Genomic DNA, 63,987 nt, shown 5'->3' on the forward strand with positions numbered 1-63,987 from the left:
TGATAAAGCAAAGTGGGTGTACTCTTGTCATGAAATCTGATTCTTGTGATATTCAGGGACTTCATGGGATGGTGGATGGTTTTGCTAAGAAAAAAGATGGGCTTTATCTACTCAGTCAATCTCCTGTTAAGAGAAAACACTATGTTGAGATTAGTAGTCAGTGTAATAATTTGACTCTTCATATGTGGCACAATAGATTGGGGCATTATCCCATAGATAAGATTCATACTTTGAAAGGAATAAAATGTGTTCAGTTTCACAAACTTCAAAACTTTGCTTGTGATGCATGTCATTTTGCCAAACACAAGAAATTTGTCTTTCCTGTCAGTAATACTAGGGCTGAAAACTGCTTTGATCTGATCCATATGGATGTGTGGGGTCCATTTCCAGTTCCATCTTTGAGAGGGGAACACTACTTCTTAACCATTGTTGATGACTGTAGCAGATTCACATGGTTACATTTGATGAAAAATAAATCAGAAGTTAAAGGACTGATTCAGAACTTTTATAGCTATGTTGATACACAATTCTCAACAAAAATAAAGATGGTAAGGTCTGACAATGGAACTGAATTTCTTATGACATCTTTCTTTAATGAAAAAGGAATAGTTCATCAAAAGTCCTGTGTTAACACCCCCCAACAGAATGGGGTTGCAGAGAGAAAACACCAACGTGTCTTGAATGTTGCTAGGGCATTGAGATTTCAGTCAAGGGTTCCCCTAGAATTTTGGAGTTATTGTGTATTGCATGCCATTTATCTCATTGACTATCTTCCTTGAGTGCCCATTGACTATATATAGGTTGAAGGGCTTGTCTATAGGAGATAGAACAAAACTATGAATAATACTCTCACTTTCTCCTCTTCAATAATGAGCTAAACCACTTGGATCTAATCTCATGTCATAATCCAAGCCGAGTTGCTGATTTCGACAATTATCAACCGCATCAATTGGTGGCCGGTTGGTATTACTAAGGGGTATTTTTTTTAATTCTTGAAAGTAGTTAAAAATTTCTTTGTAATTGAAAATCTTAAGTTTGATCACTTTTTAGTAGATAGAGATTTAAAAAGTTTTTAACAATGTTAATATTTTAAAAATAAATTTCAAAGTTTAGCACAAAACAAGTATATATTAGGACTCTATTAGTCCCAATTCTAGTGTAACTCTTCTCTGTGTATTTAATTGTTATATTTTGTAACCTTTGTGATTAATTAATTCAGAATTTACAGTTCTTATCTGGTATTACCGTATTAGTAGTCTAGATTTTTTATTTCTATGGATGCTCAATCCGCAGCCATTGACGGCTCTATCAGTTTCTCTGAACATATCGTCCCTGATGTTTCTTCTATTACTTCGTTACCCACCGTCACGAATTCGATCTCTTTCCACGGCTCATTACTTTGTCAGTATCAAGTTTTTTTTAAAAAAAAAGTATATTAAATCCATTTTATTTGAAGATTCTTCTCACACAACAAGGTAAACAAACTGTATAATTTTTATATCAAGCAATCATTAATCATGACTCCATTAATTAGTTGCATTTTATTCCCCCACAAACAAAACACTTAAAATGAAGCCACGGATTTTCCAACACCTTGGGATGGGTGGATTGCACTCACTACAAACATAAACAAAGGACAACAACGTCATTATAATCAAAGCAACCCTCTGTTGTGTCACTCTTATATTCTTATGAATGTTTTTAGGCGTTGGATTAAGCGTTTTAAATTTCTTTTTCTTTTTTCTTAAATTTGTGTTCTTTCTTTTTGTTTTATGCCCAAATGTTGAGGCTTTGACAACAATAGCCGTGCAAGTACAATTCCAATTCTATATTCTTTACATGAATTTGTCTGGTAAATTGTCAACCTAGGATTTTATTTCATTTCTTTAGCTAAGTCAGTGGAATTTAGTGTGCACGTATTAATTAATAAAAAAAAGTATATACTTTTCCAAAGAAATGAAAAATTGGAGAAAGAAAGGGGAAAAAAATGTATTTTACTTGTACATTTCTTACATTAAAAAAATACTGAATAGAGAATAGAAAACTAAAAAAATAAATTAGATAAATAAAAACTTTAGAACTGAAGTAAACACAACTTCACATATTATAATATATATAGTAAGAGAAAAAAAATTGACAGTCGTGACTATCCGGCGGCAGTCGCTGGACAACCGATTGCGGCTGAAATTCCGTTTTTTTTTTTCTGCTAATTTTATATTATTTTTTAATTATTTTTTTAATAATTGGATTGGTAACCTGTTAACAACCTGCAAAAAAAAAAAAAAAAAAAAAAAAAAAAAAGTCAATTTAACAAATTTAGCTTAATTTAGTTCGTGGTGAAAATTGAGCACTTGGCAATCGTGTATGGCCTATTTGACACTTCTCCCATTATATTTTCATTATACTAATTTGCAACGATGGCTCGTTTAACTTTAATACCTTTTTTTTTTTAATATGAAAGCAAACCAACCAAAATTCATTAATGTAATACCATGTTCGAGATACAAGTCAGTGGGACAGAAACCCACTACCCAATGACAGACGAAGAATTAGTTGGCCGAGCAAGCACATGAACCACATGGTTTGTTGACTTCTTGATAGGATGAACAGACACGTTTCCAATGTTTCTAGCAATCAAACAACATTACTTTACAATTAAACCAATATAAGAATAATCTGAACTAAAAGAATTATAACTAGTGTACAAGTTCAAACTATCCGTCTCCACAATGACATCGCCATGAGCCCGATCTTTCAACCATGTTAACGCCTCCTTTTGCCGCCATTGCCTCCGCCAAGTACGGGTCTCGACCACACACCAACCTGCCTGTGCATGCCTTCCAAGCTCCACACCCACTCATTCCACGTCTTTTTGATTGGTCCCATGCATGAATTCGAAGTGCATTTATGATTAATAAACAAAAAAAGAATATGGATGATGATCTTTTTCCAGGTTATCTTTTTCTTTCGAAATTTCCCTCGTGCGGATATATAACAGTTTGATCTATCATAGTTTTTGCTCTTTAATTTGTTGCCTCTGCGGCACTACACTTTTAGCACCACATATGTCAACCATTATTAACGTACGACGACCTTTCAATCATTTTTAGTCATCTCCCTTTATGAAGCCAAGCTTTGTGCCTGTACTTTCCAGAGTTCTTTTGTTTTTTGAACTCCCTTATTAGAGAGTGACGTGGATTGGATCGGAGCAACTAAAATAGTAATAAAGTAATTCCACCAGAAAAAGAAAGAATGAAAAAAAAATGACCAATGTAGGTATATATATATATATATATATATATATATATATATATATATGGCCTGCTTTCTGTGCGGACAGACCTTCCCGTGCTGACGTGCGTTCATTCACCATTATCTATGCAAGAATGCGAGCCACAACGTGTTCAGAAATGTACCAGGGTATAGTATGTCGCATTTTTGTGATGCGGCATTTGTGCATTTCACCCTGGTGCATTTCTGAACATGTTGTGGTGCATTTATGTATACCTAATGGTACATGACTGTATGTCACAATGTTGTGGTGCATTTGTGCATTTCACCATAGTACATTTAATTTCTAAACAAGTTGTAGTACATTTATGCATACCTAATAATATAATTCACATGGCCACACGAGAACAAGGTGCCACATTTGAACCAGTAAATATATATGACAAAATGCAAAATGAAGATGTCTAAAGTTGGTTTTCTCCTTCACCTCTTTTAGAGGATTAGGGATGTCAATCTAACACAAAATCAATAAATTAATGAGTTAAGGTTTAAAAAATTGCACCCAATAAAAAATTAATCAGATAATCCAAAATTAGCCTATTAATCTTCTTTCACATGCTTGATTGTTTAATAAATTTGTATTTTCATAAAAAAAAAAAAAAAAAAAAAAAAAAAAAAAAAAAAAAAGAAGAAGAAGAAGAAGAAGTGTGAAGTAGGTTGTAAAGAGTGGTTAGTTGGGTTTTAGCACATAAAGAGATAGATAGAAGTAGGGACTAGGGATGCACCACTAGAACAAATAAATTAAATGGTACGAAATGACATCAAGTTTGTATATTATTAAGCAGACCAGTAGATGGGAATTGAGTAAATTAGGGCAATTCAATTTCTGATTTCTTCAGGGTTTTGGACTTGTGGGTCACCTACAAATTAAATAATGCACATATGGCATACCTATCAATAACATTTGGTTCTTAATTACAAACTTGTTAAGTGCATGCAACATATATGTAATGATTCTAATTCGTCTCACCCATCCTTATAAAATTTACTCTCCTTTTAAGTATCAAGTTCGATTAACGAAAAAAGAAATTAAAATCGTAGTAATCCATACAATTTGTGAATGACTATATATGTATGTTTCATTATTATTTACAACTATTCATCATAATACTTTTTCACAATAAGACTAATTTAATCAAGCATCAATTAGGTCTGATGTTTAAACGACTCAATTCCATCTTACTCGAGCTAGTGCCTTTTGGTGAAATACAACATTTTTATGTATAATATCATAAGAGCATCACCATCAGTAGTTTTTTCACGATTTTTTAAGATTCTTTTGTCATATAGAAAAGAGAGAAAGCAAAAGATAGAAGACCAATGTCTCCCTGCAAGTGTATGGTTTTTTGTGGGACCCGCCGGAGAGAGAAACACCAAAGTTAGGCGCAATGACGCGCGTCTGCCACACAAGCAGCACAATGCACGCGCCCGATGGCCCATTAACTACCTACCTTTTTTTTTTTTTTTTTTTTTTTTTATGACAATTTGCTTTTTCTTTTCTCTTTTTTTTTTGTTCCTTTTTATTTTTCTTCTTTTTTTTCCCTCCCTTCTCTATCTCCTAATTGAATCATAAAAAACCGTGAAAAACTAATTTGATGAGAATGCTCTATCCGTCCATATAATCTTTTTGATAAGTATATAAAATAGCAATCTTAATAAGTTAGTAAGTAAAGTTCAAAGAATACATGGTTATTATTTGTAATGAATGGTCAAAATTGGAACCTTCCTAACTAAGAATAAAATAGCATCAAATTAACAAAAGAAGATGTCATCAACAAGCTAAGCTGTGTCTAAATCAACAATTGGGTTTCAAAATGAATAAAGAGAAAAATCAAACAATTATTGTTTAGTAAGTAGTGATGATTACTTGTGCAGGCAGGCTTCAAGGTCAAAGGTTCTTCCTACATATTCAATTCTGCTTTGTTTCATATGCTGTTTGGTTAGGAATTGTTGAAGTACACAAGGTTCCAATTGAAAATAAATTAATAAGGGAAAGCTGCAAAATAACCTAAAATATTTTTAAAAGGTCAAAAGCAGTACATCTTTTTTTTAAAAAAATTAATGCAAAAAACAACAACCAAACTTGTATGCTTGGAAAACTTTTCTATTGTTTTCACTTTTTCTACTTTTTTTTTCTTCTTTTTTACCTATTCCGACGGGTTTTCATGTTCATTTCTCCAAAAAGTGTACTGTACTCCACATGTGAAAATTTTGTAAAAATAGAAAAGAAAATGGTAGATGTATTCTATGGAGTTATACACTCACCAAGTGTTTAAATTATATTAAATGAATACAAATCATGAGTCATCATTTTCATTAAGCAATCAAAGCATAATAATCATAGAGAGCAGAAAATGAAAGTAAAAATGTCAACTCAAAGTCACCCGATAGAGAAATCCGATCCCCACCCTAACGGGCATGGACGGAGAATTTTTCGGGGAATAGTGGCAGGGATGGAGGGAGTTTCCCCATTCCCGCTAGGGACAGGAATTATACCCCGCCCTAATCCCGTCTCCGAATCTCCGAAATATATATTATATTATATTATATAATTATATGTAATACAATTCCATACATATAACATAAGTTTAGCAGGAATGTATTTCTTATTGTGGAAATCGTTTAACGCGCTGGGGAGGAGATCGATTTCATAAGTTTGGAGACCGAATAAGGAACCTACGGAAGGAACAGTTACGTCTAAGGGGGTGTAATGACCCAATGTCATTGACTGAATTTCAACGATTAGAGGAGTGCCTGAATCGTATTGAAGCCCAGGAAGATGCATACTGGAGGCAGAGGGCCAAGCAGCATTGGCTTAAGGACGCGGATGCAAACACGAAATTTTATCACAGATATGCATCTCATCGCAAGAAAAAGAATACTATTGTTAAAATTATGAATGATAGTCGGGATTGGGTTGAGGGAGAGGCCATGAGGAATATTATCTTGAACTATTACCGGAATATCTTCAGCTCCGGTTCTCCTAATGATAATGGGGAGTTCTTTGGAAATATAGGCTCTCGAGTAACACAGGTACAGAATGAGACGCTCTTGCGACCCTTTGATGTTACTGAGGTAAAGAATGCTCTATTTTCTATGTTTCCTGACAGCACCAGGACCGGATGGAATGAATCCGGGTTTCTACCAGCATTTCTGGGATGTAGTGGGTGGTGATGTGTCGACCTATACTGTGAATTGTCTTAATACTCGTTCGTTTCCTGCTAGCCTAAATGATACGAACATAATCCTGATCCCCAAGAAGAAAACCCCTGAATTGGTCTCAGACTATAGACCGATAGCGTTAAGCAATATGATCTACAGGATTATGGCTAAGGTCATAGCTGCCAGAATGAAGCCACTGATGGGGGATATTATATCTGACACCCAGAGCGCTTTTATATTTGACATATTAATAACAGATAATATTTTGATTGCTGCCGAAGTTGGTCATTTTTTGAACAGAAAGCAATGTGAAATCACAGGATGGGGGCTTACTGGACACGGCGAAAGCCTATGATCGGATGGAATGACCCTTTTTACGTAATATGATGCTAGCGTTGGGATTTGATGAAAGGTGGGTGAAGTTAATAATGTTATGTGTAACCTCAATCTCATATAGTATATTGGTTGGTGGGACACGAAGTGAACAAATCAGTCCAACTCGAGGTTTGAGGCAGGGTGACCCCCTATCACCCTATCTCTTTATTATTTGTGCTAAGGGACTTTCATTATTGCTACAACAGGCCCAGTCAAGGGGAGAACTACATGGTTGCAGAGTAGCTAGAGGAGCCCCCCTATATCCCACTTATTCTTTGCAGATGACAGTTTACTCTTCTTTAGAGCAAGTGCCCAGGAGGCTGGAGTGGTTAAACAGTGTTTATCAGTGTATGAGGAAATGTCTGGGCAAGCAGTGAATTACTATAAATCAAGTATTTGCTATAGTAAGAACACACGAGATGAGGACAGGGAGGAGGTTGCCAGTATCTTGGGAGTTGTGCAGGCTCCAAATTTTGGGAAGTATCTAGGGCTTCCATCATTTGTGGGCAGGAATAGGAAAGCAGCTTTCTCATATATTGAGGACAAAATTAAACAAAGAATTGGGTCATGGAATAAGAAATTGCTATCACAAGCAGGTAAGGAGATTTTATTGAAAAGTGTGGCACAGTCTATGCCCACCTTTTCAATGAGTGTCTTTTTATTACCTATGAATGTTTGCACAGCTATTGAGAGAACTATGAACCGTTACTGGTGGAGATCTAAAGATGACCAGGGCATCCACTGGAAAGCGTGGGATAAGTTGTGTATCCCTAAGAAGTATGGGGGTTTGGGCTTTAAGGAATTGTGTGCCTTTAATTTAGCCATGTTGGGGAAACAGGCCTGGCGTTTACTAACGAAACCTGAGTCGTTGGTGTCAAGAATATTTAAATCCAGGTATTATCCTAAAGGGTCGTTCTTTCATGCTTGTTTAGGGAATAACCCAAGTTTCTGTTGGCGTAGTATCATGGCTGCACAGGAACTAATTTGTGGAGGAGTTAGGCGCAGGATTGGGAATGGAAGGGCAACCCTGATATGGGATCATCCATGGCTTCGGGATGAGAATAATGCGAAAATAATTACTGAAAAACCACCACAGTTGGCGCAGACAACAGTTATGGGCTTAATGGATCAGGAAACGGGATCATGGGATCATGGCATTTTAACTGATATTTTTATTCCAGCGGATGTGACACAAATATTGAAAATACTTGTGTCACCGGATTATGAGGATGTGTGGTATTGGTATGAAGACATAACAGGTAAATACTCGGTCAAAAGTGGTTACAGGCGAATAGTGGGGAACTATGTTCAAACAACAGGGATGTTTGATAAATGGCCCAAATTATGGAAGCTCAAAATACCCCCAAGATGGAAGACATTTTTATGGAGAGCCTTGAATGATATATTGCCCACTACAAAGAACTTGATTATAAAGAGAGTGGAGATTGATCCAACATGTGCTATGTGTGGGATCATGTATGACAGTATGAGGATACTATGCACTATTTGGTCAGATGTGATTATACAATGAACATTTGGGCACAATCTCACCTTCCAATCTCTAACAGTGTCACAGATATTTTTCATGTTTGGTTTAATGAAATATTGAATATTTTAGATGATGATGGAATTATTTATGCAGTGGGCCTATTATATTATATATAGCGAGCGAGAAATGGGGTTGTAGGGGATGCATGCTTACCCAGACCACGGAAGATGATTGCTACTGTAACCACAGCGATCCGGGCGTGGCGACTTGCACACCCGGACCGCACGCAGCCGGCCGAACGAGGAACTACCACAGCCAATACCGAACAAGCCCGAGGGGCTACTGCCCAATCTGCTGTTGTTCGGATTCCAATCCAACTGCCAACTGCCGTGGCCGCCGGAAGCCACACGGCCATCCCCTCATATGTAAGCCATGGAGGCATGCGGAACCGATGCTACTTTGATGCGGCGTATTTTCACAACACGAGTAAAGCGACTGTAGGAGCAATCCTCCTAGACGAACAGGGATTGTATATCTCAGCTCTACAGGCACCGATGATAGACTGCTTCTCCCCTCTTATGGCAGAAGCGTTTGCATGTAAAGAAGTTTTATCTTGGCTATGGGATCGTGGAGAGAGATCGGTCGACCTCTTAACGGACTGCTTGACACTTCAACAATATTTATCACTTGCGAAGGATACACCTCGCTCATACCTTGGCTATGCGATTGATAGCTACAGGAGCCGAATGGTTTCCTTTGATTATGTTTCACTAAGTTTTATTCCTAGATTAGATAATTACTTAGCACACACTTTAGCAACTTCGGCTTTTAATTACTCAGCTGCTATGTATTCAGACTCTGGCCCACTAGACTCTATTTCAACTTACTTCCAATAAATGCCGCACAGGCTCTTTTCAAAATATAATTATATGTAATATAGTAATGTTTATTTGAACTAATATTTAATTTGGACTTTTGATTCTTTTTTTTTTTCAAGTTATTATGTATGGATATTTGGAATTTTGGTTAAAGATTTATGTTTTGAATAATTTGATTATTTAAGTATTGTTTAATGTTTTAAGTATTTTGTACTAAGCTAGTTGTATTTTTAGATAATTGAATGTTAGGCTAATTGAATATTTAAATATATAAATTATAAATTAATTACATAATTTAAATAAAATATTATTTTATAGTGTACTAAAATTGAAAAGTGTATAATTTTAAAAAATAAAATTGAGAAGGGAATCTCCGTCACCGAAAAATCCCCATGGGGATGGGGGTAACGGGGGATGAATTCGGCGACAGGGGCGGGGACCCCGTTCCCTGCTCCCGCTCCTGCCATCCCTAAGTAGATGTAGAATTAATAGAAAAGATATTTTTTCAAATTTCTCAAAAAAAATAAAAAATGTTTCAATTTAAAGAACGCATTTCTAATTTTCCATCTTCCATCTTTTCGAATGAAAAGAAATACTTAAACAAATTAGTAATGTGATATTTTCTTTTAAATATTTTAAAGCACATTTAAGTGGGAGAGGATATTAAATTAGGGAAAACAACATTTTTATCCCTAAATTATTTCACTTTTGCAAACCAAGACTATGTTGTCTAATGGTATTTGGGTTAGACTTTTATTTGGAAGGTTGTGAGTTTGAGCCTCAGTGGAGGCATTATTGATTCTTTGTGTATATGAACATATACTATATTGTAATAGAGCCAGCAGCATTCAAAAAAAAAATACTTTTGAAAATTTAGTTTATGTTAATTGCTTTAAACATATTTAATTGCTTTTTTATTATTATTATTATGTTACACTTTCAGTCTCAATCTAGTGTTATATAATTATTAAACTCCATTCGCAAACTCTTTTTTACAAAGTTATTTTTTTCATTTAGAATCAATATTCATGGTTATAGTTTCATTTTCTCCATGTGAATATTGATTCTAAATGATAAAGATAACCGTATATGTTAATGGAGTTTGACAATTACATAACATTAGTGACTAAAAGTGTAACATTTTGAACAATTAAGGGGCTAACTTTTTCATTTAATTTACAAGAACTAAAATTTCAAAAGCAAAACAATTCAAAGATAAAAGTGACATTTTTTCATTGAGGGTCTGTTAGAAAACCCGGAAAATGACTTTCAGAAGTCATTTTCTGGATTTTTCCGTGGTTGGATATTCAAGAAAAATAAAGTCAAAGAAAAATATTTATTATAGTCAAAGAAGAAAAATGTCTTTCTAGATTTTTCGTCAAGAAGATACTTTCTGGATTCTTTATTTTTTCGTATTCATCTTCTCTCGCATCTCTTTTCAAGTTAGTTTCTGGATTATTATTATTACAACTACCACCACCACATCACTATTACCACCACCACTACCATCACCACCACTTATTATTGTTGTTGTTGTTGTTATAACACATAATATATTCATTTTCAGGTAAAAGAAACCTAACAAAAAATACAATTTCTTAACTTTCAGTCAAATAGAAAAATATAATTTTTTTAATCTTCGTCCAAACATTAAAACATTAAATTATTTTTCTAAAAATTATTTTTTGAAGAATATTTTCTAAATTTCTAAATAGATCCAAAATTATTAATGATGTTAGCCTTTTGCAGCCGCCAATGGGCTTTGCAAACCCAAAAGGTATTTTGGACAATCAATGGAAAGCCCATACCAATAGTTGTTTGTCTGATCCTCTCAACTAAAAAACCTACCACTACATATATGACAAATTATTGTGTGGACCATGATCTGCATAGTTGTATGGACCATTAATACAATATACATTTTTAATATATTAAAAGTATATTATTTGTGTACACAAATGTATGGACCATGATCTATCGAATAATGATTGTGGATTGGCAAATTATACTATGGACCAGGTCTACATTGCATTGTGAACTTTGGTTAAAAATAACATTCAGATTTTGTACATGTAGTTGACACATTCTATACATGTAAACAAATTGAAGGCACATTACATGGTAATTACGTACAAATAACATGATAACTACAGATACATAAACTGTTTACTGCATGTACAGAATATGTTAACGACAATCACATAATATTGTGTTTACAATTAACATATTATTGTATTTGCAGTTAACAATTTATGTGTCTATAGTTATCATGGTATGTGCCTTCAATTTGTTTACATGTACAGAAATTGTTAACTACAGGTACATAATGTGTCAAATGCAAACATATACTTTCTTAATCAAAGTTCACAATGCAATATAAACCCTGGTTCATAATATAGCAATTGTACATATATTGTTTAAAGTTTACTTTGGCTTTAACAAGGTATTTACTTATGGAAATTTATATTTTTTTGTCACTAAATTATACGTTAAATGTAAAAATAGTCCATAAATTACATGTAGCTACAAATTTATCTCTTTATTGTTTTCAAAAGTGACAATTTTGATCCTCATATTAACAATTTTCGTTTTGGAGCGTTCTCAAAATTTACATGTGTGAATATAATGTCTTGAAACCAATGGTAAAGAAGTTTTTTTCATTAATGTTTTTTAAATTTTCGCTACTACATAACTATAATTGTTAGTTAGTATGAGAATAGAAAATGTTACCTTTGAGAATAATAATGGTCAAAATTTTAATTATATTTAAGTCATGAACTATATTTATACTAGATACATATCTTAATGATAGAAAGTGTAATTTTTCCTTTCACTATTATATAAACTAGTATTTGTCCCGTGCGATGCACGGAAAATATGTTATAAAAATATACACTATATGAGGTTTATTCATATATAAAATTTTTGTTATTTAATAATTATTATGTGTGAATTCCTATGAAAAAATTATGAACATAAATATATTTACAATTAAAATAATATTTAAGGTGGGTGATTACTACAAATCTTAAACTATATTAAAAATTTAGTACATAGTATTTAATATTATAAATTTTTAAGAACTTAGTAAACTACAATAGTAATTGAATTACAATTTTAGAGTCACCACGGATCAAAATTTTTAGACCTTTGAGATTTCTAACTCTAGACGTAGCAACATACAATTGACCTTTAAAGACCAAAATCACAATCTTAGTTAGAACATTGATTTTTTTCTTCCAAATACTATCGAATTAAGTGTGTAATCAATAAAAGATGAGAACTAATAATTCGAGAATATAATCTTAATGTTACTAAGCCTATTTCACGTCAATTAAGTTGGAGAGTGTTGTTGGATAGTATCCGATGAATTCACGAATAACGCATCTTTGTCTCCGTAGTCCTCAATATGCACATCAACAATCTTAAATATTAAGCCACATAGTTATGCTATATATTAATTTCAAACTTATGAACTTTGGGGTTGCATGCATGCTTCTTAAAGCCATATGGCTTTAAGAGCATCCACACTAGAAAATAATATGGGGTTAATGTCAGATGAAATAACTTGGGTGGGGTTATTTATAGATGTGGAATGGGGTTATTTCCAAAGTTATTTCTCATGCAAGTTACAAGATAATGTCAGAAATATAAAAAAGAAAAATAATAAAAGAATGAAACGTTGTGCGCGTTCTGCGCACAGCTTGCAAAAGTGCACGCGCCAGTCGGCGCGCCTGACTTCACTGTTAATTTTTTTTTAATTTTTTTAATTCAATTTTGGTTTTTTTCTTTTTTTTACTTTTTTCTCTCTCCTCCCATTTTCTCTTTCCTAATCACTCTTAGGGGGGTGTATTCGATCATGACTTTCATAGAGTTTTAATGACTTTTATGAACTTTAAAAGTTTGGAGGTATTCAATTCAAACTTTTAGAGAGTCTTTAAAAGTCAGACGGTATTTAATCAAGATTTTTAAAGAGTCTTTAAAATTCGTATGGTATTCGATTAAGACTTTTAAAGAGTCTTTAAAAGTCATGTGGTATTAAAAAGTTATGAACTTTTGTAGACTTTTTAATTTTAAGACTTTTGTAGACTTTTCTTTCTCAAATATAAATAGTTGAAATCCAACCATCAACCCCATGATTTCAAAATTTTCTTTCTAACAACTTTGAATGTTTTCTCTCTCTATTTAAACTCTATTTTTTCTTCCTATTTAAACTTTATAAACCTATCTAAATTCAATAAAATTATTTTTTTCTTCATTATCCTATATTTTCCTCATATATACCCAATGTTGCAAAACACGCTAGGCGCCCCCTAGGCGCCAAGGGGGCGCCTAGCGCCTAGGCGCCGATTTTTTATTTTTTATTTTAATTTTTTATTTTATTTTTTATTTTATTTTTTTAATTAAAAATAAAATTTAAAATTTAAAAATTTTAAAATTTAGTAATAAACATAAGGTTTCCATAGTTATTTCTTAGAAATTATTTACGAAAGTGGTTGTAAAAGTGTTCAAAAGATTGTTTAACCCATCTAAATACATAAAAAACTAAAATTAAGAGCTAAAGAAGCATTTTTTTGAGAAATTAGTGGACCAAACCGCCTTAGGCGTTTGCGGTGGATAGATCTCGAAAAAATACGCGATTTGAAAAAAATTTGTCCAAAACGGACAACCGAGTCAAAAGTTATGCCTTCCGAAACTTTTTCAACATTTAAAAAAAAATAAAAAAAATTATAGCGCCGAACCACCGAACCGACCGATTAGGCGGTCTAGGCGGCCGGCCGCGGAGGCCGTTCCTCGCGGCGGCGCAATGGCGCCTAGGCGCGATTTTTGCAACATTGCGAACAGTAATAGCATTTTTCCTTTTTTTAACAATAGGTTATATTACTACGAATAGCAAACTACTGTTCGCAACAACAATTTGGCATTGCAAACAGTAGCACCTTGTTGTTGTTCGCAGTCTCAAATTGCTATTGTAAATAATAGTACTTTGCGTGATGCCTAGCAATATATCAAGTATAATTTTTTATATATATTATTAATATTAGATTTTTATTTTTTTTTATTGTATGTAACTTGTAATTATATTTTTAAATATTTTATTTGATCAATTCTTTTATTATATATATTTTATTGTTCAATATTTTTATGAATTTATAATGAAATAGTTTTTTTGTGTTGATGTTTATTAATAATATATATATATATATATATATATATATATATATATATATATATATATATATATATATATATATATAAGTAATTAGCATTTTTTAAGAATAAGTAATTAGCATATATGTCTCAGCATACTATGGATAAAAATAATAATGTTGAGAATGTTGATGTGGGTGAAAAATTATATAATAAGAAGAATTTTATGATATATTATAAATGTTTTGTAAGAAAATTATAAATGATAAGAATCAAAATCATTGAAAGTTTGTAAGGATGTATTCAATTTAGAATTTCAATGACTTTTGTAGACTTTTTAAAATAAAAAGTTGATAAAAGTATATGAATGTTTTTTATATAGACTTTTTTAGAGTCTTGTAAAGTTTTAAAAAGCTTTGAACGACTCTATGAAAGTCAATCAAAGTTTATTAAAATCTATCATTTTAAAAGTTTTTAAAACTCTACAAAAGTCATGATTGAATACACGCCCCTTACATTATCTTTCAAATCTCCCCAACTGATGTGGATGCTCTAAGATGTGAAAATTAAATGTTGCATTTAATTTTCACATCTTAAAGTAATTTTCACATGAATTAATTTCACTTTTGGTCCCACGACTTTTGATGTTCTATCACTTTTAGTGCACAACTTTAAAAATTTTTAATTTTGGTGCCTAACTTTGTTATTTTTATCAGTTTTGGTCCTTTCGGCCAAATTGACAGCGAAATGTTGCTGTATTTTATATTGTTAGGGGTAAAATCGGCATCTCAAGGAAACATCTTCAATATCTAAACAAAATCACTGTAAAATTATATCTATAGGTGTTTGATGATGAGAATAATGGGAAAGACGGGCAGAAATCAGACAGATCTATGGGATTTATAGTTTCAACCATTGGCAAACTCTTTTTTTTCCTCTTAATATGATTTTTCTTTTGTTTAAATATTGAAGATCTTTTCATGGGATGACGATTTTGCCCCTATAATATAAAATTCGGAAATATTTTACCGTCAATTTGCCTGGAAGGACCAAAACTGATAAAAATAACAAAGTTAGGCACCAAAATTAAAAAAATTTAAAGTTGTGCACCAAAAATAATAACAACTCAAAAGTCGTGGGACCAAAAGTGAAATTAATTCATTTTCACATCTTAAAGCCCATTTAATTTTCACAATACATTCACATCTTAAAGTCATATGGTCTTGTGAAAATTAAATGCAACATTCAATTTTCACAAGACTATATAGCTATATTATAGATAAGATAGGATAGGATAGGATAGGATAAGCTTCTTTTGTATAATACATTAATACACAAACGTTTAAATGACATAAATGGTGTCCCAATTTTGAATTTGGAGCGACATTTAAAATGTATGCACTTACCAAAATAATGATTGATGATAAAAATCAAATCTAAATTATTTTAAAAAATTGAATAAGTTCTTAAGTTAATTAATTTATATTTTCATAATTTTGGACTTTATAGTTTTGCATGATCTATAGTTAGAACATAAAACCAAAGCAAGTGACCTCTTTTTGGTGAATTCATTATATTCAATTTTCAATTAGAAAATTTTTAAAAATATATAAAATTTGTTATATTAAGAGGAAGATTATTGGTGGAGGGTTTTTTAATTTTTTTAAGGATAGAGAACAAGTTTAAAATAAAATAAAATAAAAAAACAAACAAAAGAACATGCAGTGATAAATTGGCAACAACCACCCAAAGTTTCATGCGCGAGAAATTCAGAAAATGACTTCCAGTATTTTTAAATTTTGCAATGTTTGGCTACTAACAAAAATGTAATCGCATTTTGGTCAAAGGAAAAATGACATATTTTGATTAAAAATGTCTTTCTAAATTTTTACTAATAAGACATTTTATAGATTCATATAGCACGCTTAGTTCTTTCTCTCTTCAAGTGAATGGTGTCAAACGGGTGGGTTGGCTTGTCATATAACTAGTTATCATGTGAACTAGATTTGGTTGGTCCGATTAGAAAACTTGTAAGATTTTTTTTTTCAATTTATTTTTAGTCTAGACTTATTACATTTATCAATGTCTAATTAAAATATGAATTGAGTTAGGTCAGACGAAATAATAAGAATCTTAGTCTAACTCAGAATCCAAAAAATTAGTGACAAAATTTATACCTACACTATAACTCATTGTCTAAAACTACACTTTTTTCACATATTTTTTATTCTTTTAGTTAAAATTTCTATGATTGAATTTGTGTGCTAATGTCATCCATACCATATTTCAACTCCAGTTAAGTTAGTTAGGTTGTTAATTTTGTAACTACAAGGATACAAGTTCAACTCCTAACAAAAGTAACCTATTGACTTTTTCTTTATTTGAACCACTCAACTAGTTTACTCCGTTACTCCAAAATAAAATTATATTACAAAATGCTCCAATCGTTCCCCTAAATGTACACTTAGTTATTCTCTTTTTGTTTTAAATTTCAAGTTTTCTTTTACTCATCTTTCTTTATTTATATTGCCCTTTATGAAGCCTTTTTGCCTTGTGATTGCTTTCCAAAGTTTTTGCTTTCCATCTCCCTCTTAAAAGAGGGATGTGCATCGGTTAGAACAATAACGTTGAGATTAGGTTTATTACACAATACTACTCACTCATACAATGTACGGAATGCACATACGATGCACGAAATATATTATACTAATAAATATTATTGAAAAATAAAATTAAAAATAAATAAAACATAAATAATTCAAAATTTATATTGTATACAAACATTAAAGGATTTGAAAAATATATAGCTACTAATAAAAAATCAAAGTCTATTTACAGCAAACCAAATGAACCATAATTCATTATTCTCTTCTTTCTAAAAGTCTAGCGCCACAACAGGTGAACGGTAAAAATCAACACTTGTAAAAACAATGATGAAAATCAACACCAGTACGGTGAAAATGCAAAGGTCTTTGGAAACCAAGTGTTGCCTCGTAGACATAGTGCAATTTTTAGCAAAATGAACAACAATGGAAAATTTGGGGCGTCCATAGCTTTGGCTGGGAATTTTGAGAATTAACAACACCAAGATCTAAAGGGATCTAAAGGTTAGCAGTTCTTTCTTTGAATTTTAGTCATTCTAGTGTGATGATGTCATATTAGAAATGATAGTGAGGATGAAGACTTAAATTTTGTGGTGCTATTTTCCTAATTTCTTCAATTTGCGAGATGGGTTGGTCTTCTAGAGGAAGAAAAGATTCATTGGTAATTTTGAGTTTTAAATGTTAAATGCAATAAGCTATACAGAAATGTTGTCCAGACTAACGTTTTGAAAATGGCTGATCGGATCAATAAACTATGCAAATAAGCTAATTTACCAAAGACTAATTTTAATTGTTAATTGTTGATAAGGTATTTTCAAAACACTTTAAAAGTCAAAATAAAATATTCATTATGATCAACAGAAAAAAATGTCAAATTATAAGGAAAATGTCTTCATAAATTTTTAGTCGAAATACATTTTTCGAAATCTTTATTTTTCTATCTCTCTTATTTCTCTTCAAACTAGTTTCCGGATTATTATTACCAACACCACCATCACCACCACTACTGAGGATAATTGCATGCCCTAATAAAATAAATATTTTAATGCGTACTCTAAAATTGATATTATTTTTAAATTTATAGTATACTTTATTTTTGTGGCAACCAAATTTGTTTATTTTTAATTGGAATACATAAATTTATTTAAGATGTTTAAAAATATACGATATATTATAAAAGTTATTATAATAAAATAAGTATAAATAATAAGCATTAATATAAATCAATGAAAATTTATAAGGTGTATTCAATTTAGAGTTTTAATGATTTTTGAAGACTTTTTAAAATAGAAAAAAAAAACTGTAAAAGCCAATAAAATGTTATAAATGTTTGGGACATATGACTTTTACAACATGTTTGGTTCACAGAATGAATTTTGAGGTAATAGGAATGATATTCCATAAGGAATGGAATATGCAAGGAATATAATAAGAATTGTATTCTATTATTTGGTTTGCTGAAGGAATAGACTTTAGGATTACATTACAGTGTTTGGTTGATTTAAGGAATAGAAATGAAATATGTTTTAACAGACATAAATACCCTTATAAAAGTATGTGATGGTGGCGGCAGTGACGTTGGTGGCAGCAGCGGTGGTGGTTATGGCGGTGGCCGCCGGTGGTGAAATAGGAAATAAATTTAATTGGGGGTAAAATGAAAAATTGAAACTTTAGGCTACTCATGAATAACCTAATATGGGGAGCCTTAGGCCTATTACTAACACCCCACCCCATAATGAAGAACAATTAAGGGGGACGATAGAAACGCACCAAGTAAGGGTTGAACCTACGACTTTCTACTTAGGAAATAGACACTCTATCCACTAAGCTACAAGTGCTTCATGTTATAAATTTCTTGTTATTTACTATCTATTTTATTAGGTGGAGTGGAAAACTGGTTTATGCTCCTGATAGGGATGTCAATCTTAGCCCTAAATCAACGGGTTAACACTATAAATTCGGAAAATTATAGAGTTAGAACCGAAACAGATAAACTTGATAAAAAATCAAGCTAAGTGGGGTAGCTCTATAGGGCTATCGAGTTGAGCCGGGCTAACTCGAACTGTGGATTAATCACAACCTTAATCTTATTTCCAGTGGCATGTGAGAATTCAAACCCCCACTAGAAACATGAATGGTAATAAAGACTTATTTATATATATAAAAAAAGTGTACTCCCTCCGTCCCATTTTATTTGTCTGGTTCGGTTAACGACGCTTGACTGAGGTTATTTTTAATACAATTTTTCATAATATTAAGTTTAGTATTAATATACAAAATTTATATATTTAGAAACAACACTAAAAGTACTATTGAACACAAAAAATCAAATTTAAAAATAAATAAAGTATTAGAGAAAATAAACAAAGAAGAAAGAGTTAGTTTAACCATGGTAGGTAGGACAGATAAAATGGACAAAGGGAGTAATATCTATGAAATTAACTTTTTCTTTAAAAAAACTTATATGATCCCAGATTTATGAAATTAACTTGCCCGGCCTAGAGGTAGTCGCGGTTCGGTTCAACTAGATAGAGCTAAATCGATGAGAATATAATTATGTTTTATTCAATAATAATGTCTGAGAGTACAGGGAGCGAATATATAGAGATGCTAGATAGAATCCTAGTCTAACACGAATAATATAGTCCTAGTCTAATATGAATAATAGAGTCCTAATACTCCTCCTCAAGCACAAGTTCGGTCAGCCAAAACATTGAGCTTGGAACGGAGTAAATTAAAACGTACAGACGAAAGAGACTTAGTAAAAATATTCGCTATATGATCTTTGGTAGAAATAAAATTGACTTGTAATTCCTTCTTTGCTACTTTATCACGAACAAAGTGGTAGTCGATCTCAATATGTTTGGTGCGAGCATGAAACACCGGATTAGCACATAGATAAGTAGCACCCAGATTATCACACCAGAGTTTGGGCGCAGAAGGTGGCGCAAAACCGAGTTCCTTCATCAGAGATACGAGCCAAGTAACCTCTGCAGAAACATCAGCGAGTCCTTTGTATTCTGCCTCAGTTGAGGAACGAGCCACAGTACGATATTTTTGACAAACCCATGAGACAAGATTGGTCCCAAAAAACACAGCAAAACCACTGGTAGATTTTTGATCATCAAGATTGTCAGCCCAATCAGAATCAGAATAAGCATGAATATCCAGAGAGGGAGAGGAAGTAATTTTAAGACCGAGATGTAGTGTCACATTTACATACCGTAACACCCTCTTGAGAGCCGCCCAATCCGCAGTGGAGGGAGAGTGCATGTGCTGACACAAACGATTGACTGCATAGGAAAGATCAGGACGAGTTATCGTAAGATATTGTAGAGCACCTACAAAGCTGCAATACTGAGTGGGATCAGCATATGGCACCACGACACTAGTCTCGGCCTTCGCGGTTGAAACCGGAGTGGCCACGGGCATGCAATCAACAATACCTGCCCGTTTTAAAATATCCTTCATGTACCGTTGTTGAGGCAGAAACATGCTACCAGACAACGGAATAGTATCAATACCCAGGAAAAAAGAGGGCACTCCCATATCACGAACTTTAAATTTAAGAGCCAACTTGTCAATAAGATCAGTCACATGAGCCGAATCAGAACCCATAACCAAAATATCATCCACATAAACCAGAAAATATAGACGAGTATTGCCATGTGAATATATAAATAAAGATATATCAGTCTTGGAAGGTGAGAAACCAACAAAAACCAGAAAATCATGCAAACGTGTGAACCAAGCACGGGGAGCTTGCTTAAGCCCATACAAAGAACGTTGAAGGAGACAAACATGCCCGGGCATCGTTTTGTCCTCATAGCCAGGGGGGCTAGCGCATATAAACTGTCTCAGCGAGATTGCCGTTTAGGAAAGTATTGTGTATGTCTAGCTGTCGAATAGTCCATCCACGAGAAATAGCTAGGGATAAGAGAAGACGTACCGTAGTCGGTTTAACAACGAGATTAAAGGTCTCAAAGAAATCCTCATCGGCAATCTGATTGAATCCCTTGGCAACTAACTGAGCCTTGTAACGCTCAATCGAACCATCAGCCTTTCTCTTGGTTCTAAACACCCACTTACATCCAATTACATTCATACCTGATTTAAAGGGAACAAGCCTCCATGTATTGTTGTGCACCAAGGCATTAAATTCCAATTCCATTGCATCCCGCCATTCAGGAAATTTAACCACTTAAGTAAAACATGTAGGCTCAGGAGTAACAGCAGCAGATAAAGCAACATGATCATGTGGTCCCGAACTTCTCGTATTCATTCCATGAGAGCGAACAGGTGAGGGTGCGGGACGAGACCGACCACGAGGCTGGTCTCTTGGCCGAGGAGCCGGCTGGTCCGTGACTGTCCGCTCGGACTTGGTCACGGGCTCGGCAGTAGCAGGCTGCTGGCGGTGGTGGTCAGAAGCGGCTATGGGCGCGGCAGGAGGGTCACGAGCCGTGACAATAGTCGAATCACCACCAGAAACAATTGGTGCAACACCCCACGGCTCCGGGCGTGGTTTTGGAACCTACGAATCCACAGAAGCAACAAAAGGAAAGACAACATCATCGAATCGCACATGGCGACATATAAAAACCTTGTTAGTGTTAGTGTCTAAACAACGATAGCCACGAAAAGATGGAGGATATCCTAGAAAGACACAAGGGGATGACCGAAACTGTAGTTTGTTGCGATTTTAGGGACGCAGATTTGGAAAGCATAAACACCTAAAAACACACAGATATGAATAAGATGGAGGAGACCGATGCAAAAGATAATGAGGAGATTTATCATATAAGACAGGAGTGGGCATTTTATTGATTAGATAAATCGCAGTTTCAAAAGCATAATTTCAAAAACGAGACGGAACAGAGGATTGAGCCATTAATGCTAGTCCCGTTTCAACAACATACCTATGCTTACGTTCTACCCTGCCATTTTGTTCATGAGTATACGCACAGGATTGCCTGTGACGAATACCTAAGGACGCAATAGTGGAACCAAGCTTTTTATATTCTCCCCATAAATCAGATTGAAAAGAAATAATCTTGCGAGAAAAGGAACGTTCAACTAGTGACCGAAACTTATCAAATATAGCATATAAATCAGATTTAGCACGCATGGGATAATACCACATATAACGAGTGTAATCATCCACAAACAACACAAAATATTTAAAGCCAGACGCAGAAAGTAATGGCGTAGGGCCCCAAATATCTTAGACAAAGGAAAACGAGAAGATTTTCCTAATTGACAAGAGGAACAGACATTGGGACGATCACTAGAATTAAATGTACCAACAGACGAAGACGCTAAAATTTTACGTAAAACTCGAGAATGAGGATGCCCCAACCGCATGTGTCAAACGTAAGAGGACCGTGCAGCAACAAATGCAGCAGGGGAAGCAGAAGACGCAAGCCATGTGTAGAGACCCCCAGACGCATGTCCCTTAAAAAGAACCTTCTTGGTCAAAATGTCTTTCACATAGAAACAAAGAGGGTGAAACTCAAAGAAAACATTATTGTCCTTTGCAAAACGCTGGACAGATAATAGAGAAGAAGAGAGACCAGGGACATGCAAAACATCATGTAACTTAGAAGACATAGAATCAGTAGCTAACGAACGAAGCAGAACCAACATTAACAATAGGCAAACCTGTACCATTGCCGACTCGCAGAGTCTCCGGGCCATCATAACTTGTCGCAGAAGTCATCAAAGAAGAATCAGGCGTAGCATGATTTGTAGCACCAGTGTCACGGAACCATTGATGAGAACCATTGGAATCACCATTATCACCAGAGACGGCCACATTAGCCTGAAAACCCGGAGCCCCTGAATAACGCCGAAAACAGTGGCTCTCGTGCGACCAAAACATTTACAAATTTGACAAGGATCATCATAGCGCCAAAAACAATTGGCTCCTGTGTGACCAAAACAGTTACAAATTTGACACGGATCATCATAACGCCAAACACAATTGGCTCCCATGTGACTGAAACCTTTACAAATTTGACACGGATCATCAATGTCACGTCGTTGACGGGACCGCTTCTCATACGGTGTATCTTGGTTCGATGCCACCGGCTACTGCTACGAAGTGAGGAACATGGATGTTGGAAAAGAAAATCCTAGCTAACTGATACCAGATGAGAATATAATTGTGTTGTATTCAATAATAATGTCTGAGTGTACATGGAGCGAATATATAGAGATGCTAGATAGAATCCTAGTCTAACGCGAATAATATAGTCCTAGTCTAATATAAATAATGGAGTCCTAATAAAATCCACATGCATTTGCCCTTGCGATGTGCGGCGACAATGGTTTTCCCCAAAAGAGAAGCCTCGAAGTCCTTGGAAGACACACCATCGATGGCCTTAAAATCGTTGGCAATTATGGATTTCCTAATCACACAATAGGTATTTTCACGAGGGTTTTGTTTGATTCTTTTCGAGATTTTTAGGGTTCATTTATAAACGCAAAAAAGGACTTTCGCAAAGAACCCTAAAAACCTCAAAGTCATATTTCCAGGTTATAGGAAGTCATTTTTCTAGATTTAAATGTTGTGCAGGGAGAATAATTGAATTCATAGTTGCTAGTGGCAAGCATACTCATTAATTCGTACTCTACAGTTGATATTATCTTTAAATTTATAGTAAATTTTATTTTTGTAGCAACCAAATTTATTTATTTTTTAATTGGAATACATAAATTTATTCAAGATCTTTAAAAATATATAATATATTATAAAAGTTCTTCTAATAAAATTATAAATAATAAGCATCAATATAAATCAATGAAAATTTATAAATGTATATTCAATTTAGAGTTTTAATAATTTTTGTAAACTTTTAAAAAGAAAAAAAAAATCTATAAAAGTCAATAAAATGTTATAAATGTTTGTTATATAAGACTTTTATATATTTGTACAAAATTTAGAAAAACCTAGAAAGATTATATGAAAGTGGTTTAAAATCTATAAAAATCAATAATTTTAAAAGTATTCAAAAATCTACACAAGTCATGAGTGAATATACCATTTGTCTTACTTCCAGTTAGGGGTGTCAAAGTGACATAGAGCAAAACTCTATGGTTGGCCCACACACTCACCCTAATGGTGGGGCGAGTGAGTTAGGGCAACACAAAAGATGATCCGTGAAAATGCAGACTTAAAATGCCTGGCCCGATAAGACCTACAACCCGCATAGTTAGCTTGTGTGGGATGGAAAGTGGCAAATTATGTTGTGGAACCGTGCAAGGACGGAGCCGAGGGGGGGGGGGGGGGGGAGGAGGAGGGGGCAGCTGCCCCCCTCACCCCACCCCACCCCATGTATAGCCTTTATATGTATACTAGTTTTTTACGCGCATTGCGTGATTGAGATAATGCCCAATGTTTTTTTTAATAAGTACTTTAAAGTATATCAAGGCAGGATTATATTAGAATTGTTCATGCATAAATAATTGAAACCAAATACGGGACATAAAGGGAGAGCAAATAAAAATTAGGGCATAAAATTTTAAATAGAGTAAAAGACATTTTTGGTCCTAGACTTATAGTGGCTTGGACAATTTTAGTCCTTTATAAAAAAAAATTACCATTTTATGGACAGAGTTATTGTGGCGAGGACATTTTTGGTCCTCCGTCTATATTTTTGTTAGATAACCGTCTGAGAGAGGGGTAATTACGTCAATTTAGGCTATCTCATTCTATCTATTATATCTATGTGTGTTTTGTTTTCTTCTCGGTCATAATTCGAAGGAGTCGGAGAGTCCAAGTTGCAGTAAAGGCATGGTTGTGGGCAGAGCATTTCGTAGTGCAAAACTACAAATAAATGAGGATCAGAGTAAAGGCATGGTTGTGGGACCAAAATCGTCCATCTCACAATAAAGAGATAGCCTAAATTAACGTAATTGCCCCTCTCTCATACGGTTATCTAACAGAAATATAGACGGAGGACCAAAAATGTCCTCGCCACAATAACTCTGTCCATAAAATGACAAATTTTTTTATAAAGGACTAAAATTGTCCAAGCCACTATAAGTCTAGGACCAAAAATGTCTTTTACTCTTTTAAATATATACTAATATTGAAGAACTAATTGTTGATTGTCAAACAAGGACATTGCGAGGTAGTTTTCCACTTCAATTTGTTGTGTAATTTGAATACTCTTTTTGTAAATAAATCCCCCAAGTAGTTAATATGATTGGCTTAATTATATTTTTTATTTTTTTTTTATTTTTTAAAACAATTATTATTATTATTATTATTATTATATTATTATTATTATTATTATTATTATTATTATTATTATTATTATTATTATTATTATTAAATATATGTATACCCTTAGGTCATTTTACATGTTAATCTAAAAAGCTAATTTTTTCAAATATCTTTTTACCAACCGTTGATATAATTCGCTGGTCAAATCAGCTAATATAATCCGCTAACGCTAACCGCTAACTACTGATTGTCAAACAAGGATATTACGAGATAGTTCTCACTTCAATTTGTTGTGTGATTTGAATACTCTCTTTGTCAACAAATTCCTCAAGTAGCTAATATGATTGGCTTTATTAATTATATTTTTCTTAATTTTTTCATGGTATTAATAAAATACTTGGTAAATAAATATATAACATTATTTTGTATTATAACTTTGATATTTAATTAAAAAAATAGTGCACAAAAAAGATAATAGACAATGTAGTAAATATAATCAATTGATGAATTTGAATGTAAAGAATTTTTACATTGGCGAAAAATAAAGACAATATAATATAATAAAATTATTTCTCTTAATTAATTTATTGATAATGAATATATATATTTTTTTAATAAAGACATTGTAGGGACAATGTAGCGAATATAATCAATTGATGAATTTGAATGTAAAGAATTTTTATATTGGAGAAAAATAAAGACAATATAACTAATGAAATTATTTCTCTTATTTAATTTATTGATAATGAATAATTTTTTTGAATAAAAACATTGTAGATACATAATTCTAAATTAAAGATCGAAATGCATATGTATTATATTTTGTTGTAACTACTAAATTATTATTATTTAATTTAATAAAACTAAAATAGAGTACTAAATATGCCAACTTTGATTGGGATGGGGTTCGAACTTCAAACTTAATACCTTTCTTATTGAAATCAATGAATAAGTTAACGGTGAACTAACAGAAGTTAACGGAAAAGATAATATTTAACGGAAAAGTTAACGGATAATCATATTCATTAAGGATAAATTAGTAAATCTTAAGAAAAAATTAAAATCTGATCAATCTGAGCCATTCATTTGATTAAAAAACTTGACCGCCATTTTTTCTACCCATTATAGGCCTAACTCTCTTGGCCTCTTATTAGTATATATATATATATATATATATATATATATATATATATATATATATATATATATATATATATATATATATATATATATATATATATATATATATATATATATGTATGTATATATAGTACAAGTTTAGTATTAGTATAAAAAACAAATAAATGTTAACAAGAAGTGAGTTAGATTAGTTGACAAAACATGTGTTTGGTTATAATGAAAGTTATAGGTTCAAATTTTGACATCACACATTTTCACAGTTTTTTTTTTTTTTTTTTTTTTGCTTCAACACAATCACATTTTTAATAGTTTTTTTTAATATTTAATCTACACACACACATATGTATAACATTCTTTATATTAATAATGAGATGTGTTTTTTTATTCAAATTATTTTATCAAATTAATTATGTTTCATATTTTGTTATGAATATTTTTATAAAGTTTCGATGGGTTTTATTTTTTGCTCATATCCAACAATATTTATACCTATATTTCTTAGATATATTTTTTTTTCAAATTATCTATTTTGTTTTAACTAACGTTTCGCCTTTATCGTAAAAAATTTCTGGATCCGTCCCTGCTTCTTAGCCCCCCTCAACAGAATTCCTGGCTCCGTCCCTGTAACCGTGTCCACTTTGTAAGGTGGACACGGTTCCAAAAACGGTTCATAATTGTGAATATAGAGTTCAAAAATTATGAATATAGAGTTCTATAATTATGAACATATATAGAGTTATGTAATTGTGAATATAAAGTTCAAAAATTATGAACATAGAGTTTTATAATTACGAACATAAAGTTCAGTAATTATAAATATAGAGTTCTGTAATTGTGAATATATAGCTCGATAATTGTGAATATGAAGTTCAAAAATTATGAACATAGAATTTTATAATTATAAATATAGAGTTCAGTAATTATGAACGTGCAACTGTGTCCATCTTGCAAGGTGGACACGGTTCTACGGCATAACAATTGATGTAAATTAACCCGCGGGCTAGTGAGCTAGGTCTAATTTAAAAAATAAATAAATAAATAAAACAAAAGAAAGAAAAAACATACTGTCAGTAATTAACTAAAGTCTAAGGGGATGTTTGGTTCATGGAAAATGTTTTCCAAAGGAAAACATTTTCCTTAAAGTGGAGGAAAATGTTGTTTTCTTGTGTTTGGTTCATGGAATTCATTTTCCATTGGAAAATGAATTCCTCAAATTTGAGGAAAACAAAATTCTTGGTTGGACTAAAGATTTTGTTTTCCATGGAAGATGGGAAGAAAAGTGAGATGGAATGCCTATTTACCTTTGTTTACTTTTTTTAATTATATTACTTTTATTAATTTGTAGGGGCATATAAGTCTTTATACTCGTTATTCCTTACAATTCCAAATCTAACCAAACAATAGAATTAGTATTCCCAGTAATTCTTTTTCCACCAACCAAACAATGAAATTCATCTTCCTAGTAATTGTTTTTTCATAGAATTTCAATTCCACTTCCCTTAAAATATTTTCCGCGAATCAAACGAGCCCTAAACGGCTACAGTGCTACATTATATTGCCTACACAGTACACACACAGACCCTCCTTCAATTCTTTATTTGCTTCCAGATTGTTGTATTCCATATTCAGATCAGATTGTCTATGAGATACTTTTGAGATTTGTGGCTTCACTTGAGATGGATTCTAAGCTTGCAAAAAGATACATTGACCATTCATTTCATTTGTTTTGAGATTGCTTGACCTATTTGACTCGGAAGACCAAAGAGAGGGAGTACTTGAAGACAATTCTTCACCATATATACGGAAAGTTCGTGGTGCATATGCCTTTTATCGGGAAAGCTATTAATCATTGATTTTTAAATCACAATTGGTCTATAGACTAACTATTTTACCAAACATAATCAAAGTGAAAAGATTTTAAAGTAGCATTTGTCCATATTGATGTGGGAAGTAAATTTGCACCAAATTTCTTAATCTTCAAGCCCAACCCTTGTATTGTTCCTCCACGGCTCTCCGTGCCATAGACGTGCGATTCTCACTGCCAGCTTTTATTCTCTTTCTTCCTCGCGTTTCTTTGTCACTTCCCCTCAATTGCCCCCTCAAACTCCCCTCAATTGCTCATCCCTCGGCGACGACGAGACCAAGGCTGAGTGGGTGAGGTAGTCCGTAATCGGTGATGGCGAAACCAAGGCAAACCAGGGTCGGTGATGGCGAAACCAAGGCAAACCAGGGCTGAACTGGCGACGGTAGTCCGTACTTGGCGACTCTCTCATCTTCATCTACAACGTATACGTGGGCGAGTCATGTGCATCCTTTTGCAATTGCTGATGCTTTTAATTGATGTGATGCTCGGTTATATTTGCTTAGTTGATGTGGATGTGTTGGATATGGTATGGTCACGGTGCATTTGCTGATCCGTTTAAAAAAACCATAGTTATTTGCTTAATTTGGTTGCGGATAGGATTACACTATCGTAATAGATACTGTACATTTGCGATGTATAACATAGCACTGCCAAAATAGATACTCCATACTTTAATAATTTGTGCTATTGGACAAACAAATTTTCAATTTTAATTTTCAAAAACAGAGAACGGAAGTAAACAGAACCTAAAAATCATTTTTTTTCGAATTATAAGAAATTATTTTTCCGAATTTACAAACTTTTTTTTTTCTTTGTTTTGAAACCCACAAAACCAAACTTCATTAATCCGCAAAATCGTTCAACAACATAACAGAAGAAACCCAACGGGAAATAAACTCAGAATACTCAAAAACGATATTACTAGGATTACATAGAGATTCCTTTGCTAACACATGTGCCGTCATATTTAAATTACGGTGCCGACTCAATATGTTGTAAAAAGATACTGATCTCATACACCATAGGGGGATTGATAGACACCCCGAGCAACCGCATTTATAGCCACCTGGGCGTCAGTTTCAATAATTACCCATTTTCATCCCTTTCCCTTAATCTAACTTAGCGCTTCTTTGACTCTCATAGCCTTCGCCTCACGAGCTCTAAATAAACCCTAAAAACTTCCGTTTTCATCCCTTCCCCTTAATCTAACTTAGGGCTTTCCAGACTCCCATAACCTCCGCCTCACGAGTTCTAAATAAATCCTAAAAACTTCCTTTTTTATCCCTTCCCCTTAATCAAACTTAGCGCTTCCCAGACTCCCATAGCCTTTGCCTCACGAGCTCTAAATAAACCCTAAAAACCTTTAAAAAGAATCAAATAAAACCCTCCTGATAAATCCCATTAGCGAAAGAGCGCCAAACTTAAAAGGTATCAGCTTTCCCCCCGAAAGTCAGAACCTGAACTCACTTGCTCACCTCCGCTCGAGAATGCCGGAGCTTCCAGAGGTGGAGGCGGCTCGGAGAGCCGTGGAGGAACACTGCACGGGCTTAAAGATAAAAAAATCCATAATCGCCGACGATGTTAAGGTCATCGATGGCGTGTCTTCCCAGGACTTCGAGGCTTCTATTCTGGGGAAAACCATCGTCGCTGCTCACCGCAAGGGCAAACACATGTGGATTCAGCTCGATTCTCCTCCTTTTCCTACTTTCCAGTTTGGTGAGATTGGCCGATTGCTCTTCTCATTTTACAAAAGGAATGAAATTTATCCTAAAAATTTAGACATGAAATTAGGTAGTTTTATGGAGTGCTGATATCCTTCCGAGAATAAGTTGATCGTCTTTTAGTGTTACACAGAAGAATATTCGGAGGTTTATGCATTTAGCGTGCTGCAGTTCATTTTAGGGTTTTATCGTTAAAGAAAATTGAAGCTTTCTTCAATTCCTTCATTTGTGTGTTGAAAACATTGGGGGAAAATGTTACTCTGTATATGTTTCAGTCTTCTATTTGTTACTGCATCTTTGAAGTTCAATGACAAAAAAAATTAAGGCTTTCTTGAACTAATTTGTTTGTTTCATATCTTACTGTCTTGATCAGGAATGGCGGGTGCTGTGTATATCAAGGGAGTAGCTGTTACAAAATATAAACGGTGTGTCCATATGTTCCTTACCAGTGGAGAATATATTGTACATAATGTTCTAGTTCATAAATAATCATTTTATGAACCTGTTTAAAGCTATTATCAAATTCTGGAGAGTTGACTGGTGAATTACTTTAGCATATAGACTGAACTTGGAAACTGTCATTTGTTATACTCTTTTTTCTGGTTGATGTGTCTAATGTACCTGCTTTCTAGCTGCACTTGTCAAGGTTCATTTTTTAATAACTCATTGCAGTATGTACTTGGAGTTGCTGCAATTGTTTTCATTATTTTCTGTTAAGGGAGAGGACTGTCACTTTCAAGTCTTTTACTTTTTGCATCTGCAAATTGTATTGCAACTGAGGTTTGCTACAAATTTCCTTGCTTACAGTTCTGCTGTCAATGATGAGGATGAGTGGCCTTCCAGACATTCGAAGTTTTTCATTGAAGTGAGAAGTCTTGTCTATTCTCCATGAATTTAGGGAGTGCACTTACATATTGATTATTATGCTAAACATTTGGAATTTCATCAGTCCTGAACTCGAGTGATTTATGCACTAGTATGAGAATTACACGATACCTGTTCTTGCTAGGAACTGACAGGTGGAACAGAACATGTTTCATCAATGATATAGACTATTTGTGAAAGACAACTTTTGCTTGCAATTTCTTAGGGAGATTGCCCTAATGTTTCTGCTTCAGACACATGACATAATACTGATGACACATTGGCACAATACCATGCATTGTAACACTAATGCAACTCTCAGTTATGGCACTGAGATGCTTGAATGCAAACATATATAATATTAAACATTCTGATAAAAAACAAGTACGATTCATTTCAACAATTATAAGTTTAATTGGCTCTGAAAATATACACTTTCCAATTTGACACTTCACATGCTTTCTGCAGCTGGAAAATGGCTTGGAGCTTTCATTCACTGATATGAGGAGATTTGCTCGAGTCCGGTTACTTGAAAATGTATTCTTATATTATATATTATATACTTGCAGTGTTTTCCATGCCATTTTTCCCTTAAGAACAGGGTTCTTATATAAAGTTCTCTTATGGTTCAATCTCTGCAGCCAGTTGCTGTGCCTCCTATATCAGAGCTTGGACCTGATGCATTATTGAAGCCAAAGACGATAGAAGAGTTCCAAAAAGCTCTAAGCAAGAAAAAGATTGCAATTAAGACCCTTTTACTTGACCAGGTTTATAAAAATCCACCGACTCTGCCCTCTGCAATTTCCTAGTCTGGAATGCATCATAAAATGGTTAAGGGTCAATTTGGCCTCTATGTTTTTCCTTTTTGGCTAATTTTGAACCTGCATCCTAAAAGTGGCACCTCAACTCAATTATTGTTAGTATTATAGGCAATTCCCCAGATTTGGATGGGGCCATCTAGCTTCCATTAGATCTAATGACATGTCTAATTTCAACTTCATTTTGTTGTCTACAATCAAATTATTATTATTATTTTTAATGAAAATTGTAACATCTCTCCTCAAATTTACCACCAACATCACTTAACCCAGATCAAAGCCACCAACCCCTCTTTCCCTCTTGGAAACCAGGCCACAATTGCAAACTATGGTACATACTACTCTGCATTTTTCTTCAAAAACAAATCATTTTTTTCCATGTACATAGCAATATTAGGACCAAGTAAAACATTTTGCTATCTGAAATGCTAGCTATTTCCATTTTGAAGTGAGTCAAACTTTGATTTGCCATTGTTTCTGCAGAGTTTTATATCTGGTATTGGTAACTGGATTGCAGATGAAGTGCTATATCAGGTGAATGTGCCTTCTCTCTGTCATCAATTTCTTCCATAACTTCATGAAGAAATTTAGATTCCTGTCATCACATTAAATCTGATTACTGCATAGTGGGTTGCTTAGTCAAGTCAACAGATAACTTTCTGTGATTAAGGTTATCATTAATAAACAAAATTCTTGTTCTGGTGAAATCTGTTTATTCCTTTATCCTTTCCCTTTAGCCACTAAATTAAATTTGGTGCGTATTCATATTGCCAATTACATCCTTTTTTTTTTTTTTTTTTTTTTTTTTTGACAGGCAAGAATTCATCCACTGCAGATCACTTCAAGCATGTCCAAAGAAAGTTGTGCAGCACTACTCAAATGCATAAATGAGGTTATTCATATTCTTACAAATAGGCTGGTGATTTAATTCATCATATCTTTATTGCCTTTATACTCATGTCTAGACATTGGAGATCATATGCTTAGGTTATAGAGTTTTCAGTTGATGTTGATGCTGACAGCAGCCGCTTCCCTGTTGAATGGTTATTTCATTATCGGTGGGGCAAAAAGCCTGGAAAAGTTAATGGTGAGATATTTCACAATTATGATTCTTTTAACAGAAAAAAGTTCTGTTCACAGGTTATTGAAAAAGCTGTAGAAGTTGGAGCAGATAGTGATCAGTTCCCTGGTAATTGGATTTACCATTCTCGGGAAAAGAAGGACAATGCTTTTATTGATGGTTTGGATCCTTACCCCTGCTGCACTGCTTTCTTGGGTTATGGCTATTGATTTCTTATTTTCCCTGAATCTCCATGACTCAATAGTACAGTCCACAGATTAATTGAGTCATCTATTTCTACTAGATCTACTGTTTATGGATAATAATTGCTATTGGGTTTAGTAATTTTGTGCTGTTTTTAGCGCGTTTAGTGGTTATAGAAGAAGTTATTTCAGATTCCCTCTTTGGTATGTAGTATGTAGGCCTACACTTGCATGTTGATTCTATGTACCTGGCTTCCTTGTTCCTTGTTTATGCATCTATTTTGGTTGTCCTGAATTAGATACAAGTATGACATTCACTGGCTCTCTTTACTTCAAATATTTTGCTTGTCAACGATTCTTGAAATACCCAGTTGCTTTGTGTCAAATATTCTGATTGCATTTGAATGTTGTGCAGGGAGGAAAATTGAATTCTTAGTTGCCGGTGGCAGGGTATGCTTGCTTGTGTACTCATTATATTATATGTGGACATGCATTTAGCTTTGGCCCGTATCCTCGTGTGCTTACTTTCTTCCTCGTCTTTTTTCCCTCCTGAATTTAACTCAGACATCGGCCTACGTACCTGAGCTACAAAAGCTAAGTGGACCTCAGCCTGCTAAAGCTAGTAAAAAGCAGGACAAAAAACCCAAGGGAAAAGATACTACTGCTGCTGCTGATGAAGATAAACCAGCAAAAACTACTGCAAAAAGAAAGTCTAATAAACGCATTGATGATGATGATGATGATGCTTCTTCTGGTGGGAATGACGACGAGAATGACAGCGACACAGCTCAGAAGCCATCCAAGAAAAAGGCAGCGTCCACCCGAAGCAGGAAGCAGTCCAAGAAGGCAAAGTAGTATCTGATGGTCACATATAAAATAGCGAGATCAACTTAAGTCATTTGCTTTTGTATAGCATGGAATGTAGCTAGTAGCAGTAGTTATTTTTTGTAAATTAAGGTGGGATTTTTGCTTTTGTCATACCTACCAATCGGTTATGCTGATTGCATCATTTGCATGTGTATCTGTAGCTAGAAAGTACCCTGGATTGGATAACCATTATGTATATGCAGTCATGAACAGTGCTGCATTGCAACTTGTTTGAGGTTATGTCCATTCTGTATTTCTGTACCCTAGTGGTCTCTAGACTGTAGCATTCTGACCCTTATGCAAGGAAATTGTTCCAAACATTTTGAGATTTAGCATCTCAAATTGTTTCTTAGAACAACATTTTACTTATGATATTGTGTTCTGAAGTTTATAGTATCAGAAGGTATCTTATACTACCAGGTTAAGGAGTATATCGTTTCAAATTGATGAAAAGTTGTGTTACTATGTCTTTTAGGGTAGAGGTGACATTTTAATTCTTATACTAAAAAGTCACAAGTTTGATTTTACTAATAGTCTCTCAATCTTATACAAGATTTATTTATTGAGATTTATCGCTCTCTAGCATGTAAGGAGGCGCTATCTTGGCTCAAAGATCGTGGTGTCCTGTCCGTAGATGTCTTTATTGATTGCTCGGAGTTGCGGTGGTTTTTATCCCCTTCACGCCCGCCGTCTCTGTCATACGTAGGTTTGGCGGTCAATGATTGCAAGGAGAAGTTATCAACTTTTGTTCTCTATTCGTTAAATCTAGTGCCACGTTCGGCTAATTTACTAGCACACTCTTGCTGTTTCAGCCTCTTCTCAAGCTAATAGTATGTACTGGGACGGTGTCCCTCTGACTCAATTTCTACTTTGATTTTAATATATGCAGCTATTTATCCTTCAAAAAAATATAGTGTGATTTAAAGGCTATTATACATTAAAAAAAAAAAAAAAAAAAAAAGACAGATTGATAATTTTAAATTTGGTAACTAGTGTTGATAATGTCATTTTAATGGAGCAACTAAAAACAAACTTTATTATTTTTTCAAAGAATATATTTTCCTAGGGGCAAAATAGCAACACACAAAATTGCAATTTTTTGTGTGTGAATGCTACTGACTCTATTTTTTGTCAATAATACCTCCACTGAGGCTCGATTCCACAATCCCCCACTTAAGAAAGTAAACTTGGTGTCGTTGGACCACAAGGTCCTTGCACAAAATTACAATTTGTTAAAGATATCATTGCAAAAAAAGGCAAATAAGTCTCTAAATTTTATACGAACAATCAATTAGACATATAAACTTTTAAAAGTGGTAATTAGACACATTAACATGTCATTTTTGTGCATCAAAGTTCAAGAATGGATTATTGACTTATAATAGCTAGACATGAGTTCTAGAGTAGTGTTGAAAAAAGACGTTAGGTGCTCGATATTTTTTTAAAAAGCAAAATGATCAAAACCTAAACTAAAACAAAATAAATAAATAACAAATAAAATAAATAAGTAAATAACATACATGTACTCCTGTAGGTTGAGTCGGCGACTGGCGGAGGCGAAGGTGTGGGCGTCACAGAGGCAGAAAACTAGAAGTGCAGACTGCAAATTGGCGTGGTTGAATTCGCGATTCTTTGTGATTTTATTTTTTTAGGGGTTATTCGCCAAAAGGACGTCGTTTTGGCAAATATCCCTTTAAAAAAAAATTAGGTTGAGACGATTCGACCGGCTAAGCAGCCAGCCACGGAGGAGGCTAATTTCGGCATTCCTCAACGCGACTGGCGCTACCTAGCGCCTGGACGCGATTTTTTTCAACACTGTTCTAGAGAGGTTCCAACTAGCTCCAACAACTGAAATAGACAACAAGCGAACGTCAAACGAAAGAATGAAAGGAAGAAGCTGCATTCTTCGTCAACGAAGGAGGCGACTGCGAATGCCTCCTTTTGGGGAAAGCGACTAGTATGTCGTCTTCTTCATTTAATGAAGTGATAGACAACTATTCGTCGATTGTTGATTTTATTTTCAAATCTAGTCAAAATCTTAATGATGGACTATTATAGGTCAATAATTAGTTCTTGAATTTCAATACAAGAAAATGACACATTGATGTGTTTAATTATAACTTTTAAAAATTTAAGCGTCTGATTGACCTTTTAAGTTTGTGGTCTATATCATTTAATCATTTGACCTTTTAGATGATAAGAAGGGGTTTAAGTGAAACAGATAAAACTTTCGGGGACCAAAGCGTGAAAAAATGAAAATCATTAGCTGGTTTAGGGTGAAATTGATAATCTCTCAGACTTTGACAAAACTCGTGGGATGTTCTCTGCAATGATGGCCGACGGCAGCTCGTTTTCTCCGGCCGGCGATGGCTTATCTCCCAACCACGATCTCGAGATCACTGTAAGTCCCTCTCAACTCCTCTAGAAACTCATCCTTGTATTTCTTGTTAGCTTCTCTCTGATTAATTTTATCATTGCACCTAGAAATTCTCCTTTTCCCCTTATATTTTCCTATATACTCTCCGTTGGCTTTTATCTATATTTATTACTTTCCTTGAGTTTCAACTTTTCCATGCAAATTCTACTGTGCATAGCAAATGTATGATTGTTCATCATTTATCGTAGCTGTAACGTCAAGAGTACATAGCAATCAATACTGACAATACTATCGTAAATTGCCTGGAAATTGCAAGCAGTGGAATAGTTATGTATGATGTAAATTGTTCCAACTGTCAACTAAATTCATGAAGAGCAAAATGATTCATGATCCGTTCATTTTAATTTCAAGCATTTTGTTTATGTGGCATGACAATTAGAAAAAAATGTGGCTATCATCTGTTCAATTTTGATGTGGATTGCTATTATTTGCTTTCCCCTACTGTTTGATTTAATTTAAATGTCTTCTGTGTTTGAAGAATGTGCGACTCTCGTATTCATAATAATGATACTCCATATATAATTTTGGTTATTTGACACCTAAAAGTCAGCTGGATATTTTGTTTTGAACTGTGGATCTACTTTGGGGAATTTTTTTAATGAGAATTCAATTTTCATGTAGATGCACAGCATGAGGTATGGATTTATGGGCTTTTAGCTGCCTTACTAGTGAAGTGTGTTTTTTCGTCTCATCATAATGCGATGACACATTGAGTAGTTCTCAACAATGACAACATTGTCTGTTAACATTTGAGAAAGAGTATGCATTGCAAGGTTGAAGTAGTAAATTAAGAGTCTAAACCATCTTCAGCCATATAATTGACCGGTGCTCTTCATTTATTATGGTCGTGCTTCTGACATTCTGCATTCTATTCTATCTTCAAATGATTCCAGATGGAGGAAGGTTTAGAAAACAGTGAGCAAGTAATTGGGGATGAGATCAGTGACCACGAGGTTGAAAGTGAGGGAGTGTTTGATATTGAGGGCAATGACCTCGAGAATGATGGTGACCACATTCTCATGATTGATAGCAATGATCTTGATAATACTGCTGAGCAAGTGCTTGAGTTTGAAAGCAGTGGACATGATAACAGTGAACATGTGCTGGAATTTGGAAGCACTGATGAAGGGCATAACACCAATCAAATTTTGGAGATCCAAAGCAATGAGCCAAATTGTACAGATGGTGATGCAACAATATTTCATGATCAAGATGGTGGTACGTCTCAGAAGAAGTCTTATCTGCCGCCAGTCGTGGGCATGGAATTTGAATCCTATGAAGATGCTTATAATTATTACAATTGTTATGCCAAGGAGCTTGGTTTTGCTATCAGGGTGAAATCTTCATGGACAAAACGGAACAGCAAAGAGAAGCGTGGTGCAGTGCTTTGCTGCAATTGTGAGGGTTTCAAGACAATGAAAGAAGCAAGTACTCGAAGAAAGGAAACGAGAAGAGGATGTTTAGCAATGATACGTTTGAGGCTGGTGGATTCCAACAGATGGAGGGTGGATGAAGTTAAACTTGAACATAACCACCCGTTTGATCCTGAAAGGGCACAGAACTGCAAATCACACAAGAAGATGGATTCTGTAGCAAAAAGGAAGTTAGAGCCTGCAGTTGATGTGGAAGTGCGAACAATCAAATTGTACCGATCTCCCACTGTTGATACATTGAACTATGGAAGCTCAAATGAAAGAGACGTTGGCAACTGTATTGATGCCTCCAAGCGCTTGAAAGTTAACAATGGTGATTTCCAACTCATATGCAATTTTTTTTCTCGGATGCAGCTCACAAACCCCAACTTCTTCTATATCATGGATCTAAATGATGAAGGGAATGTCAGGAATGTTTTCTGGATTGATTCTAGGTCCAGGACTTCATATTCATATTTTGGTGACGTGGTACTGGTTGACACGACATGCTTGTCCAAAAGTTATGAGATCCCACTGGTAGTATTCTTTGGAGTAAACCACCATGGAGAAGCTCTTTTACTGGGTTGTGGTTTGCTTGTAGATGAAAGTTTTGAGACATACATTTGGGTGCTAAGAGCATGGCTAACATGTATGTCAGGGCGTCCTCCACAGACCATCATCACAGACCGCTGCAAGGCCTTGCAAAATGCAGTATCTGAGGTTTTCCCTAGGGCTCATCATTGTCTTTGCTTGTCACTTGTCATGCAAAGTATTGCTGAGACATTAGTAGAGTTGGAGCAACCAGAACTGTTCTACACTGTACTTAACAGGGTTGTATATAACTCACTAAAAGTTGATGAATTTGAAATTGCCTGGGAGGAAATGGTTCAACATTTTGGCATTAGCAGCCATGAATGGCTTCAAAAATTGTATGAAGATCGTGAAAGATGGGCTCCTGTTTACCTGAAAGATACATTCTTTGCTGGAATGTCTGTCTCTCAGCCAGGTGTGTCCGCGAGCCATTTCTTTGAAGGTTTTGTACATAAAGAGACCAATTTGAAAGAATTCTTTGATATTTATGAATTGATACTGCAAAGGAAGCATCAGAAAGAAGCCCTCGATGATCTTGAGTCAAAAGAGTTCAACCCTGTGTTGCGAACTAGATGCAATTATGAGTTACGGCTGTCTGAAATGTACACAAAAGAAATATTCTTGAGCTTCCAAGTTGAGGTGGCATTGATGTCTACTTGTTTTAGCGTGTCACAAATCCACACCAATGCACCAGTGATCACATACATGATCAAAGAACAAGACACTGCTGGAGATACAAGGGATGAAAGAAACTATGAAGTTATGTACGATAGGGTAGGACAAGATGTACGCTGCATGTGCAGTTGTTTCAACTTCAAAGGTTACCTATGCCGCCATGCATTATGTGTGCTTGACCATAATGGCGTAGAGGAAATGCCAAATCAGTACATTCTTTCACGGTGGAGAAAGGATTTCAAACGCCTGTATTCACCAGACCTCGGCTCCAATAACATCGACATTTCTAACCCTGTGCAGTGGTTTGACCACTTGTATAGGCGTGCTCTTCAAGTTGTTGAGGAGGGTATGGCTTCTCAAGATCATTATATGGTTGCTTGGCAGGCATTCCAGGAGTCTCTGAATAAGGTTCGACTTGTTGCAGATAGACATGGATAAGCATAGTCAAAGATGTAACATCTTTAATCTTTTTTAAAAGATTATTCTTTTTTTTTTTTTTTTTTTTTTTTTGGGGGGGGGGGGGGGGGGGGGGGGGGGGTTAGCTTGTATTTGTATACAATCATCACTCAGTTCTACATACTTTTGTACAGTGCAGTATTGAAAATTGTAATTTAGTCTCTAAGTTATAGCCAATAGCAATTTTAGTTTAAAATTGTTTTGTGATCATGTGATTCCTGAATTGCTAAGAGCCACCCAATGGTTATAATTTCTTTTTAATTTTTTGTGGGTCTTAACATTTCACATCAATCTTCACTATTTAAAAAAAAATAAATAAATAAAATAAAAATAAAAAAACTAGTAATTTAACTATTTAAGAGTATCACCATTGATCATTTGGGTTTGAGTTTTTCTCTAACGGAAAAACTCAAATTGAGTGATATGAGTTTTTTGACAAAATTAAAAATCAAGTGCTTTTGCTGGTAAATATTTTTTTTTTTTAACAGAGAAATAAATAGCGAGTGAGAAACACAACTCTTAGCGAGTGCATTTCATCCGCGGCCACTCAGGAACTTGATTTTAAAAAAAAAAAAACAATAAATATTATTTTATTTTATGCAAAATTAAATATTTTAAAATTTTAATTATTTTCATGTTGAATATGCAAAACTTTTTATTTTATTTTATTTTTAATTTAGAAATTCGTCATCAAAATATAGCCTATCTATATAGCATCAATTTCTCGTGATTTTGATTTCATCATTGATAGTAGTGATGAATCAATTAGAGAAGAATGGTCACAAACATGACCAAGTTAACTCACAAGTTCCTTGAAATGTGACAAAGTTTTTCTCTGTCAAGACATTAAAGAATGTGTGTGAGTATTTCCATAACGATTGTGAGTTAGGCCACACTCGCTTAGTCAAAGATTACTTCGCCGATGACTCGATTTTCCAAGATGTGTTTAGCCAACTATTTCAAATGAGAAAACAATTATTTATGTGCATAGTCGATGCATTGCAAAGTCAATTTGAATATTTTCAACTCAAGGTAGATGTTGCTAGGAAAAAAGGTGTATCTCCCCTAAAAAATAAACTGCAACTATTCGTCAATTAGCTATGGAGCACCGGATGACACAATGGATGATTACCTACGCATGACTAAAAAAACTACCGTAGAATGCTTATTCAACTTCTGTCAATGTATCATTGATGTTTTGGAGGTCAATACTTGTGAAGGCCAAATACCGAAGACATCATATAGGTTATTTGACACAACTTCCCTAGAATGTTGGGGAGCCTTGATTGCATGCACTAGTAATAGCGAAGTTTCTTAGTAGCTTGGAAAGGGCAATTTACACAGGTTGATCATGAAGTTTCAACCGTTATACTATAAACGGTTGAATTTGCAGACTTATGGTATGACATGCATTATTCGGCATCACATGAGCTACGAATGAATTAATGTGTTGAATCAATCATCTTTATTCGATGATGTCTTGCAAGGATATATATGTACTAAAGGTTAGTTTTATTGTGAATGATACAAAATATAAAATAAAAATAAATAAAAATAAATAAATAAAAAAAAGGGTACTGCCTTACATACGGTATCTACCTCGCGTGGTCGATGTTTGTGAAGAGCTTTCCATATCTAATAGACCACAAAGGAAAACTATTTAAAGAAAGACGAGGCGAAAAGAAAGGATATGAAGCGTACATTTGGGGTGTTGCAAGCTCATTGGATTGATTAGTGGTCTTGCACGATTTTGGTACAAAGAACACTTGACATAAATAATGTATGTATACTTGCATTATTTTACACAATATGATTCTTGAGGATGAAGACGATGGCGTAACTAATTGGGTAGACGAAGATAGATAATTCTATTATAAAAGGTTTTAAAGTATATATGTCTTCTATGGTCCTATCAAATGGAGTAAGATGTGATAGAGAATGACTAGTTTACTCAAAAGAGCTTGATAAAGTTTTTTTTGTTTTTGTTGCAAAATCTTTGAAAAGTGTATTGGTAGAGGTCAATTAACAAATGAGGGTTTCAGTGATTGGTCTCATATTGGTGAAAGACTCCGAGAACATGAGACATGTATGGAGCATATTAAAAATATGACGACTTGGTATAATTTGCGTCAAAGGTTTAAAAAAAATCAAACCATTGACAAAGTCACTCAAGAATTAATTGAGAAGGAGAAAGATCATTGAAAAAAAGTTTTGTTAAGGACTCTTTCTTTTGTCAAGTTTCTTGACACACGTAATTTAGTCTTTCGTGGTACTAATGAGAAATTGTATCAAGATGACAATGAAAACATGCTAATGAACCATGTAGGCAAATTAGATAGGTTACTTGTTAGAAACTTGCTTAAAATGTTAGATGAAAAATAATTGAGAGTATAATAACCTAAATGAACCACATTTTAATTCATGGTGCTAAATTATGTTGTGGAACCGTGCCCACCTTGTACAAGGGGGCACAGTTTATTATTTTTTTAAAAATTTTTTTTTCACTTGTTGTTAACGATGTTTCTCTCTTCGAAATCGCACAGTTTAAAAATTATGAATCTATAGTATTAAGTTTGTGCACATGTGATAGAGCTATATGTTCATAATTTTCGATGTTCATATTCCCAATTGTTGAACTATGTATTCATAAATCACAGAACTATATGTTCATAATTTGATAACTATACAATTTAGAAATTATGAATCTACAGTACATATATTATGAATCTGCAATAAAAATTATGAATTTACTATATAAAAATTATGAATCAAATTGTATTTAAATTATGAATTTACGGTTTAGAAATTATGAATCTACAGTATAGATGTTATGAATCTACAATATTGAAATTATGAATTTACATTTTGGAGGATAATGATATCACTAATGACACCGTTATTTAACCACATAAAAACGGCGTCGTTTGGAACCTTGCAAGGTGGGCACGATTCCACAGCATAACGTTCCCTAAATGAAAGTACATTCGCCTGTTTGACAATTCTGCCCTTAGTTTTAATGAGTATGCGCTGCGAGTGCTCGGTGCAGGAAACACGACTCACAAAGAAGAGAATCACAGCACACTCGCTTCCGGTGGCTGCTCCGCCTTCAGCTACACTTCCATTACCGGTAACTGTCTCTTCTTGTCCCTCCTCCTCATTCCACAGCCCAAAGGTATCGTTCTGGTCTATTTTTATTTATTTATTTTGTGTATTCACATTTCACATTTGTGCTAAGTGTTTTTTTTTTTTTTCTGGGCAGTAATTTGAGATTGCAATTTTCAGTTGATGAATATACTCGTAACTATTCTTTTTTTCTGTTTGGAAAACAATCGTCAAAGGAATTCAGTAAAGTTTGTGCCTTTTTTCGTTATCTCATGTAAATAGAATTTGACCAAATTGTTAGCAATTGAAGTAGGTAAATAAATTGAACATCAAAAGCCTTTTGGGCGAGGGGGTTAGCTTGGCAGGTGATTACTCGTACAGAAATGGTAGTTTGTGAAATCCACTCACCATGGCCAAGTGATGAACCACTATTAGTACTTTATTTAGGCAGCAATGCCTCTAGAAATTGGCATACCCTAGTTATCCTTGATTTGCAAAGGCAGTATTTATATTGAAACTAGGTGATTATGGTTACCCTTATATCCAAATAGTTTACATCCTCCTTTGATTTGAAAGTTATCCCATTTGTAGTAGTGAAGAGTTTTTCGCACTTTTGGTCCCACGACTATAGTGGCACTATCAGGATTGATTCACGCTTTCAAACCTTGCAATCTCGGTCCAAGGCTATTGTTTTTTTTTTTGCAAAAACGTTCCTTCCGACCCATTTTCCGGCCCGCTTTTGCCGGAAATGGTTCTTACTCCGGTGAGAAATTGACGGAAAATGGACCGGAAGGACAATTTTTGCAAAAAAAAAAAAAAAAAAAAAAAAAACAATAGTCGTGGACTGAGATTGCAAGGTTTGAAAGTCGTAGATCAATCATGATAGTGCCACTATAGTCGTGGGACCAAAAGTGTGAAAAACTCTAGTAGTGAATCATAAATTTATTGATTCAAGAATTGTAAGTTATGTTGGTGTGAAGGTTACAAAGTGAGATGGTGAACATTTTTGCTTCTTGTTGATAAACTATGCATTGCAATTCTTACAATTGATAGTTGTAACAAAGGGGTGATTGTTGCTTCCAAAATTTCAGATGGATGAAGTTTCACTGAATACCGAACCTGTACTCGATGACGAGACAGAGGAATTTGAGATTGATGGAGATTGTGCGATGACTGAATTTGTCGGCCAGTCTGGTGTTATTGAAGGTGAAAATCCCCTGCCTCCTGCTGTTGGAATGGAGTTTGAAACATATGACGATGTTTACTACTTTTACAATTGTTATGCTAAAGATCAAGGATTTGGAGTTAGGGTGAGTAATACATGGTACAGAAAGAGCAAAGAGAGGTATAGAGGAAAGCTAAGTTGTAGTAGTGCTGGTTTCAAGAAAAAAACTGAAGCAAACAAGCCCAGACCAGAAACAAGAACTGGTTGTCCTGCAATGATAAAGTTCCGATTGATGGAGAGCAAAAGGTGGAGACTTATTGAAGTTGAACTTGAGCACAACCACTTAATACATGCACGGGGTGGGAAGTTCTATAAATCTCACCGGAACACGACACTTGGAAGTAAGAGACCGTTACAGGTGGATGGTGCTGAAGTTCAAAAAATTATGTTGTTTAGAACAGTAATTGTTGATACTAGTGAAAATGGAATCACAAGTGTTGATGAAAATGAATTTAGGAACACTGAAGATCAGCCCGGTAATCAATTAAGTCTTAAACCAGGGGATGCTCAAGCAATTCATGATCTCTTTGCTCATCTTCAGCTAATAAATCCAAATTTCTTTTACGTAATGGATCTTAACGAAAGGGGACGTTTGAGAAATGTCTTTTGGGCAGAAGCAAGGTGTAAGGCTGCATATAGTTATTTTGGAGATATAGTGTCAATTGACAGTACTAGTTTGTCAGACAAATACGAGGTACCACTGGTTGTATTTGCAGGAGTGAACCACCATGGACAATCTGTGCCACTAGGTTGTGGTTTGGTCGCTGGTGAGACCATAGAGTCATTTGTATGGCTGTTGAGGGCATGGCTGACATACATGGTAGGACGCCCTCCGCAAACTGTTCTTATTGGCCAGTCTAAAGCTATGCAGACTGCAGTTCTTGATGTTTTCCCGAGAGCTGCTTATTGTACTCCTTTATCTGACATCATGAAGAAATTTTCTGATGAACTGGGAGGGTTGCACGAGTACGAAGCAATTAAGGCATCGTTTACGAAAGCAATTAGCAATGCATCGAGAGTAGGCGAGTTTGTAGCAGCTTGGGAGGACATGATGGGAAGCCATGGAATTCAGGGTCAGAAATGGCTTCAAACATTGTATGTAGATCGTAAACAATGGGTGCCAGCTTTTTTGAAAGATGTATTCTTGGCAGGGGTATTCGAAGACAAACTGAGCCCCTTTGAAGGGTATTTATCTAAACATACTCCTTTGAAAGAGTTTGTTACCAATTATGTCCAAGCACTGCAGGAAATATATCAAAGAGAATCGTTGGCTGATATGGAATCCAGAGATCCTAATTGTATGTTGAAGTCGAGATTTCACTTTGAAGCTCAGCTCTCAAAACTGTACACTCGCGCCATATTCAAGAAGTTCCAATGTGAAATAGAGGGAATGTTTTCGTGTTCAAGCACAAAACAAGTGCGCATTGATGGAGCAGTAATAACACACGTAATCAAGGAACATAGAGCAGAGGATGACGTTCGAGAAGCAAGAGATTACGAGGTTGTGTTGAACATGTCAGACACAGAGGTTGTTTGCGATTGTGGGTTGTTCAACTCCAAGGGTTTCTTGTGCAGGCACGCGTTGAGTGTTCTAAGCCAGAACGGCGTAGAAGAGATTCCACCTCAGTACATTCTTCCGCGATGGAGGAAGGATATTCATCGTAGCTATGTTCTTGACAACGGTTGCCATGGCATCGATGTGAACAATCCAGTGCACAGGTACGATAGTTTATACAAATGCGCGATGAAGGTTGTGGAAGAAGGGCAGAAATCTCATCATCATTACAAATTTACAATGGATGCATTGGCTGAGATTCTGAACAAGGTGTGTCTTGAAGGGGATCTTCCAGGTTGAGTGGGGGAAGGTGTGTGTGTGTGTGTGTGTGGGGGGGGGGGTGGGGGGGGGGGGCGTGTGGGGTGTTAATGTATCTAAATGTAGGTGTTACATATGTAAAGTGTTGCATGTAAAGAACTTTGCAACTATTTGTGAGTCAATTTATCTACATATTATGACTACAATAAACTTCACAGCTGAAAATTAAATCACAAGATTAATGTAACACAATGATGGAGTTCCAAAACAGCAAATTATTTCATTGCTCAAAACAACCTTTTGCCTTGATCAAAATTTTAAATTTAATGCAATCTAAAGAAAATATAATGGAAAAAAAAAAAGAATATAATTGACCTATATAACCTTGTGTTTCAAAATTGTCAAAAACAAATTACAATTGAAAGAATACTAATACTCTATTTTAACAATTTCTGTTGGGGTTCCTACTGGCTGTGGTTCCAAAGTCTCATACTGCATCCAATCCTTTGCACATATAAGGGCCTCCAGTGTTGTTGGCCTCAATGAACTTTGGAAACTATCCACATTCCTTTTTACAGTATCAAAGAGGGAATCTGGAGGAACAGTAGAGACTGGAATAGACAAAATATCAGATGCCATTTTCGAGAGGATTGGGTACTTAAACCTATTCATTTCCCACCAACCTAAAACATCAAAATCTTTGGAATCTTTGGCGCAAGGCATAAGCAATTCGTCAAGATACTGATCTAGTTCTGATTTCATTTGATGCTGGTTGCTTGAAAAATCATTGACATATACATCAAAATCTGAGAAGCAATCTCCATTAAGAAAATTATCTTCTTGAGATGCCTCTGACTTTATATCGGGTTCAATTCCATCTTCCAGAAAAATAGGCGGAGGAAGTGATTGCACAAAATAGTCAAGAAATAGCTCATGCAATCCATCATCAACAATCCTGATCCAAGTCTCCGCTTCTCTGTCATAAATCTTTGAAAAGCTATGCTCCACAAGCTTCATCTTGAACCTAGGATCCATAACGGCTGCAACAGCTAATACAAGACTGCAATCTTTCCAATATTCATCAAATGTCTCCTGCAACGGTCTCGTGAAACTGCTAACAAAATGGTCATGGCTAGACGCTGCATGCTTCAGCTTAAGCTGAATTGTACACACTTTATTATAAAACACATTGGCCGTTGGGTAGGTTGGGCCAGCTAAAACGTTGGCAGCATTAAAGAAAAGATTCAGAAAACTACACAGAATTTCAACCTGTTTCCATTCATCCATTGATAGAGTTACTGTATAATCCGGATCACAAGTATCTAAGCAAGAAAATACTTCCTTTAACTCAGATGCAGCTGTCAGCATCTGATAGGTAGTATCCCATTTTGTATAGTCATCAATTGTTAGTTCCTTCACACTCGGCACTTGAAGCTGCTGTTTCAGTTCAAGAAACTTTTTCTCATGGGCATCTTCTGTTTTCACATACTTAACACTTTGACGAACTTTCTCAACAATGTGTGTCATGGACTCTAATGCATCTTTTGCAAGCTGGCTCAAAACTCGGGCATAACAATTTCCAATTACAAGCTGCCCATTGAGGATAAGATTTTTTATTGACAATAAACTCCTTAGATTGTCTTTAACAGCTTCTTTTGCAAATGACTGATCAAGAGTCACAGTGAATAGCTTGTTCTCCAAACACCAATCAACTAGACAGGTAGCCACAGCATGACCAAAAGCAAAATCTGATTCAGGGAAAGGTACCTTGATAACATTAAGAAGACGCCGATGAAATTTCCACTGGAAGTCAATAAAATATCCAGTTAGCACTACATAGCTTATGCTTTGAGCTGAAGTTCTTATATCCAATGTAAGACTAATCCGCCCTGGAATTCCATTAAGGAGGTTCAAAATGCTCTGTTTACCTCTGGAATAAATACTCATAACAATCTCTTCAATGGCAGCAACACTTGAATTAAATTGCGGCTGAAGAGTCTGTGCAAAGTTAATAAATCCAGTGTCTTCTACAATGTGAAGTGGGTAGTCATGCTCGATTACCATTTTGGCAATCATATAATTGCAGGTGTTCTGATCAAAAGGAGTACTTGTTGATGTGGAAGTTGCTCTGGAGTATTTTCTTCGTCTATCAGCACCATTAGCAGTAGCCTGAGTTTGGGAAGCAGGATTGTAGGGAGCTAATTGATTTGTATCCTGGTTGAGCCGACTCACAGGACATATACCCAAGTCAATGTGCCGTTTAAGGTGGCTAGTGCCTGCTAATTTTGTGCCACTAACATAAGCAAATGATTTTCTGCAGTGGTTACAATAGGCCTTCGTAGAGTCACCATTAATAGGTCCAAGGGTAAAGTGTTCCCAGACAATGGATTTCTTTCTCCTGCGTTTATTAGGTTGTCTCTCTGAATTGGCCAATTCATTATTATCTGTAGGGGTATCCATTTAGAAAGCCCTTCAAGTAGAAAAGAGAATATAAGCAAATAAACTACAACTTTAGAAACTAAAGCTTAAATGCATGTGATCAACTGTGAGACCAGTTCAAGAAACTCCAACACACTTCATCATGTTCAGCAACCAACTCATATATAAAAAGCAAAAAATAAATAAATAAAAAGTTGCTTCTCCATCCCCTCCACGAAAAAAGTTCCTTTTATTAATCCATTAACTGTCTCTTCCCCTCCAACCGAACCCAAAATACATCAAATTTAAATAAAATATCCAATTCTTCAATGATAAAATTTCATCAAACTCAAAACTATGCCACATAAATCCCTATATTTCCCTCACATTAAACCTTCCAAATTCCCATTCCTAAACCTCTGGAAGCCCATACAAATTTCAGAATTAACAGGTAAAAGCAATAGCAGCAAATCAACGGAATAACGGTTAAACATATAACGAAATCGGAAACAAATACAGATATAAAATAGATAAATAAAAAATACGTAAAAAAAAAAAAAATCACACGAAAAAAAAAAAAAACGTACTTGTGAAGAACTGAGGTCGAAACAAATGGCGTAATGAAGAATCAGAACAACAAGTGCCCACTAGGGTTTAGGGTTTATCGATCAAAGTTTAGAAGTATTTTTGAAATTGTGGAGGGAGAGGGGAGAAGATGATGGGCTTAAGAGTTTCAGAAGTCGAAGGATAAAAGCTCAGAACCCTAATGGACCAAACAATAAAAAAAGCTAGGGCTGATGATGCCTTTATATATTTTGGCCCTTAAACCATCCCGCCGCCATTACGTTTGAGCCCGCGTGTTTCGACTAATCCTAGCCGTTGAGTATTCGAGATCGGTGGTAGAGTCTAAGGGACCCCTTTTTTTTTCTTTTTCTTTTTTTGAATTTTCGTTTCTTAATCCTTGTGACATTCCTATTTCCTAACCCCTTTCTTAAAAAAGAAACAAATATATATATTCCTAATCCTAAAGACATTCCTACTGTGATTATTTATTATGGAACCTAAATACACCTTCAGTTTTTTTAGAGTTGTTTTGCTTGAGTAAAAAAATTTTATTGATTCTTTTTAATTACCAATGAAAAATTATAATGTGGGAAAACCTAAACAACCAAGTACTCAAGCTATACTGCTAAAATCAAGTTTTCGAGTTTAAAGGGGAAAAAAGTAATGGCATTTGGGAGTCACGCACAATACCCAGTTTTTACATGCTTGTTTGGCGCTCGAAGTTGTTGCCAGCCTAACGACAACTTATTTTCTCTGATTTTCTTGTTGCCAAGACACTAATCGACCGATTAATTATTATTTCCTTTAAAAAAAAATAAGTTATTTCACTCAAAACGATACCGTTTTGAGTGAAATAACTCTAAATTGTTCAAATTCTAGATGTTTTTTATGTTAATATTTAATATTTTAGTATTAACTATACCGTTTTGAGTGAAATAACTCTAAATCATATTTTTCTTATTTACTTATTTTTTAAAGTTTTTTTTTTAATTTGATTTTTGTATTTAATAGTACTTATAATAAAAATTTTAAACATATAAATTTAATATACTAATGCTAAACTTAATATTATAAAAAATTAAATTATAAATAACTTTAATCAAGTTTCATTAACCGAACTATACACATAAAATATGATAGATGGAGTAACAATTATAATAACAATTAAAAATCGTAAATACTAATAATTAATTAAATAAAAATAGTTTATGTAAAATGGGTGGGGTCACCCCAAAAAAACAATAACAATAACCTTTAAGAAGATGGATTTTTAAAGATGAATAATATTTTTTTTAAAGCAACCAAAACGGCTATATTAATGACTCAAATTGTTCAAAAATGATAGGGGTACATCAAGCCATTCAGAATGGGACGACCACGCCCGATCCGCTTTAGCAGAAATGAATGATATAGTAGAGTTTAATGTGAAATATTATTAAGTGCAAACAACTTAGAAAAGTCCCCAACTGAGAAGTTCTTATAAAATTTAATAAATATAATTTTGTTGTTCTCCTCTTTTAAGTTGAAGACATGTCGTAAACAATTTATCTTCATCTATATTTATTTAAAATAAAATATTGGCCAAAATTATTTTTCCATCTAGTGTGAAATGAAAATGTAAATGATAGGTTTGCAAAAAAAAAAAAAAATAAATAAATAATTGCAATTAAATGTAAGGGCATGTTTGTTGGGAGGACAATATAATTGATAAGAGTACATTCTCCCCCGTCTTCAATGTATGAACGGTGAAAAATTCTTAAATTTTAATTTTTTTTTAAAATATTAATTACTTTTTACAATGTAGTATATGTTTTATATATACTTTTCAATATTTTTTCGCCCAAAAAATTAATGCTCCCATCACTGAGATTCGATCCTATTACCGCCCATTTGAAATGCAATGCATACATCCGAGCCATTTAAATTAGTTTGGATAATGTGTTTTTTCAAATGTTAGATAGATGGCTATCATTTAATGTTATATTCATTTTTTTTAGTGATGAATTGGAGTTTTGACGTTTTGTATTGCATATTAGGAGTAGTTTTTGTTGTAAGATGCATTCCGAGCACATTTTTTCAGGAGGAAACAATAGATGTTGTGGAAGATGAATATAGAATAGTATCCTCTCAAACCACATCTAGAATTATACATAATGATGTTGGGTAGTTAGGAAAGTTATAACTTTTTTAAAAAATTAAAATATGACAAAAGTAATTTTCTATGTATGATGAAGTCTTTAACTTGAATTGAAAAGTTTGAGCAATTAGGAATCATATTTTTCTTTAAAATATAATAAATTCGGTCTATGGAGGTATGATTCTTTTTCTAATGTAACTGGAAAAATATAAAATTTATTCAATCACATAATTATCATTTTTTTTTGTTAGATTTTAAACAAAAATTATAAATATATCATAATTTTCTCATATAATATTTGCTATTGTTTTACATATATTTGTAGAATTGTAGATGTGCCAAACAAACGAGTTAGCCCGAAATTCAATCCAAGCCTGACCTAGTGGGCCAGCCCATCCCAATTCATTTGTTATAATAGGGGGACTAGGACTAGCTAGCTCGTTATATAGACTTATCAACTTTACTTCCTAATAACATCAATCTTTACTCCTAAAACCTTATTCATAAGGTTAATAATGACCATTCTGGTGTCATTACATACAAGAAATTGAATGGTCAATGTTTCTCAATAGCATAATAGGAGTTTTAACGTTCAATGTTAGTTCATGATTGAGAACACCATAGCATTTAATTCCATTTAAAAATCCAAGCATGTGCACATTAGCTAGCAAACCAACACTGACATTAAGTTTGTAAGCACTAGAATAAACCTTAGTTGAGTTGGTCGAGTGGTTAGCTTGATAACCACAATATTCTAAATTTAACTCTTTGTAAAAACTATTTATTAACCTTCTCGATTTGAGTCAGTCAGTTTACCTCATTGTGATCTTTTGTCAACTAAGGTCACAACTATTCACAAGACAATCTTCACTTATAGAGTACATTTAAGTATCTGTTGCAAGTTTTCTTGAAAATCAAAGATTTGTAAGCATTTTCTAAACTCATAAATATATTTATTTCAAATGTGTCCAAAGAACTTGTGGGTTCATTTATAAAGTCAACTATTTCAAGATTTGGTGTCAATATTATCCTCTTTTCCAAATATGTTGGATCATGAATATTTAATTGTTTGATAAAAGCAATAATACTTTTTCTCCAAATTAAGTTATGTATGCTATTACTTTAAAAGCATACATACTTGATGGGGCAGGGGGCCTCGAAATCTATTTTATTTGAGAAGATCTTGGTTCAAGAAGAGTGAACAATTGTTATGTCATGGACTCGGGCTCAGGTCTAAAACGACGCAGTTTGCGCGTGTGAAAATAATAGTGCCGTTAGTGGCACCGTTTCCTCAGTCAATGATTTTTAAACAAAAAAAAAAAAATTGTTGAAAACAACTCAGTGAGTTAATATTCAGTTCTATAATTGTGAATATAGAGTTTTGTAATTGTGAATATAGAGTTAAAAAATTATGAATATTGAGTTCTGTAAATTTGTATATTGAGATCTAAAATTGTGAATATAGAGTTTTTTTTTTTTTTTTTAAACCAAAAAATGATAGATATCATTAATTAAGGTTCAAGCTCAAGACATGAGCCAGGGAAGGAAAAGGGGCCGTAAAATAGTCCATACAGATATCGACAAGGCTTCCCTAGCTAAATAATGGACAATCCTGTTCGCAGAATAGTTTGTGCTTCAAGAATACTCCGCCATATAAAAGAGGCATTGCTACCAAGATGTGCCTCAAGGAAGGTGATGTTTGTGTAATATTTAGGTTTATAGGTATAAGCCAACAAGGAATGAGGGTGATTGATGAGACGCCAGGCTTGTTTACCGAGCATGGCAATATTGAATTCCCTAATCTTTCTGAAGCCCATACCTCCCGAACGTGAATATATAGTTATAAAATTGTGAATATTGAGTTCTGTAATTTTGTATATTGAGATCTAAAATTGTGAATATTCAGTTCTAAAATTGTGAATATAGAGTTCAAAAATTGTGAATATATAGAAACGAATTTTGAAGAAAAACAGCAAGAAATATAATGAAACAATTTTTTAAAAAATTCAGACAGCGTCGTTTTGAAGCAAAACGACACTGTTTTGGACCCGGGTCCACATTGCACAACATAATTTGCAAAGAGTGAATGAGTGGCCATGTTGGGCTTAAAGCGCAAATTTTGCCCTGGAAACGTGTTCACCGTGAATGGTGAACACAAGTCCAAACGACGTCGTTTTTACGCAAAAAAAAATAAAAATAAAAAAATAAAAAATAAAATCGCGGATGTGGAGTTAACGGCGCGCGTTTGATCAAATTATGAATTTTCTGTTATGAGATTATGAATGTAATGTAAATTCATAATCTCATAACAGAAAATTCATAATCGCATAAAAGTAAAATATTTATTAAATTATGAATTTTCTGTTATGAGATTATGAATGTAATGTAGATTCATAATCTCATAACAGAAAATTCATAATTTCATAACAGAAAATTCATAATCTCATAACAGAAAATTTATAATCTCATAACTGAAAATTCATAATCTTATAACAGAAATTCATAATCTCATGGTTCCAAAGTGAATGTGTAGGCATGGTTCCAAAGTGAATGTGCAGGCATGGATTCATAATTTATGAATGTCCGTGATTTCGGACGAGAATGTGTAGGCATGGTTCCAAAGTGAATGTGCAGTCATGAATTCATAATTTATGAATATCCGAAATCATTGCTCACCTCAAATTAAAGTGAAACTGCGAAATGTGAAAATGGAGAAGAAAAGTCACGCAATTAATTAAGAAAAAAAAAAGATAACGGTGTAATAACACCGTTGGAACCGTGTTCACCATGAATGGTGAACACGGTTCCATGGCATAACGATTGGGCTTAAAGGAGTAAGGGAGCAAAATATAAAAGAAGTATGACCTAAGGTTCAAACTTGCAACTTATGAAATAACGATGATAATATAATTGTGTTGTATTCAATAATAATGTCTGAGAGTACAGGGAGCGAATATATAGAGATGCTAGATAAAATCCTAGTCTAACACGAATAATATAGTCCTAGTCTAATATGAATAATAGAGTCCTAATACTCCCCCTCAAGCACAAGTTTGGTCAGCCAAAACATTGAGCTTGGAACGGAGTAAATTAAAACGTACAGACGAAAGAGACTTAGTAAAAATATCTGCTATCTGATCTTTGGTAGAAATAAAATTGACTTGTAATTCCTTCTTTGCTACTTTATCGCGAACAAAGTGGTAGTCGATCTCAATGTGTTTGGTGCGAGCATGAAACACCGGAATAGCACATAGATAAGTAGCACCCAGATTATCACACCAGAGTTTGGGCGCAGAAGGTGGCGCAAACCCGAGTTCCTTCATCAGAGATACGAGCCAAGTAACCTCTGTAGAAACATCAGCAAGTCCTTTGTATTCTGCCTCAGTTGAGGAACGAGCCACAGTACGCTGTTTTCGACAAACCCATGAGACAAGATTGGTCGCCAAAAACACAGCAAAACCGCTGGTAGATTTTCAATCATCAGGATTGTCAGCCCAATCGGAATCAGAATAAGCATGAATATCCAGAGAGGGGGAGGAAGTAATTTTAAGACCGAGATGTAGTGTCCCATTTACATACCGTAACACCATCTTGAGAGTCGCCCAATCCGCAGTGGAGGGAGAGTGCATGTGCTGACACAAACGATTGACTGCATAGGAAATATCAGGACGAGTTACCGTAAGATATTATAGAGCACCTACAAAGTTGCGATACTGAGTGGGATCAGCATATGGCACCACGACACCAGTCTCGGCCTTCGCGGTTGAAATCGAAGTGGCCACGGGTTTGCAATCAACCATACCTGCCCGCTTTAAAATATCCTTCATATACCGTTGTTGAGACAGAAGCATGCTACCAGACAATGGAATAGTCTCAATACCCAGGAAAAAAGAGGGCACTCCCATATCACGAACGTTAAATTCAAGAGCCAACTTGTCAATAAGATCAGTCACATGAGCCGAATCAGAACCCATAACCAAAATATCATCCACATAAACCATAAAATATAGACGAGTATTTCCATGTGAATATATAAATAAAGATATATCAGTCTTGGAAGGTGAGAAACCAACAGAAACCAGAAAATCATGCAAACGTGTGAACCAAGCACGGGGAGCTTGCTTAAGCCCATACAGAGAACGTTGAAGGAGCTAAACGTGCCCGGGCATCGTTTTGTCTTCATAGCCAGGGGGCTGGCGCATATAAACTGTCTCAGCGAGACTGCCGTTTAGGAAAGCATTGTGTATGTCTAGCTATCGAATAGTCCATCCACGAGAAATAGCTAGGGATAAGAGAAGACGTACCGTAGTCGGTTTAACAACGGGATTAAAGGTCTCAAAGAAATCCTCACCGGCAATCTGATTGAATCCCTTGGCAACTAACCGAGCCTTGTAACGCTCAATCGAACCATCAGCCTTTCTCTTGGTTCCTGATTTAAAGGGAACAAGCCTCCATGTATTGTTGTGCACCAAGGCATTAAATTCCAAATCCATTGCATCCCGCCATTCAGGAAATTTAACCGCTTGAGTAAAACATGTAAGCTCAGGAGTAACAGCAGCAGCAGATAAAGCAACATGATCATGTGGTCCCAAACTTCTCGTATTCATTCCATGAGAGCGAATGGGTGAGGGCGCGGGACGAGACCGACCACGAGGCCGGCCTCTTGGCCGAGGAGCCGGCTGGTCCGTGACTGTTCGCTCGGACTCAGTCACGGGCTCGGCAGTAGCAGACTGCTGGCGGTGGTGGTCAGAAGCGGCTATGGGCGCGGTAGGAGGGTCACGAGCCGTGACAATAGTCGAATCACCACCAGAAACAATTGGTGCAACACCCCACGGCTCCGGGAGTGGTTTTGGAACCTACGAATCCACAGAAGCAACAAAAGGAAAGACAACCTCATCGAATCGCACATGGCGACATATAAAAACCTTGTTAGTGTTAGTGTCTAAACAACGATAGCCACGAAAAGATGGAGGATATCCTAGAAAGACACAAGGGGATGACCGAAACTGTAGTTTGTTGCGATTATAGGGACGCAGATTTGGAAAGCATAAACACCTAAAAACACACAGATATGAATAAGATGGAGGAGACCGATGCAAAAGATAATGAGGAGATTTATCATATAAGACAGGAGTGGGCATTTTATTGATTAGATAAACCGCAGTTTCAAAAGCATAATCCCAAAAACGAGACGGAACAGAGGATTGAGTCATTAATGCTAGTCCCGTTTCAACAACATGCCTATGCTTACGTTCTACCCTGCCATTTTGTTCATGAGTATACGCACAGGATTGCCTATGACGAATACCTAAGGGCGCAAGAGTGGAACCAAGCTTTTTATATTCTCCACCTAAATCAGATTGAAAAGAAATAATCTTGCGAGAAAAGGAACGTTCAACCAGTGACCGAAACTTATCAAATATAGCATACAAATCAGATTTAGCACGCATGGGAGAATACCACATATAACGAGTGTAATCATCCACAAACAACACAAAATATTTAAAGCCAGACGCAGAAAGTAATGGCGCAGGGCCCCAAATATCTGAATAAATTAATTCCAAATGATGCGTACTAGTAGTTTCGACACGAGACAAAGGAAAACGGGAAGATTTTCCTAATTGACAAGAGGAATAGACATTGGGAAGATCACTAGAATTAAATGTACCAACAGACGAAGACTCTAAAATTTTACGTAAGACTCGAGAATGAGGATGCCCCAACCGCATGTGCCAAACGTAAGAGGACCGTGTAGCAACAAATGCAGCAGGGGAAGCAGAAGACGCAGGCCATGTGTAGAGACCCCCAGACGCATGTCCCTTAAAAAGAACCTTCTTGGTCAAAATGTCTTTCACATAGAAACAAAGAGGGTGAAACTCAAAGAAAACATTATTGTCCTTTGCAAAACGCTGGACAGATAATAGAGAAGAAGAGAGATTTGGGATATGCAAAACATCATGTAACTTAAAAGACAAAGAATCAGTAGCTAATGAAGCAGAACCAACATTAACAATAGGCAAACTTGTACCATTGCCGACTCGCAGAGTCTCTGGGCCATCATAACTTGTCGCAGAAGTCATCAAAGAAGAATCATGCGTAGCATGATTTGTAGCACCAGTGTCAGGGAACCACTGATGAGGACCATTGGAATCACCATTATCACCAGAGACGGCCACATTAGCCTGAAAACCCGGAGCCCCTGAATAAAGCCGAAAACAGTTGGCTCTCGTGTGACCAAAACGATTACAAATTTGACACGGATCATCATAACGCCAAAAACAATTGGCTCCCGTGTGGCCGAAACCTTTACAAATTTGACACGGATCATCAATGTCACGTCGTTGACCGGACCGCTTCTCATACGGTGTATCTTGGTCCGATGCCATCGGCTACTGCTACGAAGTGAGGAACATGGATGTTGGAAAAGAAAACCCTAGCTAACTGATACCAGATGAGAATATAATTGTGTTGTATTCAATAATAATGTCTGAGAGTACATAGAGCGAATATATAGAGATGCTAGATAGAATCCTAGTCTAACACGAATAATATAGTCCTAGTCTAATATGAATAATAGAGTCCTAATAATAACAACACAAACACCTACCAATCAAACTACTCAATCATTGTGTATAGAAGTACAACGAACAATACTTATTCAGTCAAAGGGTGTTGGCAGCAAAGTAGTGGGGGTGAAAATGAGACACATGAATGATGTAGATGAAAGGCAAACCAAGACCATACACTTGTCAAGCATCAAGAGGCCGAGACATCTACACTATAAATATGCAGTCTTGTCTCCCCCTTTAGACATCATGGTCTAGTTCATACATTACATCATAGTCCACATGACACGTGGATTTATATATAGTTACAACATTTTTATTTATAGTCTACTACGTGGGATAGAATATTTATTATTTATTTATTTATTATTTGAGTCGCTATATCGAGCATTGTACATATTCTTTTGGACCTAGCGTCCTGGATAATAAAATTACTACCTTCCACCCCCATTTTATACATTTATACATGATTTATGGTGAACTTAGTCTGATAAAACAATCAATACTGATGAGGATATTGGGTATGCGCTAGTAGACCAAACAAGCTGCGCTGTTGGGCCAGGGATGGAGGGGTTATCTGGGCCGGGTAGGGTGCCACGTCGCCAGGCCGGCCGACCGGCACCGGCCGCCGGCGACGTGGCCGCAAGGACCGCCGGCTGGGGCGATGGCGCGCCCAGCGCGTGGCTGTGGCGCCCCCATCGTGGGGATGGGGCGCGCGCTGCTAGGCTGGTCGTGCCGACCGACGACGGCACGGACAGCGCGCGGCCCCGGCGCCCCCATCGTGGGAGCGGGGTGCCACGCCATCGGACTGGCCGGCTGGGCCGCTGGGCGCGGGGGCGATCTCTGGGCGAGGGTCGCACGGGGGTGGGGTGCACATGTGTGCGGGGGTGCATGTAGGAGAGCGGGAGTTTTGGAGGTGTGGTGAACGTGCGGGGTGGTGTACGGGAAAAGAGGGGAGTGGTGTTTAAGTAACGTGGGGCACGTGGAAGTTTGGAAGGGGAGGGGCAAGCTATAAATAGGGATCCTGGACTCCTGGCAAGGGGCAACACAGACACGAACAAGCACTACAGTCTAGTGGTTTTGATCTCGTACCCTCAATCCAGTCATCTGGGTTCGATTCCTATCAATATCATAGTTAGCTATAGCCCTCCTATGGGCCTTGTTCTTTGTATTTGGGCTATCATTTTGGGCATGTACCTCGGTCTTTGTACATTTTGGGCCTAGCGCCTTGATCTATACTTTCGTACCCGGTTTATAGTGGACCCTATCCCAAGAAAACCATCAAATACAATCAACTTACTATATTTTCTTACTCAATTTTTATGGATAAGTTTTTTTGTATGTTTGAGAAGGATAAGTTAATTAGTTTATCAATATTTTTAAAAGTTAAATAGTATTCCGTAGTTTTTTTTTAAAGAAATGAAAAAAAAAAAAAAAAAAGGTAAGCATCATGTACATAGAGGATTCACATTTTTAAAATATCGATGAATTCATAACTAATGCATTATTTAAAAAAAAAAAAAAGAATTATTTACATGCATGTCTTCCTTTATATAATAAAGCTATATGGTTTGGGAAATAATTAATGTTACAATTAATGCCACAACATCATTTATTATAAAAAAATAATAATAATAAAAAAGCACAACATTTAAAAAATAAAATAGCTATATATTATATAATCATATAAAAAATATATACTTTTGAAAAACAAAATAGCTATATATTATATAATCATATAAAAAATGTACTAGGATTATGTGGTTCAATGGTACTCGGGTTGGACTTCCATTTAGAAGTATGTGTGTTCGAGCCTTAGTGGAGGCGTTATTAGCTCTTTGTGTTTCAGTAGGTTGAGAAAGTATATGAACATCTACTACACTCTAATAGAGCTAGTAGCATTCAAAAAAAATATATATAAAAAATGTGTTCAATTAGAGTTCAAATTTACACATACAAAATTTGAAATTTGCTTTCCAAATGTAATTATCTTAGTTATTATTTGTATTGTGAAAATTATAATATAGATGAAATACAATTAAGAATAAATTAATGTAATTATGTAAATTATCTCTATAAGTTTATTTGAATATGCACATAATTAGAGATTATATTAATCATACAAAATTAAAATTTTAATTTTAATTGTAATTTTGTATTCTATAAAAATAATAAATACTTGACCAATGGAAGCTCAAAAATATTATTATATTAAATAATTTAAAATATTTTAATTTTTCTATTTTTTATTTATATTTATAATAACATAATTTTTTTTCCGTGCATCGCGCGGGTGAATTACTAGTTATTAATAATTGTGTAGTAAGATATGAATAAGATTTTTGTTTTTAATAATTTATATATTCATGTATTCGTGTGAATATTGTATAATGACATACTGTTTTTTTTTTCATTTTAACAATTATAACATCTACATATGATGAATTAATATCTTTTTTTTTTAATGAATTAATATCTTATGCATTATAAATTATAAAATTTATTATTGCAACGAGTTGAATGTGAATAGTTTTGAAGATATATATACTAATGAATAACTTAAATCCTTTATTATATAATAAAGGAGAAAATTACACTTTTGGTCCTATGACTATAGGGTGGGTGGTAATTTCAGTTCGTGACTTTTAAAACTAACAAATTTAGTCTTTTTAGTATGTTTTTTTTCACACATTTAGTCCTTCCGGCCAATTTGCCGGTAGATTTTGGCCGGAAAACACATTCATATGTTCATTAATTTTTTTTTTTTGGGGGGGGGGGGGGGGGGGGGGCGTAAAATGGTCTTCTTCGTCCTCCAAGGCCTACACTCTTCTTCGTCCTCCTGGGCCTCTCCTGGGGAAGTGCAGAATGAAAACTAACACAAAGATATAACAAAATCGAAAGAATAAAATGGGAAAAATTTTACTTAAATTAGAAATCCATTTAGCGACAAAAGAAAAAGGCGAAGCTATATGAAATCAGCACACCTAAGAGCCGCAGTAGAGATGATCCTTCTTGTGGTTGGGCGGAAAGACGAAGAATTTGGGAGCTTGTATGCCTGTACTTCCATGGCTACCGCCACAAACCTCAACTTCCAACATTAATAAAACGCGATCCTCAACACGATTTCACCGAAAACACTGAAAATTCTCCCGAAACTCAGCGAAATTCGCCTCGTGCGACGAGAATCCCGACCTGAGAAAAAAAGGGGATAAACGGTTGCTCCATCTTCATCGTTGCTGGAACCAATCACATAAGCATCTCCATATCGTTTTCACCATCCACCATCGCCATTATCTATATAACCATGATAAAAAAAAAAAAAAAAAAAAAAAAAAAAAAAAAAAGAAGGGGCTTCAAATAAATCAATTTATCTTTGCCACCACTCAACAAATTCATTTTTGAATACTTCCATTCTTGAGCATTTCTTTTCTTTATTTTTAAAATTATTTTTAATCAGATGTATAACAGAAGCATATTCCCAGGTTGCTTCCATCCAATATGGTCTAAATGTAGAAGCCACTCCTTCAGCAGTGTCCAAGAATATCATCTTCTGCAGAATTCGGATAAATTTTATAGCGTGAACAACCAAAATAGCAATGTTTATGGCGACATCTTGTTTAGTGTGAGCTGTCGTAGGCTCCCAAATTAAAACCTTACAAACGTAGTAGCCGGAGTAAGGATCGATCCCACGAGGAGTAACTAGTATAACTTTTGTGCTCAATTAAATAGGGGTTTGGAATATATCGAGAGTAAAGATAAAATAAAAGAGAATTTAAATAAACAAGAAAATTTAATTGAACGAATAAAGCAATGAAAATCATATATCGAAAACACTTATAAATAGGAGACCTTGGTTAGTAAAGATCCACCACCGCGAATTCAACACTGATCATTGATTAATAAAGTAATTAATATGCCAATTGAATATTTGTCGTGAAATTATTTCATTTCTGTTTTCCCTTAGTTGTAGGTAAATAAAGCCACAAACGGTTTAATTACCCCTAACTACTAAATAATCTAAGACAAGCGCTATAGATTTAATTTAGTAGCAGCAATAGGAACTAGGAAAACCGACAAACTAAATAACACAAGCACAAGCGGTTGCATTTAATTTAGGAAAATATTCTACCCGAGACCAATTATCACTAAGCCTCAATATTAACCTCAGTTGCTACTGAATATTAGAATAATTTAGCACAACATTATCTAATATAGCAAATAATTATATCAAATAAATAACTAGCAGCCTCCCTAGCAATTAAATGATACAACTATTCAAATAATTTAGAAGAATATTAATACTCAAAATGCATAAAAACATATATATAATAAAGTTAAATAAATAACCTTACAGCGTTATGAAATCCGGGGGCTTCAATTCACTAAACCAATTAGAAATTAACCACAAATGGACATTGATAATAATCTCAACGAATACTATAGAGGAGGAAAGAATGAACATTTTACAATAGAAAACCTTAACTATTTATATATTTTCCCAATCATTTTCTACCACTCATTTTTCCTATTATTTTGCCTTATGCCTGAGTCTTCCACAATTCCAGCCATGTTATTATGATGCATGCCTGTACAAAAAAAGAAAAAACAATTGCAAAGTTTAGATTTATAATATATATATTATATATATAAATATATATAAGTAATTATAATGTAGTACGCATTATATGTATACTATAATGCATTCTATATTATATATATTATATTATAATGTAGTACGCATTATATGTATACTATAATGCATTCTATATTATATATATTATATTATATTATATATATATATATATATATATATATAGTACTAAGTACGTAGTATGTACTCTTATAAATTATATATTATATATATTATATATAGTATAAGAATAGATTATACTATGTATATAAAAAGAACTAATTATTAGATAATATTAAATAATTAATATAAAAATATTATAAAGATGTAACTAAAATATGAGTGTAAAATATGCCCATCATTTAGCTTCTTAGCATTTCTAGGTAGTTTCATCACCAGGAAAAACCACTGATAATCCCCTTTTTTCTCAGACCAAAAGTGACCATTTTACCCCCCAAAAAAATTAATAAACAAATGAATTTGTTTTTCCGGCGAAAATCTACCGGCAAATTAGCCGGAAGGACTTAATGTGTAAAAAAAAAAAGCATACTAAAAGGACTAAATCTGTTACTTTTAAAAGTCACGAACTGAAATTACCATTCTCCCTATAGTCATAGGACCAAAAGTGTAATTTTCTCTATAATAAAGCTATATGGTTTGGGAAATAATTAATGTTACAATTAATGCCACAAACATCCTTTATTAAAAAAAAAAAAAACACAACATTTAAAAAATAAAATAGCTATATATATTATATAATCATATAAAAAATATACTTTTGAAAAATAAAATAGCTATATATTATATAATTATATAAAAAAGTGTTCAATTAGAGTTTAAATTTACACATACAAAATTTGAAATTTATTTTCCAAATGTAATTATCTTAGTTATTATTCGTATTGTGAAAAATATAATATAGATGAAATACAATTAAGAATAAATCAATGTAATTATGTAAATTCTCTCTATAAGTTTATTTGAATATGCACATAATTAGAGATTATATTAACCATACAAAATTATAATTTTGTATTCTATAAAAATAATAAATACTTGACCAATGGAAGCTCAAAAATATTTTTATATTAAATAATTTAAAATATTTTAGTTTTTTTATTTTTTATTTATATCTATAATAACATAATTTTTTTCCCGTGCATCGCGCGGGTGAATTACTAGTTTTAATATAATAACACAAGGATCGAGTGAGTGAGTCATTATAAAACAATTGAAAGACAAAAAAAATGTCATTTTTTATTTTGTCAAAATATAAAATATATTACAAGTAATGCTATATTTCCTAATGACTTCACTTTTTAATTTTCATTACTTTATGTGACAATGGTCCTGTTTGGTAAAATGGCTGTTAGTTGATAGCTGTTAGTTGTTAGCTGATTGTGTTAATTAGAGGGTATAAATAGTTGATAACTTTAGCTGATTGTAGAAAAGTGTTTGGTAAATTAGCTGATAGCTGTTTGGTATAATTTCTTTTCTCAAAAAGCTAATTGAAAAAGTTGTTTGGAGTAGCTTTTTGAATTTTAGCCTTTTGAAGTTGCAAAAAGCTAATTAACCAAACATTTATATTGGTATTTTTAACTAAATCAAACAATTATAGTGGTCAAATAGACCAAAATTGGCCTATATGCCAATTTTTTACCAAATAGGGCCAATATTTGATTAGTTTTTTTTATATTTAATTGTGAAAAATGTCAAATAAGTCTTTAAACTTTACATGATAAGTCAACAAAGTCCTTAAACTTTTAAAAAGTACCAATAGTTATGCTGTGCAACCGAATGTACCATGCGCATGGTGCATACGGTTCAAAACAACGTCGTTTTGATTAAAAACGCGCGTCCCACTTAAAAAAAAAAAATCAGGTTTGACTCTCAGCAATAGCATTATTTTGGATATATAGTTATGAAATTGTGGATATATAGTTATGAAATTGTGGTTATATAGTTATGAATTTATGGATATTTAGTTCATTCATTGTGGATATTTAGTTCAATCATATATTGTGGATATTTAGTTCATTCATTGTGGATTTTTACTTCATTCATTCATTCATTGTGAATTTTTACTTCATTCATTCATTCATTGTGGATTTTTACTTCATTCATTTACTGTGGATATATAGTTATGAAATTGTGGATATATAGTTATGAAATTGTGGTTATATAGTTATGAATTTATGGATATTTAGTTCATTCATTGTGGATATTTAGTTCAATCATATATTGTGGA

The 63,987-nt window shown here is 34.4% G+C and overlaps 5 protein-coding genes across 10 annotated transcripts; 4 read left to right on the forward strand and 1 right to left on the reverse strand.

The window, feature by feature from the left end:
- Window positions 1-6,009: 6,009 nt before the first annotated feature.
- LOC109164752 lies at window positions 6,010-8,318 on the forward strand. The gene is made up of 5 exons (XM_019313301.1): window positions 6,010-6,428; window positions 6,517-6,737; window positions 7,110-7,424; window positions 7,512-8,087; window positions 8,314-8,318. The coding sequence occupies exons 1-5, from the start codon at window positions 6,010-6,012 to the stop codon at window positions 8,316-8,318; spliced, it is 1,536 nt and encodes a 511-aa protein (XP_019168846.1).
- A 21,219-nt stretch (window positions 8,319-29,537) lies between these two features.
- On the forward strand, window positions 29,538-34,104 carry LOC109165574 (formamidopyrimidine-DNA glycosylase). 3 transcript variants are annotated; one of them, XR_002051563.1, is made up of 11 exons: window positions 29,542-29,896; window positions 30,275-30,326; window positions 30,709-30,766; window positions 31,234-31,302; window positions 31,407-31,532; window positions 32,067-32,117; window positions 32,398-32,475; window positions 32,724-32,823; window positions 33,262-33,296; window positions 33,411-33,753; window positions 33,785-34,104. XR_002051563.1 is itself a non-coding variant. In XM_019314406.1 (10 exons), exons 1-10 carry the CDS (start codon window positions 29,668-29,670, stop codon window positions 33,699-33,701), a joined length of 1,089 nt encoding a protein of 362 aa, XP_019169951.1. In that variant the 5' UTR covers window positions 29,538-29,667; the 3' UTR covers window positions 33,702-34,104. The 3 variants fall into 3 exon arrangements, 2 of the variants coding, with proteins under 2 accessions (XP_019169951.1, XP_019169950.1); XM_019314406.1 differs by lacking the exon at window positions 32,724-32,823 and adding an exon at window positions 32,571-32,670 and having other exon boundaries at window positions 29,538-29,896; window positions 33,411-34,104; XM_019314405.1 differs by having other exon boundaries at window positions 33,411-34,104.
- Window positions 34,105-35,970: 1,866 nt separating this feature from the next.
- Window positions 35,971-39,514, forward strand: LOC109165571 (protein FAR1-RELATED SEQUENCE 8-like). 4 transcript variants are annotated; one of them, XM_019314400.1, is made up of 4 exons: window positions 35,971-36,114; window positions 36,772-36,923; window positions 37,044-39,312; window positions 39,371-39,514. In XM_019314400.1, exons 2-3 carry the CDS (start codon window positions 36,912-36,914, stop codon window positions 39,264-39,266), a joined length of 2,235 nt encoding a protein of 744 aa, XP_019169945.1. In that variant the 5' UTR covers window positions 35,971-36,114; window positions 36,772-36,911; the 3' UTR covers window positions 39,267-39,312; window positions 39,371-39,514. The 4 variants fall into 4 exon arrangements, with proteins under 4 accessions (XP_019169945.1, XP_019169947.1, XP_019169946.1 ...); XM_019314402.1 differs by having other exon boundaries at window positions 36,772-36,785; XM_019314401.1 differs by having other exon boundaries at window positions 36,772-39,312.
- A 2,796-nt stretch (window positions 39,515-42,310) lies between these two features.
- On the forward strand, window positions 42,311-45,473 carry LOC109165573 (protein FAR1-RELATED SEQUENCE 6-like). Its single transcript, XM_019314404.1, has 2 exons — window positions 42,311-42,411; window positions 43,478-45,473. The coding sequence occupies exon 2, from the start codon at window positions 43,478-43,480 to the stop codon at window positions 45,464-45,466; it is 1,989 nt and encodes a 662-aa protein (XP_019169949.1). The 5' UTR covers window positions 42,311-42,411; the 3' UTR covers window positions 45,467-45,473.
- Window positions 45,474-45,739: 266 nt separating this feature from the next.
- LOC109165572 (zinc finger BED domain-containing protein DAYSLEEPER-like) lies at window positions 45,740-48,604 on the reverse strand. Its single transcript, XM_019314403.1, has 2 exons — window positions 48,430-48,604; window positions 45,740-47,894 (listed from the first exon to the last, which is right to left on the reverse strand). The coding sequence occupies exon 2, from the start codon at window positions 47,882-47,884 to the stop codon at window positions 45,854-45,856; it is 2,031 nt and encodes a 676-aa protein (XP_019169948.1). The 5' UTR covers window positions 47,885-47,894; window positions 48,430-48,604; the 3' UTR covers window positions 45,740-45,853.
- Between the last annotated feature and the right edge of the window lie 15,383 nt (window positions 48,605-63,987).

This window comes from Ipomoea nil, unplaced genomic scaffold (genome assembly GCF_001879475.1).
Source record: "Ipomoea nil cultivar Tokyo-kokei standard unplaced genomic scaffold, Asagao_1.1 scaffold3069, whole genome shotgun sequence".
Taxonomy (NCBI): domain Eukaryota; kingdom Viridiplantae; phylum Streptophyta; class Magnoliopsida; order Solanales; family Convolvulaceae; genus Ipomoea; species Ipomoea nil.

Excerpts from the sequence above, each read along its gene's own strand:
- LOC109164752 (XM_019313301.1), top strand. The coding sequence starts at position 6,010 with ATGTCATTGACTGAATTTCAACGATTAGAGGAGTGCCTGAATCGTATT. Across the intron at positions 6,429-6,516 it reads ACCGGATGGAATGAATCCGG|CCTAAATGATACGAACATAA; the intron begins GTTTCTACCAGC and ends GTTTCCTGCTAG. Across the intron at positions 7,425-7,511 it reads GAAATTGCTATCACAAGCAG|CTATTGAGAGAACTATGAAC; the intron begins GTAAGGAGATTT and ends ATGTTTGCACAG.
- LOC109165574 (XM_019314406.1), top strand. The coding sequence starts at position 29,668 with ATGCCGGAGCTTCCAGAGGTGGAGGCGGCTCGGAGAGCCGTGGAGGAA. Across the intron at positions 30,767-31,233 it reads ATTCGAAGTTTTTCATTGAA|CTGGAAAATGGCTTGGAGCT; the intron begins GTGAGAAGTCTT and ends TGCTTTCTGCAG. Across the intron at positions 32,671-33,261 it reads AAAGCCTGGAAAAGTTAATG|GGAGGAAAATTGAATTCTTA; the intron begins GTGAGATATTTC and ends AATGTTGTGCAG.
- LOC109165571 (XM_019314399.1), top strand. The coding sequence starts at position 36,031 with ATGTTCTCTGCAATGATGGCCGACGGCAGCTCGTTTTCTCCGGCCGGC. Across the intron at positions 36,115-37,043 it reads ACCACGATCTCGAGATCACT|ATGGAGGAAGGTTTAGAAAA; the intron begins GTAAGTCCCTCT and ends AAATGATTCCAG.
- LOC109165573 (XM_019314404.1), top strand. The coding sequence starts at position 43,478 with ATGGATGAAGTTTCACTGAATACCGAACCTGTACTCGATGACGAGACA.
- LOC109165572 (XM_019314403.1), bottom strand. The coding sequence starts at position 47,884 with ATGGATACCCCTACAGATAATAATGAATTGGCCAATTCAGAGAGACAA.